Genomic DNA, 72,089 nt, shown 5'->3' with positions numbered 1-72,089 from the left:
TACGTCTTGAACCGTGGTCCACGCTTGCGCGCTCGACCGGCGTGTCAATAATATGCTGCCGACAAAATAATAACGGTCACCTATAATGAAAGTGGTACAGAACCAGTTCTGGACGGACTCGGTCGCTCCGTCTGACCGGACCGGATGACAGCATTTCTTTACCGTCACTTCACAGTCAGACATGCCCCATTGTGTAGGCGGTGAACAAAGAAGTTACCAATCTAATCTATTCAATAATGTGTGTAACCTTTCTCAGCGGGGTATCACCAAGTAATCCCTCACCAGTATCAAAGCCACATTTTGACATGTCTTGTGATTCTCAAGACTCTAGCCAGTGATTTCAAGATTTCCATTAAAGGTACTGTACAGTTCTGGTTGAGGTGAGGATTAAGCTTTTAACGTTTTGTGAGATATTCAGAAACCACTCTATGAGATGTCAAAGAGCATGCAATTCTCAGGGGTATCAAAAGTTATTTGATGAAAATCGGTTTTGAAATGGCTGAGATACCCCAAAACAAGGTGAAACAAAGAGATCCTAATAAAGGCGTGGCCTGTCGCCTTTTATTGTTATCATTTTTTGGATATCTCAGCCATTTGAAAACCAATTTGCATCAAACAAACGTTGAATCCTTCTTAGAATTAGCATGCTCTTTCATATTTCATAAGACTAAAAAGAGGTATCTCATTATCTCACTTAGGAATGTTATAAGCCTGAATCCCCACCTCAACCAGTACTGTACAGTCCCTTTAATAACTTCGTGTGGGGAACATTTCAGGCAGAAGAATGGAGGCAGAATGATTAGTTTTGGAGTCCTCAGTCATAACGTTTATAGTGTCCAACATAGGCCTAATTGATGTTTGTGTTCTACACAGGGAAACCATAAAACGCGTGATGATGAATAGAACAGCGTGAGCATTAATTGATTTTCAAGTGCAATGCCATCAAATATGTAAATGATTTACAAGTTTACTTGAATGAAAAGATTATAATTTATTATTTCTATGAAATTTGGGTCAAACCACAAGTAATTATGTAGGAATATGAGGTGATGAAGTCGACCCATTGTACTAAGAACGGTATAAAAATCGAGTCTTTGGCCGATAAAAAGTAACAATTTACCCTCTTCCCCACTCAAAGTCATTGTTTGCAGCAATATAGGTCTAATTATGCTCATACCAACCTTTTTTTTTTCTTAAATTTCATTGAAATGAAAGAGATCTGATGAGGATTTGTGTTGGCCAATAGGATCTATATCACATGATGTTCATCTTAAAAGTCCTGTTTACCATTTGATCTAAAAGTTTTAGAGTTATCACTTTTATTTACATTAATTACATGCATTAGTTATACTGATTTTCTTTTTTCTTTACACTGGTTGTTTCTATCCCTAGCTCACAGTGTTATCTAGAGCTATTTTGAAGCACTGAAGCTGGGTTTTTTTTTTTCATCTGCAAATGGTATATAATGCCTTTCATATAAAGATATAAAATCTGCACGTGTGGCTGATTGTGACTATTATTCAATGCTCCGTGAAATCATGAGATTTTTATAATCCCATCGCATGACTTCATTTTTTTTTCACCTTACAGGTAGACCGTTGCTAAAACGTCTGCCATATTGTGTGCTTGATTTTACTCTGAATTTGAATATACCCGATTGATCTTATGTGATTTTTCTTTGACTTTGATTACTATTACATAGTCAACTGGAATTTGGGGTGGAAAGTGCACTTAAGTCTTACGTTGCACACCGTGTTGATTATGATAATCATAGTCTATCATGATTCTCTATACACGACGTGACATGGCCACTGTACAGCAAAATGAAATTAATGTGGGGATGACTCAGATGCTACCATTATGACGTGTTTGAATGTGAAGCCTCTACGGAATTCACCGAAGTCATATACTGAAGAAGCCACAATTTACCGCACTTTTTTAAAATGTAATTGTATAAAAGGGACGTGCATTTGTTTTCTGCGTGCATGGATCTGTGGGTGTTTTACTGGGGGAGGGGTTGTACCATGGGTAAAGACTGTAATGAAATAAGGAGAATGCATTGCCAAGTCGTAAAGAGAAAATGACTGCAATGTCGAATTCGTGGAAGATGTCCCGGAGAATCTGAACGGAACCGAACTTTGACCGGGGTGCTACACGTTCGTCACCATTTCCCGCCATGTATTATAAATAACATGACACGTATACACACGCACTCAGCATAACTAAAGAGGGGACTTCCCATTTATCATACCTTCAGCTAATTAGATCGGGACTTTCCTGGAGCGTATAATAGATGGGACCATTTTTGATATCAAGTTCGCTGCAGGATATATCGGCATTTAACATATAACATACAAGAATATTAAACAGCAGTATAGCTTCTTGCTCTCTTTCCGTCACAGTATATACCTGTAATGGCTTTCTTAATCGCCACTTTCGTACCTGACTGTCTCTTATTTTCCACGTGAATTTGTCCTTTTTTTTTAGAGAGAGAGAGAGAGAGAGACAGACAGACAGACAGGCAGACAGACAGAAGTATTTTTCCGAGATCTCGACTCAAGGAATACAATGACATTTTGCTTTTCAAGATGGAGAAAATAAATTTCATGCACGGTCAATACAAGTAACAATGTGTGTGTGGGAGTGTGTGTGGGAATGTGTGTGCCCGTCTCTCTGTGCGTGGTCTGTGTAAGCATATCTATGTGTGTGTGTTTTCAATGTAAGACACATGATCAGGAATACCACGCAACGCAAGTGACAAAAACGAGCAAGACGGCGTCTAAATTGGATGACTATATAGGCCTACATGTATTATATGAGTTTCAGAAAAGCTTAGAAATAGAAATTTTTTGTAAGGTGCACGTATGATTTTGTGCAACAGTATTTTGGTTTTCAAATTAAGGAGAGTGGAAAAAAAAGAAGAAAAAAAAAGAAACAACAAAATAAACAAAAAAGTCATAAAAAATAGTGTTATTGGAGAACCCGGGCATCGATCCCGGTACCTCTCGCATGCTAAGCGAGCGCTCTACCATTTGAGCTAGCTCCCCAGTCAACGAGTGTAATGAGATCAGTTGAGCCATTATTTGTATTATGACGTGCTTTGCTGTAAGAAACGGTGTCAAGTGCACCGCTGCTACTGCACAAGGCGGGCTGGGCTGGGCTGGTAGCGGCAGGATACTGGTAGTACAACGCATCACCTTCCGAGTAGTGGTACAATGTACACGATTAGCACTCGGGAAGACGTAGAAGTATGAGATCACACAGACTGAGGGGTAGATTACAAGGAGGCGGAGGAGGAGGAAAATGAAAGCTGATGATTTCTTGATTGCGAACTCAAGGTAAAAAAAGAGAAAGAGGAAAAAAGACAGTTATGATGAGGAAAAAAACTGAAGAAGATTAAAAGATTGGACAAGAAGGAACAATGAGAAAGAAAATAAAGATAAGAAGTGTAGGGGAACATAATTATTAAAATCACTCTTGTCGATTACAATGTTGTGGGGATTGTTTCTCCGAACTTCTCGGCGGTTTCGGGCGTGTGTGTGCATTTGTAAATCCTTTAATGGACTGAAAAGAAAGAAAAATGAAATAATTGCTCACGACAATGTTCTAACAGATTGTGACTGTTTAATTCCAATTTGACTCTAACCCAGTCTATTATTTGAGCTTTCATAATGTCTCTTAGCTTTATTTCTGTATTTCTTTTGTTTTTAAGTGCAGTGATAAGTTGATAAAAAGTATAAAGCAAAAGAATAAAGGATATACATCATCAAAACGAATGATAAATCTCGAACGAACGCTGCCCCTGATACCATTATATATGTATATATACTGTATATTAAGGAAATAACGACATTGCATGACATATTTACTATTATCATACGTAAACATGGGATAAAACAATACAGGAGACTGTAATTACTACGCACAACTTTACTAGGATGAGGCCCTGTGATACACATTTACGTTACTAAGTACCATTACTATAATACCATTAGATGTATTTACAATATAGTACAGTCTACTATGTCGAAATATTGGGTCCCGTGAGATTTTCGTGCCAAAATTGATTTTTTTGGCTAACTTGGTCAATTTGGGGGTGCTGAATCCAAAAAACTTTGGTTCCATTTTTTCCAACCACGTCTTCAGCCGCCATTTTGAATTTCAAAATGGCCGCCATAGCAAACTGTATTTTGACCCAATTCTCATAATGTGAGCATCATAGAAGGCTCAAATTTGATGAAAAAAGCATGTTTATGATGTCAGACATTCTGGTACACCATTTTCTGATACTGTAGATAGTATTAATACAATTTTCAGGCAGCCATCTTTAAATTCAAAATGGCCACCATAACAAATGTAATTGGGCCTATACATGTATCTCATATCGTATACGGTACATTGAGTAAGGTTGTAATTCGGGGCAAAGAGCATGCGTATGCTATCAGACATTCTGAAACATCTTTTTCTGAAACGATGGTTCATTTTGATATTGAAGGTGGCCATCTTGAAATTCAAAATGGCCGCCATACCAAAACGTATATTTTGACCAATATCTCATGTTGCTAGGGGCTGTTGTAAGCAATAAAGAAAATTCACATTTCGGACATAAACCAGGCTTATAATGTTGAACATTCAGATGCACTTTTCCCCTCCCTGAAATTGCAGATCACTTTCGAGGCGACCATCTTAGCATTCAAAATGGCTGCTTTTCAGCTAATATCTCTGGTTACAAGCAATGAATGTCTATGGTGGCTTACAGTGTACATTCTTTTAAAAACACACACATAGGGCCTATACATTCTGTAATAATGGATTATTCGCACTGGCCGCCACTCTTGAAATTCAAGATGGATTTCGACCATATTTGGTGCTGTAAGATCATTAAACTGCAAACCCAAGCATGCTGGAACACTCATGTGTAAGTCAATCACTTCAGTGAATTGCGTAGGCGGGACTACTTCCTGTCCCGTAGGTACACTGCCATGTTGAAATGCTAAATGGCAGCCATGGGAAACATTCCTTTAAAAGCGTAGCGTTTAGGTAAAAATTGTGAATGGGAAATCATGTAATTCTGACGTCAAAACAAATGACTTTCAAAAGAACCTCTTAATAACTGTGTCTGAGTGACTAAATGCCCCGTTTAGAAGATTTGGTCGTAGAGTTTACAATATTAGCCCTTATATATTCTAAAAAATTGTGGGATAGTCACTTTAATAGATATAATGTCTTCTATAGGCTCATTTCCTGCATGAGTTTTTGAAGTCACAGCACTTGGCTCTACACGGGGAGGATTGGTTCGATAAAATTCTTCCAGAAACAATGACTTTTGCATTTCTTGCTATGAGCATGATAATGAATTCTGTGGCCACCGTTGGTGTAGGAAGCTCCAAGTATTTAATTTAACAGTTTATGGATACCCTCTGGAAATAGCTACAATGTAATATATCATATTTCCCTGTAGTAGAGGCACAAATTAGGTTGTGAGAGTTGACGAGGTTTGCTCTCTCGATAATGTTGTATCAATGTTGTATCAAGACTCTACTAGGGTAAAGCAGGGGATTGTCCTGGTTGAAGTCTGAAGTCATCCACGCCAAACTTCTGGAAGACATGGACTGTGTCATTTCACATTCTGCATGATTCTAGGTTCAGATACTTCTTGGTCCATCTGCTCTTTGAGACATCCTCAAATTTTCAACTTCAGCCAGCACCATGAAAGGCATGAAAAAGCAGACCTTTATAGTCGGTTTTTTTTCCACAACGAACTGCAGAACATAATCTCTCAATAATGTCAATTGTACTTTTATCATTTTAACAATTTTCCAGTGATGGAGCAGACATCATGCAATGCAGTAAGTAAAGCAAACTTACAAGATCCATCAGGAGAATTGAAATGTCAGTGTATACGTAATAATCATCAATATCTCTGATTTTCCCGTTGCTCTTGAAGTAGCATCTAATACATACAATGGAATGAGGCTATCTGTTTCCTCGTTGTGAGTGACAGGTGACAGCTCCCATGGCATCTTTGATGAACCCTTTGTTTCTTTTCTTTCCGTGATGTGTTCTCTGTGTCAGATAGAAATGACTGCTCAGTATTTCAACTTTCAGGCCGATTATTTGGCTCAGTTTTGTGGATCTCTAAGGCATGGGTATTAAAAATGAACCTTTGTTAGTGAGAATGAGGAGAAGGCCCTGAAATTATGAGATGAAGAGTGATTGTGGAATTACTTAGAACTTATACCTTCCGATAATTGTATCGTCCAGCAATGACTGGATAATGGCAGGTCTATTTAGACTGTAGAACCAGTAGCAATGTTTTGAGAAGTTGGTGATCCTCTTATGCTTAATGACCTTGGATCCAATCTTACATGGTGTATTTTGATTGCACGAGCTGAATGTCTGGCCTTTTCATACTATCCGAGAAATGAATATATTTTCATTCTCTTAGATACGAATTCTTAGTACAGAAGATGAAAACTGCCCTTTTCATCTCTTTCTAGAATATCCCCCTTGCATGTTTCCGATAGCTGTATGCCAAACACCACATTCATCAGCTTCAAGGCAGTGACAATTTTTGAGATTACCCTCATGTGATGGTCTTCTAAATTGAGGAGGAATTCTGATGCATGCAAAGTGCCACAGAACTGAGCTATTATTGCTCCTTTGTTGTTTGAGAATCATAGGCTGTACAGCAGTAAGCATCTTGGAAGTCTTAATAATTGAAGATGACCCACTCAAGGGCAATCAGGAAAGAGGCTACTCATTCCTTATTCATTCTGCATTATTCCAGAAATATATCTAGTGTCTAGCAAATCTAGTTTCAGTTTGTGGCCAACAAACAAGCTTGTGAATGTGGTGCCTGGTAGGGTGACCGTGGCATTTCTTGCCATTGCGAGACTTTTCCTTGTTTGTCTTCAATCTCTCGAGGCAGCATCAAGTTTTTGAAGATCACCTTCAATTGTATCAATGGTTGCTTTTGTACAAATATTTTACTGACTTGGATTAAATGTAATCATTAACGAGGTTCCACGATGCAAAGTGATGTGTTACCTGAGAGGCAAAAACAAACCGCTTTAGCGCGCAATTCAGGAATCGCGTATACCCGCCTGGCTATATGGGATGTAACGCTTACATGCTTACTTGCCCACAATTATGTCATGTATGGGACAGGGGTATCCCCCCCCCCCCTGCCCCTCAGCATGGCTTGATGACGTCATTGGAACCTCGTCCTTACATTTTGAATTTATGACGACCATTTTGAGAGATGGCTGTCATTCTGCTTGAAATGGAAATGGATTCGGTCTAACTAGAACTATTTTGGCATATTCATCTAAGGCGCTTACAACAGTATTATATGGTTTCTATATAGCAGCCATCTTGAATTTCAACATGGCTACCTGTCTAATGATCCACAATTAGGAAACAGCTGTACTGGAACGTTGGACACCACAAGCATGCCCATTCTTGAAAATTTGATGCTTCTACAATAATTGCGACCTAGGATATGGGTAAAAACGCTACGGCGGCCATTTTGGAATTCAAGATGGCAGCCTACAAACTGGACAAAACAATGCACAATATTAGAAAAAGATATATTAGAGTGTATGACATCACAACAAGGCATTTTGAACCAAATTTGAAGCTTCTACAATGCTCACTCTATGAGATATGGGTCAAATTACAGTTTCCCATGGCGGCCATTTTGAAATTCAAGATGGCAGCCTACAAATTGTATCAAAACAATCCACAATATCAGAAAAAGATATATCAGAGTGTCTGACATCACACTCATGCATTTTGCACCAAATTTGAAGCTTCAACAATGCTCACTTTATGAAATATGGGTCAAGATACAGTTTGCTATGGCGGCCATTTTGAAATTCAAAATGGCGGCTGAAGACGTGGTTGGAAAAAATGGAACCAAAGTTTTTTGGATTCAGCACCCCCAAATTAACAAAATTGGCCAAAAAAATCAATTTTGGCACAAAAATCTCACGGGATTACATAGTAGTCTCTACTAATACATACATTCATCCACACTACTTGCATGCATCTTCTTTTATTGCATTAACGTATTGTATCATCGGTTGCCAAAGGGTCAAACTTATAGCTTATTATTGGCGACCGTTCTGTATGGTAATTCATAACACATGTATATATTGTAATTTTGTCTTAAATGTATTTGTAATCAAAATTGTTGAAATTGTTGAAACTAGCTCTAATGATTTTCATATTTGTATATCATTATGTTTATGTTGAAAAAAATGTAAATGATGCCATACGGAGAATGAATAAATCAAATCAAATCAAATCAAATCAAATCAAATCAAATCGAGTAGCCATAAAAGATGGCATCATGTCTGCAAAGTTTTCCTTATAAGCAAAAATGTAGTTTAAACTTTCCAACTACAGAATATTGTTAATATTCATAATTCCATGACATCTACTCCTGTGACAATATTGCTCCCATAAAATAATTATCTGCACGTTAGGCAAGACATACAAATAATTACTTATACTATACTGCGGTTACGTATAGCTCTAAGTATTAGGCCTACTCGCATCTTTCTTGAGTTTGCATTGTCAGAAATGTGTGGTTGAGCGCCATGTCAAATAACTGTAACTTATCAAATGTATTTGAAGGAAATTGTGACAAGATGTCGTTATTATTTTTTTTTTCAATCATTATCTAATTTCATTCCTAGGTTGTATACTATGATCACTTGATGTGCATAATGATGGTAGCAGAAGTTATGGGTCCCCACCAGTTAAGTTTATTCAGCTGACCAGTTATTACCATGGAGCTACCTGTCCTCTCTCCCTCCCCCTCTCTCTCTCTCTCTCTCTCTCTCTCTCTCTCTGACCTTGCCACGTTCAGATCGAATGCGATGACCTAAAAAAAAACACAAACAAAAACAGAAAAGACTGTACTTTTCTGCCAAAAAGAAGTAACTTTCTGCTCGGGGTTACAGCACTAAACAATCTCTCCACATCACCCCAAGTGACCTACCGAGGAAAAGTGTAACACACACAAGCACTAATAATACACAAGCACTAATAATACACATGTGCGCACACACGCACCAAGTGGGTCGCCGTCCTTGTCGAACGAAGTGTAACGGTTGGCCTTGATTTTGCCGGTCAATATGACATCATAACATGACACTTGAACGTGACTCTTGGTCAGTATTTTTGTTCTTTCTTTTTTACGCTCATATTGCGATGTCGGCAAGTAGCATCTGTTATTAACATCTGTAGCAGACGCACAAACCGACTGGCGTTACAATTTATAAAAGCTGGACAGTGCAAGAACTATCCCGCCTTTCCTTTCCTTGTTCTTTTACTTTTTGCCCATATTATTTCCTCTTTTTTTTCGTGCTTTTGTGAATACATCCGGTTGATAGAATGTGGTCAGTTGATTGTACAGCCCATTGAAAGTTTAGAAAAAAAGAATAGATTTCCGAATTTGCAGACCGGAGCAATCAGAATTCCTGCGGTCAGGCATGGTTAAAATACCGTCTGATAGGTTCCACATTTAGTTCTCTTTTTCATTAGCCGTCACGTTCGATCTTGACATATTCTTCATGCTTTGCAAAGTGCAGCTGACGACCAAGACAACATTTGGGTGACTTTTGCCTCGCGACAAAATACTTTCCTGACGTTGCAACGAAAGGTGCTGAGTTAAAGGACAAGTTCACCTTCATAAACATAAGGATTGAGAGAATGTAGCAATATTAGTAGAACACATCATTGAAAGTTTGAGGAAAATCGGACAATCCGTTCAAAAGTTATGAATTTTTGAAGTTTTTGTGCAGTAACCGCTGGATGAGAAGACTACTGTAGTGTGTGAATAACTTAGATGTCACATGCGTACAACAATATAAGGAAAATATAAAGAGAATTTCACATAATTTCATCTTATGAAAAAAGTTCACATTCCCCCGACTCGTTACCGACAAATGTTATGGGTAATATTATTCCCCCTGCCTTTAGAAAGAGCCAAGTCAAGTGCTCTTTTATTATGTGAAAAAAGTGAAAATATGTTGAATTTTCTTTATATTTTCTTTATACTGTTGTACGCATATGACTCACAAGCTGTAGTAGTCTCCTCATCCAGCGGTTCCAACACAAAAATTTTAAAAATTCATAACTTTTGCATCGATTGTCCAATTTTCCTCGATTTTTCACTGATGTGTTCTACTAACATTGTTGCATTCTCTCAATCCTTATGTTTATGAAGGTGAACTTGTCCTTTAAAAGACAATCTCCTATGCCATTTATTATTTTAGAATTAGTTTTTCAAAGTAGTTCGTTTCAAGTCATTAGAAATTCGTTTATGAATCGTAGCAGCTTTGCTTATTTCCTCAAGAAAACTCAAGCGAATGACTGTGGATTGATGATAAACTACGAAGCGCCTTCGACAAGGGTGTTATATATTTCTAACTAGCTGGCTAGAGATTGACGATAGATATAAAAAAAAAAAACACGTCATGGCGTCGCTTTATGCATATATACGCTGAAAACTTTGACGCCAACTTTGACCAGTTGCCCGTCATACCATGACAAAAATCACCAATACTCCTTTCCCCGATGAAGAGAGGTTGAAAACAAATGCTTTCCACTTCTTCCGCGACTGATTTAAAAGGTCGATTTTTAAAAAGGTCGATTTTGCTTTGTTTTGTTGTTGCTGTTTTTTTAATACTATATAGGTCTATATAGTCTAGACGTCGGGCCAAGAATATGGGTGGGGAATTCAACAATCCGCGGCCTTTCGGATCGGAAACTTCGCCCGTCTGTAGTACGATTGTTGCTGCCAATTGACAAGGATTGGTAAAGAAGTGATCAGAACCATGTGGCGCAAAGGAAGAAAAAACAAGACAAAAAACGAAACAAAACAAAACAAAGTAGATCACACATGGAAGAGGGCAAATCTCAATACCTATGGTCATCTTCCTATCAATGCCTTCATTAGAATAGATCCATCAACAATCTGTATTAGGCCTATGCCTGCATGCTGACTAAATCAGTCTGAGGTGTTCATTAACTTCTTATGTCCTCCAATAGGCCATCATGATTATTGGAACGCACAGATTGGAAGGAAAACTTAGAGAAGATAATGAAAAGATAAACATAATGTTTTGTTCCCATTACATATTCATGTTTGTTGTCGTGGCAGTTTGAGTGAAAGAATAAAATAATATATGAGATATTGTTATGCAAAACGTTTTATTTTTGATCGTATAATACACACTGATATCAAAGGCAGCAATTTGTACTATCTCTGTGCATGGGAAGAAAGATCGGCATACAACAATGCCCAAAAATATAGCAGCAACTAAGGACCTTATATATTATATGTATGGTAATAAGAAGTATATAATCATCAATGGTACACCATGGTAGATCACGAGAATGTGAAGATCCAGAAGACAGCAGAATGGATTTACGTAAGCTCGAAAACGCATCGGGATATGTGCAAGGAATTGGTATCATATACCGGTCGATTATCAACCTTGGCCCTTCAAATCGCCCTCTTTTGCTTGAAATGACGAATAATAACAATGCCATTTTATTCAAAAGGGTGGTATGGGGATCACTTCCTTTCTATATACAACCATAACTCTCTCTGACCCTCCTTCCTTCAGTCTGTCTCTGTATATCTCTGTCTGTCTGTCTGTCTCTGTTTATCTCTGTTTATGTCTTGACTGTCGCTCAGTTTCGTTCTTGTACTTCAGGGTAAACACGCACACACATATATATATGTATACACACACACACTCAGTAAGCATTATTCTTCACAAGATAAGGCAACACCTGTGAGCTAGCAACTAGTGTGTTTGTTTATTTGAATATTGAACGGAATTGCACTGTATACTACCCGACAATGTCATGGTCAATACCTTGTAATGCTTTCGAATATTTTGTTCTCTTATTTAGATGTAAATCTATTCTCAGTTAGAATACGAACCCGAGAGATTTCTGAAGATTATCGAAAAATCGAAAAATCGTCTTCTGCTAAATCTCTTTTCATTTTGTAATCTGTTAATGCCATAATACTCTTGATATCTTAGACTAACCTGACAGCCGTATACCCTCCATGCTTAAAATGACTGCCGTGATTATAAAGTGCATCTCGAATCCGTTGATTATCTTTGCCTAGGTGATAGTCACACATCTATAAATGCTCTACTGCTGCTAGTCACTTTGTAATCATCAAGCGGTTAAGGGACACAAATGTATATTTTGTGTTTTGTTTTGATTGCTGGTCCGAGTTGATGTTGTTTGGTTCCTGGTCGGTCATCGCCCTCTAGGAGACATCGAGAGTTCATACAAGTTTACATGAAATTCTATCACAACATTCGCACCTGTTTTTCTGTAGGTCATTTTCACACAAACACATATCCACATACACACACACACACACACACACACACACACACACACACACACACATCACAACTTACACCCACTCACCATCGAAGGACAATTGATATTCACACGCCAGTCTTGCAGTCAGGATGTTGTGGCAAGAATGCAGACTCGATGTGAGGACACCACAAGGAAATCGATATAGACACACCTGTTAATACTGACAGTCACCTTCTGCGGAACGCCACTTCGTGACATTGGTGGAAACGCCATGAAGGCGCGATATACCAAAGAGTTTCAAGAGGTGACGTTCCAACTGGTTGTAATCATTCAAACACCTGTCAGTTTTCTAGGGATGCACAAAAGAATGCCACAGGTGCATTTGTGCCTTTGATGATCGGGGTTTGATGCCGCCATGCCCCTTTCTAAGCAATCTGAAGATTCATTTTGAACTCTAACACTAACATAGTAAATCATAATTATGGACGAAGTGAAATGAAATGTCAACGAATGATAATTACATTAACGAGATATATATATATAAAGTATTGGTGGAAATAAGGATTGGGCTTTTAACTTTTTGCGAGATGTATAGAAACAACTTAAGAAATAATACAGAGCATACCATGTCTAGAGGAATTCAAAGTTTATATGATGAAAATCGGTTTTGGAAGTAAAGCAATCATAATAAAAGGTGGGTCCCATCTTTTACTAGGATTACTCTGTTTTGGATATCTCAGCCATTTCAAAACCAATTTTCATCGAATGTTGAATCCCTCTTGGAACTACATGCTTTTTCATATTTTTTTCGTTATCTCACCAAAAATGATATAAACCTGAAGGTAGCTCTTAACCAAAACTATACTATCCCTTCAAACATTCTTTTTTGGAACAAAAGTCAAGTCAACCCCGTCCAGAAATAATAAGTGCGAAAAAGTAAATCAGAGCTGTTTGTCGTGAAAGTGTTTGAAACTGTACCCTTTTAACACTTTTCCGATTATTTCCGACAAAGAAAACTTATAATTATGATACAGTTTTCAAGAATAATTCTATATAAGTTAATGTGTCAGATAACTGTCCATGCATACCCCATTGATGTATTTTTTTTTTGATTTTATCAATCTTTTCGGAATTGTTATTCTCGCACCCCTGTGTCTCTACCATTGTGTATCCATCGCTCATCTTTTACTGGTATTATAAGGATGGGGAAGTATAGTCGTAAAGACATATTATTATCTCCAGAGTGGCTGGTCATTATGAAATGAGACATTAATCAAACTTCTTCCTAGATCCAGTTTGGTAACACTTTACATGATCCCATGGAACTTTGTTTGTTTGTTTGCTTCTTGTTGTTGTTGTTGTTGTTGTTGTTGTTGTTTGTGTGTGTGGGGGGGGGGGGGGGGCGTGAACCAGTGATCCTTGGAGATTCATACAACCTATATCAGCCCACACCCAAAAACAATAATATTATACGATCTTATCCACCATGCAGCTCCTACCATCCAGGAGGTACCTTGACTTAAAACAAAATTGAATTTTTCTTCTCATTTACCCTAAATCAATCGGAAAACTGTTGCTGTGTGAGTGTGTTTGAGTGTTTGTGTGTCTAAACGAACGCTCTGCTTTTTTTTCCTTCTTTTACTTTCCTCGGTCTATATCTACAACTGACATTCAATGTGATATGCTTATAAACTGTTTGGTACAATTTTCTCCATTTCCTTTTCTTATTCTTTTATCGTTCAAAATTTGTCATTATTATCATGCCTACTATAATCGTATATATTATCATTATAATATTTATTTATTTTCATTTTATCATCATAATTATATAAATATATCATTGTTGTGCTTCATGTTTACTTTATATTACTACTATTATCATCATCACATTTACTTATGGAATTTGTATTACCAACCGCAGATATGATTATGACAGAGTGCGAGCTTGTATGCGAGACGTATCAGACATTGATGCCTATAAGTTGTCGAACGGCGATTTCTTGTTGCATCCCGTACTGATAACCGTCAAGAAGTATCATACAACTGAAACTTTAAGAAAAAAAGGGGGGAAACAAACCTTCAAGAAAATCACGTGTCCAGTAACCCATGTGCAAAGTTTCGATGCAACAATCTTACTTTTCATTCCACTCTTCTCCATGTTTCTGATTCACCCGTAACAATGTCGTGCGAAAACTTCGGCGAAACGACTCAATTTTGAAGAGTTCATCCCAATGTTTTGACGGCAAAATATTGATACGCCCTCAATAGGAAAAAGTTCTGAGAGATAAAGGCAGTGACAAAGTATTGTCCTTTTGTTGGAACGACACTCCCTTTCTTTGCTCTTTTACCTCTTTCACCTTAAGTTTTAGGGACTGTCTTTGCTCTTCCGTATTTCTTTAAGAGCATCAGGGAGAGGGCCATTGTTTCCAAGCAAGTATCCTTCCGCTTTTCCTCCCTTTTTGGTGAGATTTGGAGGCTATAGGTGATCTTCAAACTTTTCACGCTTGTAAACATTTCACTTTCAGAAACTTTTGCTAGCATAGTCCACATGTCACGGTGAGTTTGTTGTTGTCACGTGCAAAAGGTTAACAATGTATCGTAATTTCACGCTTCATGACTGTGTTAACATAGAGAGGAGCCAACGAAAATATATTCTCAAACCTCATAAACTACTCATGCTTCTTCTTCTTTGAAAGAAATGTTGACCAATAAAATCAATTTCAAAACATCACTGTGAAAAAGCAATAATTATGTGCAATAATAGTGTGTTCTCGTTTCCCCTGTTTCGTAGTTACTAAGTGGGCCTATAGATTGTACTTGCTTTCTTGTATTTATACAAACTTTGAATTTTCACGGTGGTAGGCCTATTTATTGGGGAATCTTGGTTATAGACTGGTCCTCTACCATGCAGTGTAACTTAGATATCTTCATAGTGGTTCGGTGTAGTAATGTCAGAGGTAAAAATTTCAGAAGTAAAAATACTATTTTACCCCATTTTTACTTCTGACATTTTTACCTCTGACACCTCTGACACTTTTACTTCTGACATTTTTACCTCCGACATTTGTACCTCTGACATTTTTTACTTCTGACATTTTTACCTCTGACATTTTTACCTCTGACATTTGACATACCTCTGACATCTTTACCTGGCACCTTCATGGTTAGATGGTAGTAAGGGAAGTTTGAAATGAGGAGGGGGGGGGGTTACGATGGTGGCTTTCTGATATTTCTCCTCCATTATGATTTTCAGACTTTAACATTTGAACAACTATAAATTAGTTATACTGAGTACAGAGTTTCAGAATTCATAGTACAACAATTTTTGAAAATCGTCTGGAATGCTCCTTTAAGGGAAGTATAGGATCAGTATATCATATCGGACAAAGCTAAATTCGAACATCAACGTGGCGTCTCCTGATGAAGTTCAGTGGTCATTCACCTCTGGCAATCGATTTTGCTTCGCGCGCTTTGCCTTCTTCAGTGTGCAGCCATCTTTGTGATTGACCATGTAACCGTGACGCCAGGGGGCAATACGTAGTATTAGGTGTCTATGCTCATACGGATTGGCAGTGACTGGGGAGCTAGCTCAGATGGTAGAGCGCTCGCTTAGCATGCGAGAGGTACCGGGATCGATGCCCGGGTTCTCCAAATGCTCATCTTTTTATTCTTGGAGTTTCTGTTTTATGAATCTATGACGATCGCTGTCGTTATACTCTGTTCTTTAAAACACCATTAGTTTTTAGCCCAAACTCTTGTCACCTAGGAATCTTGTTTATGATTATAATTTTATAGTGCAGACATTTTTTTTTTTAAATCTACGCTAGAGTTTTTACTCACTAGAACCACTCGTAGGTAGACTAATTACTGGACATCTTCAAATAGGTGCTTTTTGATATAATGGAGACATATATCATATAGTATTTCCAAAATCTATACGTTCGACCTTTTGTCAACATTTATTCTTATGATTTTTTTTTTATCGTTCTCTTCACGTGGAAAGCTGATTATCGATAGCACTTTAATCTGCACAACAGGATTCTAAACTGCTGCCGCTCTTGACGTCTTGGCAAAAAAGAAACGAATTAAAAACGAAACCATATGACCATATCCTTTATAGTTAACCTGCAACATAATGTAGACCTGAACTAATATGGCATGATTAAGAAGTAGAAAAGGTAATGAAAGTAGGAAAAAACATGCTAGAGTTTTTACATTTTCAAAAGATGAAACCAAACAGAGATGTTTGGGTTTTTTTTTTTAAATACGCAACCAAATACTATCAGCAGTCGTATGCCAAATACGCACGCCAGTAGGCCTACATTCTTTCTGGCATGAGGAAAAACAACCGTAACAACAAACAAAACAAAACAAGATAAAACAAGATAGTCTATACTTGTGGTAAATTCATTGAAGAAGGAATTCCAAGCTTGCTAGTTGAATTGTGAAAAGGGTCAAAATAGTCAGCATGGGATGGCTATATTATAGGAATGATAATGATTACTAGTATAATCATTTATAATCATTGTCATTATTATAAATATTATCATCATTGTCACTATATATTATAATTATCACTATCCATCATCATCATCATCATCATCATCATCATCATCATCAGGGTGCTGTCACGTAGTAATGACATCTTTTGTTATTTCAATTTAATTCCAAAAAGGGGGAAATATCATTGTTGTGTAAGAAGGTGTACTTGAAAATCTCTAGAGGTTACCTGCCTAACAACAATACATGTGTTGAATGCATTTATGCATGCTTTCTTCTTTTGTTCTGCGCCCTTGAATGCCCAATCATGCATTCTTGTGTGAACCATGCTATGTCATCATCCTTGTCCATTGTGATTTGTTGTGGGATTTTGAAAACATTCATATTCCTCATCCCAATCACTATAAATTCTAAAACTTTGTACCCAGTATAACCAATTTATAGATGTTCAAATGCAAGAGTTTATAATATAACCCGGGGAACTCCTCATCGTCAGTGAAAGAGCATGTTAATTCGTTCTTTCGTTCCCATGTAGGCTATTATGTGAGAAAAGGTTCCTTCCGTTTGATTCATTCTCCTATCTTTGTGCTCACAGAGAAATTACTGTCACAGTGCAATGATTTACCTCTGTTGATTATGGAAAACAATCGCATTCGCAAAAGGGTTGATCTATAAATCAATATTGAGATAACACTCACACTGAAACAAACAACAACAACAAATAAACAAACTTTAAGTAAGCATCTTCTTTCTAAATCCCTTTTTTAGTTTGGTTTGTTTGGCAAAATAGGCACTCTGGGTTTTCAACGGGTTACATTTTAATGGCGGCTGACGGCTTTCTATGTTACATTTACTATGATTCTTTCTTCGATGCTATCTGGTTGAAAACATGCAGTGCAGACCTATTATGTCATGCAGGACAGGATAAAGTCGAGTTAATTTTATTTTCTTTTTTTTTTCCAGACATTCCCGTCATTGCATGATGTTGATGCTTCGATGTTGTTTTTTTCCCTCTGTCACAGTGGTCAGGTATGTGGTCATCATCAAATACATTACTTCGCAGTGGCCTTTGTTTGAACTCTTTTGTTTTGTTTGGGGATCTAATTTTAGGTTCATCCTTGTTTCTCGCACACTATATCGATTTGTGTTGATTGTCTCATGAAATTAAAGCTGAAAGTGTTCTTGTCCAAGTCATGACACCGTAGATCATCGTAGGTATACGGAGAAGAGTATATTGAACCCTGTGCCTATTAACGGGGGTATATCATCAGTTCCTCACAGAGCCTCTGCATAGCACAACTGCGCATCAGCTATTAAATTTCTATTAAAAACAGTAGAAGCAAATAAACAGCACATAAAACGTATTATTCAATTAGGGAAAAAACGTAATTGAGATGAAAAGTTTCATGGACTTTCTATAAAAAAGTCATCAAAATGATAGATGGTGTGAGGATATCATGTACACCTGTACCAACCAAACTTAGCTTTAGTTCTCTTGATATATTTTGGAGGCCAACAACTTAGTAAGTGGTATTTTCCCCTTTAGATAATCAATCCAAAACTACACAACTCCAAATGATGTGACCAATTATTTGTCAGCATACAATAGTAAGCTTAGTTGATTTATGTACAATTGATTGTGACCGCTACCACGGCTTCTCGCAAACACTTTAAACATCAGGAAACACATAACTCTCTCATTTTGACCATATTAGGCTAATTATTTCCTGTCCCATCATGGTCCAATTTCTGCTTTCTTTCTTTTTTTACATCAACTTTCCCTTTCACTTTGATACTCGATTTTATCATTGTGCTGATTCGACTGCACAGGCAGCTCCGTATGGTATCTACCTTCCAAATGAAAAAAAAATAATGACAATAACATATAAATTATGTAATGATATGTAAATTCAGCTGTAGAAAAATAAAATGTCAGAATAGACTATGGCTTCCGTAACACGTCCAATACAGTTGTACAGTGTCTTGAGTCATGATAAAGCTGTTTAGATTGTCGAATCATGAGACTTGCTATTTTGTTGTGAAGAGAAAATTCCCCTTTGCCAATATCTGCGGTTATTAAGCGGAAAAGGTCCAACTTCTGTTAAAATGTTAGGTATGGTATGTGAGGACAAACAAGACAATCCGTTACATATACATGTATATAAGTTTTCTGAATAATTGTTTACATAAACAGAGCACAAGATAGTAAGATTGATATCAGGGTAGCTTGGTATTTATTTGTTTATTCATTTATTTTTTATTTATTTTTTATTTATTTTTTTTATTTATTTATTTTTTTTTTTGGGGGGGGGGGGGTATCATGGGTATGGTCCTATATAATTGCACTTTCGTAAAGTGACATCAGCTCAGTTGGTGTGACCACTTGTTTATCCTTCTTGTGAAAATGAGCCGGGCAGATTTCCCATCATTAATGGCTCGTGTATTACACGGTCATGACAATCATTTTAAACTCGAAGTATAGAGCTTGGTACATGATAATAATGACAGTTCCATATGTTAGAACTCCCATGCAGACACATTGCATACTTATGACGTTTTTCGGGGATCCGTCAAAGAGTTGGAAACGTAACATCCGCTCCTTCCTGTTGGAATCGCTTTCTTCTTCACTACTTATAGTGGACGGTGGTGTGAGTGTTACAGGGTCCGTTGGGGGTAACGACAACACAGTACAGTTGTAGTTTTTCTAGGAACTCTCATAATACTGATGTACGAGTTGCGCCAAAATCTGGGTCAGCTGGTTTGTGCTCTTCACGGAAAGACGATAATTGTTATGAGAGCTCTCAATCCTTTCGTCATCAGCAGAATATACAGGTGCAATCAAATGCGTCGTCATCGGATTGGCATATCAAGTGGAGGGGGGGGGGGGCTGGGGGGAGGGTATTGGACGGCGTCATTGAACGTTAATGGAGTATATAGGTCGCACTCTATTACTTGATTATTATTATCATTGTTTTAATCAGAGCAACATCAAGTTCACTTTAGTAAGCAGGGCCTAATTGATTTTGAAATTGCACTTAATTGGGTTTGTTCACTTGGTAATGGCTATTGTCAAGTTTTTGTAAAAACAAAGAAAGCAACAAAAATGAACCAACAAACGATAAATGAAGAAAAGAATAGAAATCATCAGGAAGAGTCTAACGGTATCTTACAAAAGCCATGTTCATATTATGGTCGCCACATTATTGATACCAATGTGCCAGTAACAAGTCGATTAGATTATAATTATATTCAGTTTTATTCGTTGCAGCAAACTTGAACAGGGGCTGGAATTGCACCTCTCCCCCCCCCCCCTCTCTCTCTCTCTCTCTCTCTCTCTCCCTCTCTCTCTCTCACACACACACACACACACACACACATTCTCCGTCGGCAACTAAAAAAATAAATGTACCTATTGACCTATAAAATGACAGCAATGCTTGATCATATACTGTATACATGTAGAAAAAAAATCACCGTTTTGTAAAATATGTATATCATGTAAAATTTTTAAATCCGCAACTCTTTTTTATTTCCAGTCGATCTCCACAAAACCTTTACTTACCTTTACCTTACCTTTACCTTACTTTTACCTTACCTTTACTCTCTTTGTTTGATCCTATTCCACTCAGATACAACGATGAACCTTTTTTCCTTCTTTTTCTAACCGTTGCTTTTGGCTTTGCACTTTTACCTCTCATCTACTGTGGATCCGTGTTTAGTAATGTGCTTTACAGATATAGGTCCGGGATACTGCACTGACAGTTGGACCCGTGACGTATATGCCGAGGTTAATACACTTCTTCTTCCATAATACTGGGGAAACAGCACAAAAACATTCCGCTGTGTAGCTACGTTTCTATAGTGATATTTATGTGCCTATGTGTGGGTCTTTTTGTGTGTCTATACATATACATACATTCACATACTTATACATTACATATACAAACCTACTTACATACCTACATATAATACACCCATACATACACATACATCGTGTACATAGGCCTGCACATCCGTGGAAAACAAAAAGGAAAACAAAAAACTTTGCTGAGATTTCCCCACCCATTATAATTTTCAGTATCCCCTCCCCCCCCCCCGTTTTCCCAGAGTGGTGAAATATGAAGGGAATAAAATTATGCCGTTCTCCAGTTACGCCTTCGAATAGAAATGTGGCCATCAACAAATATATAATACAGACGTCACGACTGACAAAATCAATTGCTCATAATTACATTTCCAAAACTCGTCCATGACCGTGTTAGAGTTCACTGTACTTATCACCTTCATTCTTTTTTCCTGAAAGGGCAAATTTTACATTCACCTAAGGGTCATTACACACCTGCTCACTTCGTGGATTTCAAGGAGAGGGGACACACACACATAATCACAACTACACACACACACAGAGAGAGACACACACACTCTCTCACACACACACACAGATCTGTGCGCTCATAGTCACAAGAAAAGAAAAAGAGAACAGTAACACTTTAGCAGTTTTTTTAGTGTGCGTATGTGTTTGCCTTTTCGACAAAAAGCAATATCTTAGTCATCTTTTGATGTTCTATGAGTACACCCTTTATTTCAACCAACCGTGCGTCATACCTGATCGCATGTATATGTATCTGCCAAGGCAAAATCTACCATTTGCAGGCGAAACAAAACCCAGCTTTAGTTCTTCAAAATAGTTCTAAAATGTGAGTTATGGATAGAAACAACCAATGTAAAAATGCTAATCAGTATAATCAAAGTTAAGTATTGTTGATTATACAAAATGTGAACAATGGTTATAACATAATTGTTTCTGGATTAAACCGTCTACAGTTATGGTTTATTGAGAAAAATAATGATATCTCTATATTTTAGACTTTTTTCGAATTTTTTACAAGGTAGGATGTCTTGTGATACAACTGACCTACACATATGCATCAATTGTAATAACTCGAACATTTGTGAATAAATCAAATCAAATCAAATCAAAATCAAATCATTTTTTTTTAAATCACTGCTCCCAATGGTGCGCAATTCCAACTCGCAGAACCATGATTCTATTACATAACACTTCGTACAAGCTTTCAGAGGGTTAGCATATTCCTGCGTGCTTTGGCAGAGAGATCACACCAAGGAAATTCAAAGTCTTTTGTTATGATAATGAGTTTGGCACCCCAGTCCCTATAAATAGCAGGTATTCCCACTATTCGACATCTTTTTAAAGTATACGAGGCAGTATCCAAACATTCACACGATCACTCAACGTCAGTCTCCACTAACATTGAACAGAATACGTATCAACAATTATTCATCCGGATCAGTCATATATACAGCTGTATCTTACAGGCATGAAGCCAGACAGTAAAGTAATGAGCCTGGTCACGGAAGTTGCGACCGCAGGTAGTATGGCAAATGAGTTGACAGTTTCTGTGACGAGAAGAGAGAGGGAGGGTTATCAAACAATATGTTATGAACCCGCAACGCGTTGGGTGGGACCCTCTTCATCTTGTACTTCATTGTTATTAATAGAATTCTAATTATACTTCATAATATTATTCGCATAATTTAGGAATTGAGCGTCACAAAGTAAACGGTCACGAAACGCTATTGTGCATGGTACAACACGTGCGTGGCGGTTCAACACCTTATCAATCCTTTTGTTTTTTTTTTTCAAACAGCTGAGGTATTGCCACAAGCTGGGCAATTACGCCTCACTGTTTCACATTCTATTGTATCCTCATCCCCAACTCTATCTTTACCAAAGTTTAAATGTAAGACGTTTTATCTTTCATGTAGAATAGTGAATACGTTGGCCCGACACGGGGGGGGGGGGGGGGGGTGAGGGGGAGGGAAGGAGGTGCAAACATAGGGTTGCGTAACGCGAACTTAACTGTTAACCGTTATTTGCAAATGAGATAGGTCTATAAGATTTGCCCGTCTCGTGTGGTACATTGGCTCTTGTTAGAGAAAGAGAGAATTATGCAAATGCCACGTGTGGGGCTCCTGTATTAAATTTTGGGGCAATTTGACGCGTAACACATAGAGAGGCAGTTTTTAGACGAAACTCATTAGTATATCATAAATTGTGATGTTCAGTGTATGCAGGTATTATACTAAGGGATAAAACTTTTTTTTTTTTTGGGGGGGGGGGGGTGTAGGGGAAAACCATTATAACAGGATGAAATAAATCATTATGTCAGAGTATACACGTTGATGGATAATAACTGCTAGGTACCTATCTGTTCCTTAGAGAACAGATGACAATAACGCATGTTCAAATATTGCACTTGATCGAAGAGTCAAGCAAGGAGTATTAAATAAAAGTGTCATTAAAACCGGACATAAAATGTAAATGATTTTAGAAATGGAAATCTAAATATAATTTCGCTATCCTAAATTGAACATCGGCTGCAATAACAACACATGTATATATAAGTATATAATATACAAGTTTCCCACTGTTTAACACTTTAATGAAGGTAGTAACGTTATGGAAAAAACATTATAGCTTTTTTAATCAAAAATTTAACAACTGCGACCACGTCCCCTTTAAGGTCACTGTTACGGAGTCATACAACTGTACAATTGCTACATTTTTAGTCTCATAAAAATTGTAATGACTTCTGTATGGAGATTTATGTGGAAGGTCAATGAAAGACAAGAATACTTTCGTACACTTACAGAAAATTATTACCTCTGTGATATTTGATTATCATTACTGGAAGTAGAAGACATAAGCAATCACGTATTTGAAACTTTGAGCCATGCTTGTGGTAAAAAAACACAATTGAAGCAAACAAAAGACTGTTTAGCTTTTCCAAGGCAATTCTGCACCGTATTTCGCATGGCGGTTCGAATATGTTTCGCAGCATTTTAGTCCTTGATGGTGTGGGTTGAACAAGCTGTCCAGAACGGTGACAAACATTGACTGAATAAACAAATATTGTTGCCAAATCAAGCACGATATACGCCAAAGATATGGATGACAGGAGTGGTCATAAACATGTCAATTATGAAATAAGCTGAGCTCTTTACTTCAGATGATTTGGTTTTTAGTATATTTAACCATTGTTGACAGGAAGATTGCAACCATCCTGGCATTTTGTTTGCAACGAAATTCATTTTTGATGTGAGAGGATGGACTTTGAAACTGGCATTTGGGTTATCTCTTATGCTAACAAATCATACTCGACGAAAGACCCCTTTGTGTTACGTGTTTTTATGAGATACTCAACAAGCACAGTATACACCGATAACATTGTCGGAATAATGACATACATGTATGTTAGCATACGTCACGAACGAATCAATAACTGTGGAATTTAAGCTGTGAGTACCATACCATATTTGGTGAATGCTTGTTTATGGCAGGGATTGATCATTTCAGATCAAAAATGCAATCATGGAAAGGAGAAGAAGAAAACAAAAATGACATATCTTGAGGAGACTGAAAAAAAGAGAGGTTGACTTTAAATTGGCCAGCTCGAAAATGAGTATCATTTAATATGAAGATATTTTGATGACTATCGAACATTCCGTAGGGTTTATAATGTTTGCTTTGTTTGAATACATTGTCCAAAGAATCTCGGAGAGTCCCCTGTTATACAAAGTGTGTGTGGATTTTGAAATCTCGCTAAGAGAACTGGTTACGTTTGACTTCATCGCCAGGTGACACCCGAGTATCCCCCAAAAGTCATTCACAGGTCACGGCCAGTTGTGGTGATCGGATAGAAAACAACGGTTTGACAGCATAGCCCTTTAGAAATTCAGCATAGGACAACACACTGAGTATGATGAAACCAGTCAACCCCATGCATGTCAGTCCTAACGCAAGGCATCCTGATATAAATCAATGGAGTTTCAGTCACAAAGCTCTGACGCTCATTGGCGACCAAAATGAATGCGCCACAGAAAGCCGAGTGAAACGCGACCAAGCTTTGGACCAATCAGCGCGCTCCTCATTATTCACGGGGGTTGCCCACTGAATGACGCCACAAGGTGCATGCTGTCTATGGGGCTGGCGACTCGAAGCCGTTCCTTTCACTCACTTTTTCATTTTCATCACAACTTGCATGAATGCACTGAAGGCAGTCTGATCATGGAGCGTAGCTCCCTGGTCTGATGTAACTCTATTTGGTTCTCCCTTGCAATATGATACATGTATCAGACATAGTCATACTGTTATGTCTAGATTCATTATGATCAATGATTAAAAGTTCGTTATTGCAATATTACAGAAGATTATGTCTAGATGCATTTTTTTTTAAGAGATGAGTTTGTCGATTTCAGGAGAAACCCACTTGCTGGTTTACATCTGACTATCAAAATGACTTTTCGCTTTGTCTGTGTGTCTGTCTGTCTCTTATTCCTTGATAAATTTTGTCTTCATAAGATATCAGTAATAATGGTAATAATCGTTCACATGATCAGTATGTTTTGTATAGGCCTACAGTAAGATGTCTTAGTTCTGTTTGTAGCTTTTTATCATTATCTTTGATTGATATATTATTTCTTGCTCTCAGAGCCACGTACTTGAACTCGGATAGATTTGCATTCGAAGAACTTGTTAATTAGAATATTTTGCCTTACTCTCGTTGACTCTTGGGCTTCTTCTGTCTGCTAAGATCTATTGTAGACTTCTTGCCCTTCACCATGTCATCAGCATGGGGTGCGTTTCCAAAAGAACTAAAGACGACTATCCGTAGTTGTTGACGTGTACACTTGCCACGGATGATCTGGTTGGGTTGAAGCAGGGAGGTGGCCCTAGTTGAAGGTTGCTCAAATACGATCGATACACTTTCCCATTAATACAAAGCACTTACTTCTTGATAAACGCTTGGAGTCGAAAAGTTATTGCATGGTTAGATGCATTAATTGAAAAGTGGGAAGGCGGTCTTGTTCAGCTAGTGAGATGGAACTCCTCGTTCCACTCCTGGTTTTTCCCTTTTACAAGGCCTTGATAAAAGTCAAGTGCCATTATTATTGCCCGCGAATTGTATGCAAATTCGGATTTTTTAACCTCATTACAAGTAGAATACCCTTGCCACTGCAGCGCAGGTAAAAGTACGTGTGTACAGGATGTAAGTTGTGTAAGAGACAAGTGTTATGGTCGGATACCTACCAGTATACATAATACCCATCGTCACCAGTCACAGCAGGGCCTATACATTTGCACACAAAGACACAGATGCGTACAATACGTACTGTATATATCCTATGTATCGATAGAAGATATCTGTGGATTTGATCTAAACTTTTCGACGATATCATAAATATCAAGATCATCTTACTATTAAGAGCTTTATATGGTGAGTCAAAAACTTGAAAAAAAAAGAATATTCATGGCAGCAGAACACTGTCCTAAGAGTTGCTTACACTACATTATGAATAAAAATGTTACGAAGTGTCACATATTCACAAACAACAAATAAGCAGTCACATCATCTTTACGTTCGAGGTGTCCTTTAAAATTTGTGAATAGAGGAAAAAACAACCAACAACAACAACAACAACAACAACAACAACGACAACGACAACGACAACGACAACGAAAGCTGAACAGATAATTGTGTTATTTGTTATTTGTTCTCAGGTTAAGGTAAGGAAACCCCACTAGCGTTCACTTTGTAGTTGTTGAACTCAAAGTTGTTCTATTACTAACTTCTTATGATTTTTTTCCTCTGTGTACTTTACAATTTCACATTTGTTTCAGTCAAATTGTTTGCTTGTTTGTTTGTTATTGTTTGTTTGTTTGAAAAATATATCTATCTTGTGTTCTAGTTGTAATTATATTGTGTTAATTTTATTAATTTTTTTGCAAATCCTCTTGATTGTTTATTTTATGTATTTTCTTGCCTTTAATGAATTTTACCAACCATTTGTATTACCATGCCGACCTTATATTGTTTATACTTTTTTATATACTATGTAACTAAATTTTGTCTTAAAAACCGTACCCGTTCATTTATGACTTATGTTTTTTACTTGAATACTCATCAAATTAAGAACTTATTTTTATCATTCCTAACAACGAAGTTGGTTTTAACCTGAAAGTATGATTTAATTTAATTGCATGATTTGATATTGATCCATATAGTTCTTTTAATTTGTCATTGTTTTATACTGTTTAAATCATTTCTTTTTATTTTACAGACATATTTGACCTTTAATTTGTAAAGCATTTTATCTTTAATTTCATATGTCTTGAATATTATTTATATTTCACATTGTTTATTTAATTTGTTAATTATATATTTTAAATTGATTTTTAACTGATTTTACCTTTAATAAATATGATTTAATTCAATAAGATGATTCAGTACATGTATAGATTTTAAAATTTCTTTTCAGTTATTGTTTTATTTATCGTTTTTGTATTTCTTAAATCTGTTAGATTGTTATAACCATATTTGATTAACAATTGGTAAACTATTGTATGATTCATTTCTTTATTTAATGTTTCAGACTTTATTTTTACATTTATTTTGTCTAATCTATTTGTTAATTTCTTTGTTTTCATTTGACCACTGTACAAAATCTTATACATCTTGTTTTTTCCCAGTTTGCTGTTATGTATAGAGTTATCATACGTTTGTATTTGTTCATTGTTTTGTATACGTTGTATTTTTACATGTATGTGGACCCCTTTGGAAATCAGTCTTGAGCTGAAAGGGCTATCCACCCTATGAATGGAAATGAATAAATAAATTAAAAAAATAAACAACGACAACAACAACGACAACAACCCACGGCTATTACTATTTTGGCAATGCCGGTTTTTCACTCCCTGTCAAAAACTACATACCAGGGAAATTCACCTCCCTGACTATACTTAATACGGTCTGTTTACGTGCCGTTTAAACTCAGTCAGGGTCTAAATTGTGTATGTTATATGCATCATCATCATCAAGAAAACTATATGAGTGAGATTTCCAGCAACGCTGTCAACAGTTTGTACAAAGAGTGCAGTATAATGTTTGGCGGGTCTTACGCCAATGACAATAGCCTGTATAGGAAATTTAACAGAGGGAGCGAGTAACCTTTGCTTTCTGAGCCATATCACTGGCGAAACATAATCAGGAAAAAGGGGCGTTGTCAACATATTATGTTTTCTGCAGTTAAACAGCCAGAAAACAATGACGTGTTATTACGATGGATTTACTCCCTTCGCAACTTCATACCTGTTAAGCAAGTTTGCCCGGCAGGAGGGAATCGATTTGATATCTTAAAACTTCTCGAAGGCAGAGATAAGGCTTCCTTTCCTAAAAGAATGATTGATTTCCTCGTTTTCAAACGCTATTTTTTTTTTTATTCAGTATTGAGTACAATTAGTTAGTGGCCTTTTGACTGTGAAGAAGTGTGTGAGCCAAAGTATAACCAGTTGGATCATTTTATTTGTTTACTTCTCAAGGTGAAAACTCGACATGAAGGAGTACAGGCAAAGAGATATAGGAAAGTGTGTGGAATTAGAATGATTTTCGATTCATTACGTCTAATCAATTTTTGCAATCAACAAGCCGCGAGTGTGTTATTGTGTTGAATTTCCCTCTATTCTGCAAGTAGGCCTAGTTGGAAAAAATTAATACAACTACAATCACTTTACCTGTTGAAACTACATGGCAAACGGATACAGAAGGGAAGGAATATGTTCATCAAGGTTTGAAATAGAAATGCAGATCTAAAGAAGTCTTGTTTCATGTCCGACACTTAACAGGAAAGCATTTTCATTTCATCGGTATATTCTGAAAATATACAAATATTCTCCTGATCCGAGTTGTCACATACATGGTTATAAGATTGTGAACCCATCTGTTTGCCGCGTCGTACTAGGAGAAAATCGATTTCAAAGCCGTGGGTTTTTTTTTTCTGTATAGGACCTACCTATAAATTTATACTTGGGCTTTTAACGTACAATGAAAAACGTTGCAAAAAGACCCGTTATACTCTTTTCAGGGAAAGATTAACATCAGTTGGTTGTGGTAAAATTCAGCAAGTGTTTTCTATCATGCCGTATCTTCTTTCACTTTCAGCTATATATTTATCTATTTATGTTTGTTTTTCTGTTTTTACGAAACAAAACTTTTCTTCTTCTTATGATACGAGACAATTTACCAAAATCGAAGTAACAAGTGTTCGTAGTTTGTTTGGGTTAGGGACGAATGTTGTGGGGCGGGTCGAGCTGATTTCTATATGTACGCCATTGCACAGTGATGTTCATTATTTCATCGTAATGACCTGGATTAATGAATGAAGAACCCAAATGCTGGTGCATAAGAAAAAAAAAGTGAAAGTAAAGTTATCTAAATCCCATGTTCTTATTTTCAATCTCCCATGTTCTTATTTTCAATCTTGACTATTGAAAATCTCAGGTGAAGGTTTCTTTCTCAAAGCAATGTCCAAATCTAATCTACAAGACGAATCTTTTAGGATCGAAGGGCATTTTAGTTGGTAAGATTAATCGGACACTAAGGTTTCCTTTCGGTATATGTGTGCAATCAAAAGTAATTATATTGTATGTATTGAAAGATGAGATGTCTATTTCCAACATTCTTTGTTGTATTGCTTGGAGTATGATAGCTATAAATAACATACTTCTGTCATATAATCAACACCCATTTGTACATAACGTCAGTTGCATTTTTAGAAGGTATAGATAAGCTTGACAGGCTATAACTTAAGCAAAACTCGTTAGTCGATCCGTTCTAAGACTTTGACAAATGCTTTTTGTTTGTAATACAATACACCATCTTTCAGACGAGCTGTTTGCGATTGATGGGACTGTTTTCGAATGAGGTTCGGAGCTCGTGACCGTTATTCAGTTGTCATCCCTCCATTCAACCATTCAACAAAATAGTGACACACCGATCAGTCTCACATCTTGTTTGCCAATACATATATGTATCTGCCGGGGGTAATACCCGTTGTCATCACACTTATACTTTGGCAGACAAATGTCAAAATGGCATGGAGGTGAGAAATAAATATTTGCACATTGTGCCTTTTGCTTTCTGCATGAGGAATTGTCATAGGTTTTGGACAAAAGAATGCTGATTTTTGTCCTCTCCCTTTTTCTTCATTTTGTTTACCTGCTTCACAACGGCGCACAAACACACTGTCTGCGTCATGGAGATAAATAATCTCCAGTTTCATTTCATTTTGTATGGGGATTTTGTGTGTGTGGTATGAGTGAACGAGTGTGTATGGGGGATATTTTCCTGCAACTTTTTGTTTGTTATAAAAAGGAGTCATATGACTTTTTAAAGAGGCTCTCGTTTTTATACTACCACCCCAATCATACACACACACACACACACACACACACACACACACACACACACACACACATATATATATATATATATATATATATATATATATATATATACATGTATATATCTAATATATATATATATTATATATATATATATATATTACAGGGATCTGAAGCAGAAAACGGATCATTTGGTAAGCGCATCGTATAGACTTGAAAATTAAAAGATAAAAGGGTTGCCATATAGATGGCATTTTTTTTTTTTGGTTGTATAGACGGGCATTAGATGACCTTGTTATTGCTCATCGCGTATTTAAGAATTATTATAGCAAATCATTATATCTAACCTCATCGCTACATTATAAGACCGTATTAGGTACATGTCTTCTTTCATCCAGTCCTCCTCATTCTGTCTTGAAGTAACTGCCATCCACGAATGATTTTTTGTAATAATTATAGAAATAAACAAATTTCTATTTAGTTTCTTTCCTTCCCTCATTACTTTCGTCATGTCTGTCCTTTTCTCCTTTCGGGCAAATGTAAACCAAAAATTTATAATGTTCACAAGATGAAAAAATGTATAAAGCACGATCTAGCAAATATTTTCAGCGCTGGGAACACATTTTCTTGAAACTCATGATGGCTTGTGGCAAAATGCCTCTTAAATCAAGAGAGGGAAAGCAATGCAGAGGGAATAAAGACATACACCTGTAATTTCTTTTCCTAAACCAGGTGGGGAACAAGAAGAGAGACAATAGTTTATGGGTTACGGACACAGATTTTAACAGAATCACAGCAACAGATAATACATGAGGATAATGTGTTTCCTCTTACGCTGTTATGAAAATAAGTTCATTATAAACACAAGCACACACAGACATCATTGGACATGCAAAAACAAAAAAAGTATACGAAATGCCAGGGACTATGTTGGCGACGACATGAGGATGTACAATATAGTCATTTTTTTTTTGCCTGTCGTGCCCTGTCAACAATTTCATTCATTTTTTTTTCCATTTTATTCATTTCATTTCCAACAAAAATGCAATTGCAAATGGACATTTTGAACACACATAATCACACAAAACCGATGAAATGAAAATTAAAAGCAGTGGATGGAAATGGAATATATCCACGGGGTGTCATGTCCTTTTCAGCTTATGAAGGTCTACCCCCACGTGCGAAGAGACACAATATACCTGTTCACCTTCGGACTCATATGAATCATGACTCATATAAGTGTGCATGTGGGATACACGTTCACGCCCTAGCACACGCCACTTTTTATCGAAAATGACGTGTATATAGCAAAACGAAACACATGCGACTGCATGCTATTGTACACCTGGCGCTGATATTCCATCGATATCAATTATATTGTTTACACGAAATGGGTATTGCTTTTGGGATTGGAATTTTAAGCTTGACTCATCAACTCTATATGAATCATAATATGTAGATTCCTCTCTATACTATGAACGGCTCTCATTTTGGTTATTGCATTTTTAGGATTCAGCAGTATAAAGTTATTTTAAATCAAGAAATATTTTCTTTTTGTTAATGTTATCAGAGACGTTGACGTAAAAAGCCGAGATACATTATCAAGCATACGGTAAATGTTGCTATTATGGAATATATTATTGTGTTGTGTTTATTTATTTCTTTTTTTTTAGTGCTATATCAAATCATCAGACACAAACAAACTTTCGTCACTTTTACATTTACATAAAGTGTAAACATTTGAATAAAATGTATCTATTTGCTTGTTTACCTATTTACTTATCATTTATCTATTAATGTATGTTTAATTAATTAATTTATTTGTTTATTCATTTATCAATTTATTCGATCATAGTTGATTGACTGATTGGTTGGTTGATTGATTGATTGATTGATTGATTGATTGATTGATTCAGTCAGTCAGTCATTCACTTCTAATTACATAATGATGGGGCGGCACAAATTATTTACAGCAGCGTCTCCAAATAATTGAAGAGGGTTTAGCTTAATTCTGCGGAGGCGTTGGTAGATCGTTGACCGGGATAACCGCAGCCAGGGGCCCCATGTCAAAAATTACCTTGATCCAATGATTTCCTATTGCCACCCTATGAATACAGGGCAATATGCTCTCACATTAATACCCCGGTAGCGCGATGCTAATACCTTAATGCATCTAGCGGTAAGTGCGCCGCAACAAGCCACAGGGCAGTTGTCAAGTGGATCGGCTAATTAGCACGTGGTGGTTTTGGAGTGACTCTAACCCGAACAGGTTGAATGACACACATTACCGAATAAAAATAAGTTAATTCATATCGCTACTATTGCACTGCCACTCCTTATAGTAACATTGCCTTCAGGAAATATAATTGTGTGCTCTTACGTTTTATTTTATTACGTTTCTTCTTTTTTTTCAATATTCAAAACGAGTTAGAAAGCAGCATTAATAATGATATTTACCATTCCAATAAACCATATCCAGCCGAAGACTGTTTATTGTAGTACATTATTGTATAAGGCAATGTATGCTGTGGATATTGTCTAGATATTGAGTTTGGTTCCTGTGAATCTTTAGACAAGATATCAATTTTACCCACTTTCTGATGTAATATTCCTCGTGACCAAGGTAAGGAAATGGGTAAAGCGGGATTACTGGAGTCAAAATACACGACAGGGCAAAGGCTACCCCCGGGATAAGGAGACCATTATCGTTATTAATATCAATTATCCTCATTGCAACAACCCCAATACTCAAGATTTGTATTTGACCTTTCGAAGAAAACGAGGCCAAGTTCCCCTTTTGATGTCGTCATGACACAGACGAAGGCAGTTTGCGTCTGTCATTTGTGTAAGGCTGTTTACTGCCATGGCAAAATACAGGCGAAAAGTATCAGATAATGGACACGAGTAATCTTGTGTCTATATTTGCCTTCATGCATGATATGTTTGCAGAACAATAAGTGCTGGTGTTCCTATCGACAAAGTCATGTGTTTTTTTTTTCTGTTGGTCTTTTTCTTTTTCTTTTTTTCTCCATGATGAAATATTTTTCTGTCGTGTCAACTTCAACCCGACAGAACAGCTGCTTACTTTCCCGTACAGGGCGCTGTCAACAGATCTCAAGATGACTTTGAGGGTCCCTAACGAATATACTGCTTGCCACTTCTTGCAGGCACAGTCTGATACATCGAGGACAGCTCGATTAGAATGACGTCACGTTGTATTATTGCTTTTCTATAGATTCACCTAAAACGAACTTAGTGGCTAAACGGCACCCCCTTACCTCCCGCCCCCACCCAAACACGCACACCTACACAAAAGTAAGTGAACAAACAAATTGCATAAACAAAGATAGAAAACAAATACATACAATTAACTTACTGGCTATACGCGTTACAATTATATCTTATACACCCTTTTGACGAATTTGCAAAGCAGACAACATTTGCATGCATAAGATATCTATAGAATGCATCTATACGTAGTCACTATTACAGTGAATTTTCATGAATAAATGAATAGGCTCTACACACAAAAATAATGAGTAAAAGCGAGCAAGTTAAGAATAAGAAATACAAAACATCGGAACGAACATAATTAAACACCAGTGTTCACTATATTGAGTCAAGAGCTCACGATATTCACTCAATGTACATAAAACTATTTGGTTTTACAGCTAGGTCCTTCATAGACCTTTCCCGTTGACACTGATGTCAGAAAACTCTCTAATTTTCTCGCTGTGCTGTCGATGATATTTGATAATAAAATGATGCCAGTATTCAAAACGATGACTTTAACGAATGTTTGTGTCATCGAATCAAAATACGTACTTTCCCAGTGTACTATCACACTTTGTCCTTACAACGTGCATCATGGTTACCTTGTAAGAGTAGATCAAATACCTATATTTAATGGGAATACGTACCCTGCTTTGTAAAGGAAATGTCAATATAGATGCACCATAAAATAAGTGTAATGACGTGCATTACGCTGTACACCCTCGACATTTCAAGGTTTGAGGGCGAAACGGGAGAATGAAGAATAGGTATGTTCAGGGAGGTGGGCTTCCTTGGTATGTTACACCTTTCAACATCAGACTCCGGAAGAATGCACAGAAACAATACGATACAAAACTTATTTGTCAGTGTTTGCAATCTGCAGTTATCTTCTAATGTGCGTGGGTTCCTAAGGTATAAGCCATAGAGTAAGTGTGTTTTTGTATGATCATTTATTAGACATTCAAAATCACCATTTTAACTAGTACTTGCACCAGAAGCTGATTCTTCTTATTTTTTTTTCCATGCCCTTGTAACTATGGAGTATTGCGATACAGCCATTGAGAGTTCTATTCTTTTTTCCTGTTCTTTCTGACAGTGTTATGCATACACGATGTCACTTCATAGACATGATCAAGGGTGTATCCAGGATTTTTTCTGGGGGGTCGTAATCACAATTTTTGGACCTTTACCTTTGCGAGGGAGAGGAGCGACCGAGCGGGGGAAGGGTGTCGGAGGGGGGTGTCCCCCTCCCACGGTAGGGAGTTATTGAAGTTTATATCTTAAAATGGGGCCATTTGGTGCATATAAAAGTGACTTTTTTTCCCTGTTGTATGTAGAGTAAAAAGCCCTCGAAAAACAAAAATGTCTTTTACAAAAAGTGGACCTTTTTATTTATTTATTTTATTTTTTTTTTTTGGGGGGGGGGGGGTGTCGTACGACCCTCCTGACCCCCCCCCCCCCCCTTGCATACACCCATGATGATAGATCCAGTGGTAAGATACCGTTGGGGGCAAGAAAGACTCCTGTGCCCTTTACAGTAGAATTAAACACCTGTTATTCTTATAATCTTTACAATCATAGATGAAAAAAATATGATTTTTTCGCTTTGTTTTCCATCCTCTCATCTGATCAGAGTATTATGGCTTAAACAATCCCTCTCTCCACGTGTTGGAATTGATTCCAACACTCATTACAGTCCACTTGCAGATGAGTAATGCAGTTAGATATTGACAAACGTCTAGAGCGTTCTTAGAGTTTTTTCTATACTTTTCTCTGACGGGAAGAGAAAGATTCACCGATTCTTTCTCTCTTCTTCTTCTTTTTTTTAGGGAGACATTCAGTTACTTTGACACGAGACGAACTTTTATGGATTCCGGCCGGACGTCCACATTCTGACGTCATGCTCTGCATGGTTCTGTAATCAAATTACTGGTAACAATGGGGAAAATGCTGTGATCAGGGATCCTGCTCTATCATAAGTAAGTCTTGATTTTCTAGGAAACGTTTGTTAGAATTAAGAGCGAGGCCTCCTCGCCTTACAACACAACGTCTCTAGAGGAATTGAGATCACGTCTCGTAACGAATCGGCAGAAATGTCCGTTTAGATATCCTCTTGTTCTCTTGCAAACATAATTGGACCGTTTACTTGTCATTACTCCTTCATTGTCTGCAATGGCTTCTCATAATCAGGCTGCCACAGGGCTTATCTCTCGTCAAGGACAACTTGTTTGGATTGCTCTTTCCTGCGAAAGAGTTGTTTTTAGTTATTTTCCTTACAAGAAAAACCAACAACAACAACAAATAGGAAACAATCAAACACACCATGTAACAAATACACAAACAAACCAACAACAAAAAACAGCAACAAGCAACTTAAGAAACAAAAGAGAAACAAAGACGATTTCGGGCAAAAATGTCACTTTAGACTTTCACGACAGGGGATTGATGGCAGCAGCACTGCGCGAAAAGATTTGCGCGCAGCTCAGATTCATCGACAACAAACATCGACAACAATCAATGAGATACATTCATGAACGCAATAATTTGATGCAAGTAATATGATATGATTCATCCTCATACCTGCTACGAAAAAAAAAAGAATCAAAGGCTTGTATACCATTCAGTGGGGGACTCGTTAAGTGATGACAGCATAATTTCATCTGATTTGTACACGTCGACTTGAACGAGGGAATTCGTTTTAAACTTCTCCCTGTGTCTAAGATGTGGCACCAGCGAAAATTTGGGAGATTATCAATTGTCTCCATATTTGGGCAACGAAGAGCGTTGAAAAGTAACAAATCGATTCACTTTTCTCCTTTTAGACCATAGAAAATTAATGCTGTTGTCTATGGCGGCAATTATGATTTTCTTCGACACCACGCATTTTGTGTCAATAATCATCAACGCTTTGGCCAAAATCATTGTTGGATGTATCAAAAAGTACGTATACTCTCATCACATATGATTCTCCTGGAACTAACATCTGAAAATGCCGTTGATACTGCATGCTGTCAGGCCGCCTAATATAAATCAAAGACAGAGTTTGACAGACTTGTATGAAAAACCGTTATCTCAGCTTTTCCAGGGGCATGTTAAACACAACAACAGTTTATTGATGTCTATGCATTACGTCACTATCGACATCACGAATAACTATAGCCATATCCTATACACTAGAACCTACGCCATGCATTTCGGGCCGAATGCTCTGCGAAACTGTCATACTGCGGGTTCTCTCTCCGAGCGAATTCAGGTGGCCGCCCACGGGTTGTCCAAGGTGGGCAAAAGTGCGACGACTCCGTAAGACATCCAGAATTTTCTCACCTGCCGCGAAGAATTATCTAGCAGCTTATCGAAAACGTTGCTGTTGAAGCAGACCGAGAAAAGAGCAGTTGAATTTTCATTATATGAGTAAATTCGTAGGTACTACCCCTTTCAATTTTTGCAATATTCTACCCATTGAGTTTTCTTCGTTTTCTTTTTTTTTTTTGATAGATTCGAAACGAGGAAATCCTCCAGTGCAGCAAATCGTTCTAGAATTTCAGTGTTTTGGCGAATGGTAATTTGCTCGAAAGGCAAAAATCACAAACTAAATTACTGACCTCTTACAAATATTTTTACCTAGTATCAAGAGGAGAATAGTGAAGCGATGCGGTCATAATCTGATGTGAATATTTGACTGTATGATTATGACCCATATCACTGCCTTTAATACCAAAGCATATGACGCGTGAATTTCATAATTTCATGTCTCGTCCAATTGTAATACAATTTCAACTGTACTATGTTGGTTGAGTTAACTGCTGTTTATTCCAGTCAGTGGAGTTCCATACACGAGATGTCATTTCAAACGAGTCCGAATAACTTGGGGTTACGCTATGAATGGTTGTTACTGCATGTTGTCTTTTTTTTTGACACAACTGACCTCTCTAAAGTGATTTTAGCTCCTTGGAAACAAACACAGACCAATCAGTGTTTATCTCTTTCTTTCCTCTACTTTTCCTCGTTTGAGTCAGTACGGAAACACACCTGTATAACCAAATTCATCTCCTCTTGATACTGGGTAAAAATATTTGTAAGAGGTCAGTCATTTAGAGCCTCAAAGGTATCTACGAGTGAAGATTAAGGAGTAACGAAAACTTCGAGATCAGAGGGAAACGAATCAGTGATCTCATGGCGTGGAAGGTATGATATTATGCACACTAAGAAATACGGGTTCAAATTTGAACCCCAAAATTGTCGCTATACAACCACCCTATAGGGTGCAACTTTGCACCCCAATAAGCAATTTGCACCCTTAGAGGTGCAATTCGCTGAATTTTGAACCTGCAGGGATACGAATTTGCACCCTCAGTTTTTTGCTAATCAAGGGTGCAAACATGCACTATAAACATTAATACATTGTGAATTGAAAATTTGGACCACGGGTACCAAGGTTTTACTCGTAAGATCAAACTTACACTCTGATGGATATTTCCACATCTTTGTAGGTACGAATATAGATATTAAGAGATTTAATTTTCTATATACTTGCATAATAAAAGGTGCAATTGTGCACCCCAGGGTGCTGCTATAGGGACAAATAGGGTGCAAATTTGAACCTTTATTTTTTAGTGTGTGTGAGATGGTGAGGAGATTGAGAAGTTACTAACATGACTCTTCTGTATGACTCTGCATGGTTGCACCAGAAATTAATGGCACCATGCAGGCCTCACACCTGTGAATGCCACTAAGATTGATCTGAAATTCACGTCATTATACATCAATGATATCAATTCCTCGGCAAAGCAACAGAAAGAGAAGACGAAGAAACGAAGAAATGCCACCTTGATTCCAGGATTTCTCGCGATAAAAAAAAAAACGTTCTTACATTCTGTGGTATCTATACATCAATATGATGAAACGAATACACGAATCACCGCAGCAAAGAAAATGAACAACAACCAAACATCTTAATATTGTGGCTGAAAGGCATGATAAGTGTCAATATCTATCTACTGCTAGGATGAAGGACAAAAGTTCCCTCTGGCCTGCGAAGTCCTCAAAGATTTTACCCAATCTTGACATAGAAATATACGGCACTATCTTTTGGAATGCACATGCCTGATTTTCCCCCAAGCTTCCTATAAATTTCGTCAAAGAAAATGGCAATCCTACTGTAAATAACTTTCCTAATATCCTACTGACCAACTTCACTCTTGGATGAGGTTTGCAAAAACAGAACAAAAATCACAAACCAACAAATGGAAAGAAAAAGTCACGGTAAGCATAGTAAGATTTCAGGGACTTTCCCGTCTTTTTTGTTGATATTATAACTATGTTATTGCCAACAAAGTCTTTGATGGAGAACAGGCGTGACATATTCACCTGCACTCTCAAGAGAGCTTGAAGATCACCTAGCCCCCAAGCCCGCCAATGAGGAAACGAGGAAGGATAGTTGCTCTGAAACAATGCTCCTCTCTTGATGCACTCAAAGATTATGCCGCCGCTACCAGGGAGGAACAAAAACATTCCCCAAAAGGTGACAGTGATAGCGCAAAGAACTGAAGTGCCATTGCAATAGGGTATACAACACTATGATTATAAGCTTTATCCCCCTGTACTTCATACTGGGGGTGTGTCAACATTCGTGCCATGAAAGTTGGGATAGCAATCTCCTTTTATCACTTAGCCTAACTGCTTTGTCAAGAGTCAACTGAGAAACGCAGAAAAAAAAGGTACAAAAAAGGAACAGATATGTTATCGAGTGCTGTACAAGGACTACTAAATGAATTGTCACTTACGTTCGAGTGAAGGTGTACCTTCAGTTAAGGTGTACACATTCCGATGTTGTATTATTGATGCTATGTGCCTCGACTGTTTTACCTCGTGGATGTTGCGGATCCCTGAGTAAAGCTAACTGCACCTCGATTATGTTGATGTCGTATAAATGGATGAATATCTGCTTTTCTTTCGACTCTGCTTTCATAAGCGTTCACGACCATTGCAGCATACAAGAGTGGAAGGTGCCACTGCAAACAAGATAAGCAACGGCAAGATGTTGTCAGCAATAAAGGTGTAGCTGTTCAGGCTGCAGTTGAAAACTTCCAGTAGAGAGGTACCCTGATGATGTGTCATAGTCAAACAAAGAGCTGAGCCCAAAACGCAACATCGAGACAAGATAATACACTTTTTTGTGTGTGTGCAATCCGCTTACAAGAATGTAGTGTCAAAATAACGGCCGTGATGCCATCACTTCGTCATCAACACACACACACACAAACAAAACATATTCATCATGAAAAAGAGTGAGCATGTTGTGCAGATAATACAAAAGTATCCCATTGCACCTTGTAATGATGTAGGCAGCGAAGATTTTTAACATGGCACTGCAGGTGATCGAGAGTATAGAGAAAAGAAGGTCTGTTGCTGCTGCAACAACAATCAAACCCGTCTAAACATGCTAAAGCGGCCACCCAAGGTGACGGAAAGGTGGCCGTTATAGACAGGTGGTCGCTATAGACAGGGTCATTAACATAACTTACAGGGCCCCATGGAATATGTTGATTTTTTAATATTACGGAATAAAACAAACAAACAAACAAACTTTTCTCTCGGGGGAATTGTTTTTAGTGGTTTGTGGCCGTATACGGCAAGCGGCTCCGTATTAATAAGTCACACAGACACGACAAGAAATGTTAGAAATAATTATGTATAACACGTCCATTTCCCTTGTTTCTTATTCGGAATCTCTCTTACAGATCTTCACACACCCCCTCACAAACGCCAAGCATATCAATTAGGTTCATACACTGTAGATATATACATTCACAATGCATAACATTGAAAGTGCAGGCTAAGTCGAGAAGAAAATGGAGACGCTGTAATACAGTATGGCCCTTCTCAACAAGACTGATTGCTATCCATCGCAGCTAATGTCACAGGTGAGAGTTACTACTGGTGAAAGTCAATTACGTCTGAGACATTCAGATGACCGGCATAATATTTACCGTATGGTATTACTTCATGTGGTTAATATGACATCTTGTTTTCGCTGATCATATGCTGCTAAGACCGAGCCCGTACATACGCAAGGTTGGATTGCTGTCCATCAGAGATGTCATAGGTAAAGCAGGTCAGTTTAGGGAGAGTTAGGGCCTGCTGATGACAGGTCTCAGACAGTCAGATGACTCTAAAAATACTTCATGTGTACTTTATGTGTGGTATCTTATATCGTCTGAGTGGACCAGATTACAGATGCGCGCACAAACGGGAGCAATATGAACCTGACATCATTACACTATTGACCCTGATGGTGGCGAACCTGGACTCAAGTCCCGATCAATTCTCGCGAGCGCTCTACCACCTGAGTTGGTTCCCTGGAAGATGAAGCCTCAGTTGATATGAACATACCTGTGTAAAACGTTGCCTTGGCTTCGTCTCTGCTTTGTGGAGAAATACAAACAACAGACCATAGCCAAAGCGAACATAATTATTTTCTTCTTTTTTTTTCTAATCCTGGTAAGCTTGATGACTTGCAGTTGAGGAAGATGCAACAGTATTGCTCCTCCCTGCCGAAGACTGTACGAAAACGTCTAAAGCAACAAGATGGGGAAAATCTTAAGAAATGAGCCCCTCCAATCTAACTTGGAGCTTTCTCAGAAGTACTTGGGACCTTTTGGGAGACGCCTTTGAAGATTAATCTCTTGAGATGATCAACCAAGATTTCACCAAGACATGCTGAGCTCAAGGCCGAGCTACAGAAGATCATTTTGTGATAGAGCCTGTTTGGTCATCTTGACGGATTAGATGCCGGTTGATACCTGGTTATATAAAATTAGAATCCGTGAATACAATTCACGTGGTATATACCTACTGACATCACCTAAATACAAAAAAGACACCCTAAGCTGGCTATTCATCTGATAAGACCAGACGACGAGATGATCAATACAGCTTAATATATCATAGTGACCTTCGAACCAAATCCGTTGAATTTCTTGGTGTAATACAAAATTCGCTGCATTTGATGGCAACAAAGAAAACGTTTATGTGTATTAGGCATGCATACTCGGTGCATACTCGATGCCTTGATGCTTAAAGAGGATGGCTAGTAACCGATCAGTGGGAATCAGTTGGAATGCTGAGGGATGATTGTTCCAATCCTTGTGGGATTCATTTAAGAGTACATTATATATCTACTGTTGTGTGAAAATTATTTGCTTCAGAACGGTCTCATATTCAAGTAATGTGCAGATTAATGTCCCGTCACTGACCAGGGACGCTTACCTGGAAACATTAAACTGCACAATACTTCAATATGAGACCATCCTGAAGCAAATAATTTTCACCCAAGAATAGATATATAATGTACTCTTAAATGAATCCCACAAGGATTGGAACAATCATCATTCAGCATTCCCACTGGTTCCCACTGATCAGTTACTAGCCATCCCCTTTAAAGGTGGGCCGAAGCTACGTATAGGCCTACTCCTATGCCACTTCTGAAGACGATAGGAAAAGTCCAAGGCAGCATGCTGGCAGCAGAAACAGCAGCTGTAAACCCCTCCAATCACCTTTAAACAATATTAAAGGCATTTTAAACTACTTTGTCTCATGTGTCCCAAAGGATAATATAGCTTTAAAGTTATATGGTGAATTAAGAGCACTATAAAGTGACAACAAGGAATTAAAAGAATAAAAACTTTCACCTTGGAGAGCCCGGGGATCGATCCCGGTACCTCTCGTATGCAAAACGAGCGCTCTTATACCATTTGAGCTAGCCCCTCTCAAGATTCTTACATGTAAAAGTAAATACTTATAGCTAACTTGCTTTCTTGAATGATTTTCTTCAGTAGTCACGGTTTCTTGACAACCTCTGTTCCACCTGAGTTAGTTGAAAGGACGAAATCTGCTGCTGTCTTACCCCATTTCACTATTGGCTTCTCATGGAGTAGTATATATACGGTATAGCTCTACGGGCTATGTTAGCTCGTAAAGATTTCTGAACAGTTGTAGGAAACAAAGGTCGCTGTATCTGATGGCATCAAAATAAAGGATTGTTCAGTATGTAAATTTGATGTCTTGAAGATTAATGCAGAGAGGAAGCAAGATAGTTTCCTTTGCCATTTTCGAAGATTATAGGGGAACCTCCAATACAACATGCTGGAGTCAGTAGAGCAGCTTCTGTTCATCCTCTCTGATCACTTAAAAAGAATTTAGATGACATTTTGAAATAATTTTCCTCGTAGGTATCCAATCAGATGTATCATCTGAAAATTGTAGTGAAATTTTAGTTTAAACAAGAGCGAGCTATAAGGTATGAAAAGACCTTGATCGTGGAAAACCCGGGCATCAATCCTGGTACATCTCTCATGCAAAACGAGCGCTTTACCATCTGAGAATTGAGCTACTCTTTTAGCTCCCCTAAAGGCTGGTCGCCATTGTTATTGTTGACTTGCTTTCTTCAACTTATTGCATTATTATTTTTTTTTGTCGAAAAAGAAGAAGAAACAAACGTGGTCACGGGAAACTGGAGCGTTATGGCAACACATGAAAATGTCTAAAGTAGAGCCTGTTTGGTCATCTTGACGGATTAGATGCCAGTTGATATACATGGTTATATAGAATTAGAATCCGTGAATACAATTCACGTGGTATATACCTACTGACATCACATAAATACATTAAATGATGATCTAAAGAGACCCCAAGCTGGCTATTCATGTGATAAGACCAGACGAGGAGATGATCAATACAGCTTCTTGAGCATATATCATAGTGACCTTCGAACTAAACCCGTTGCATTTCTTGGTGTAATACAAAATTCGCTGCATCTGATGGCAACAAAGCAAACGTTTGTGTTTATTAGGCATGCATACTCGGTGTACACTCGATGCCTTGAGGATTAAAGGTGGGCCGAAGCTACGTATATTCGATCCTATGACACTTCTGAAGACGATAGGAAAAGTCCAAGACAGCATGTCTGGCAGCAGAAACAGCAGCTATAAAACCACTCCAATCACCTTTAAACAATATTAAAGGCAGTTTAAAATATTTTCTTCTCATGTGTCCCGCGAGATACTATACAGTTTGAACGTTATATGATGAACTATCAAAAGTAGAGCAGTATAAAGTGACAACAAGGAATTAAAAGAATAAAAACTTTCACCTTGGAGAGCCCGGGGATCGATCCCGGCACCTCTCGTATGCAAAACGAGCGCTCTACCATTTGAGCTAGCCCCCCTCAAGATTCTTACATGTAAAAGTAAATACTTATAGCTAACTTGCTTTCTTGAATGATTTCCTTCAGTAGTCACGGTTTCTTGACAACCTCTGTGCCACCTGAGTTAGTTGAAAGGACGAAATCTGCTGCTGTCTTATCCCATTTCACTATTGGCTTCTCACCGAGCAGTATAGCTCCAGGGCTATGTTAGCTTGTAACGGTTTCTGAACAGTGTGTTGTAGGAAACAAAGGTCGCTGTATCTGATGGCATCAAAATAAAAGATTGTTCAGTATGTAAATTTGATGTCTTGAAGATTAATGCAGAGAAAAAGCAAGATAGTTTCCTTTGCCATTTCCGAAGATTATAGGGGAACCTCCAATACAACATGCTGGAGACAGTAAGAGCAGCTTCTGTTCATCCTCTCTGATCACTTAAAAAAAAATTTAGATGACATTTTGAAATAATTTTCCTCGTAGGACTCCAATCAAATGTATTATCTGAAAATTGTAGTGAAATTTTAGTTTGAACAAGAGCGAGCTATAAGGTATGAAAAGACCTTGATCGTGGAAAACCCGGGCATCAATCCTGGTACATCTCTCATGCAAAACGAGCGCTCTACCATCTGAGAATTGAGCTACTCTTTTAGCTCCCCTAAAGGCTGGTCACCATTGTTATTGTTGACTTGCTTTCTTCAACTTATTGCATTATTATTATTTTTTTTGTCGAAAAAAAGAAGAAGAAACAAACGTGGTCACGGGAAACTGGAGCGTTATGGCAACACATGAAAACGTCTAAAGTAGAGCCTGTTTGGTCATCTTGACGGATTAGATGCCAGTTGATATACATGGTTATATGGAATTAGAATCCGTGAATACAATTCACGTGGTATATACCTACTGACATCACATAAATACATTAAATGATGATCTACAGAGACCCCTAGCTGGCTATTCATGTGATAAGACCAGACGAGGAGATGATCAATACAGCTTCTTGAGCATATATCATAGTGATCTTCGAACTAAACCCGTTGCATTTCTTGGTGTAATACAAAATTCGCTGCATCTGATGGCAACAAAGCAAACGTTTATGTGTATTAGGCATGCATACTCGGTGTACACTCGATGCCTCGAGGATTAAAGGTGGGCCGAAACTACGTATATTCGATCCTATGCCACTTCTGAAGACGCTAGGAAAAGTCCAAGACAGCATGTCTAGCAGCAGAAACAGCAGCTATAAAACCCCTCCAATCACCTTTAAACAATATTAAAGGCAGTTTAAAATATTTTCTTCTCATGTGTCCCGCGAGATACTATACAGTTTGAACGTTATATGATGAACTATCAAAAGTAGAGCAGTATAAAGTGACAACAAGGAATTAAAAGAATAAAAACTTTCACCTTGGAGAGCCCGGGGATCGATCCCGGCACCTCTCGTATGCAAAACGAGCGCTCTACCATTTGAGCTAGCCCCCCTCAGGATTCTTACATGTAAAAGTAAATACTTATAGCTAACTTGCTTTCTTGAATGATTTCCTTCAGTAGTCACGGTTTCTTGACAACCTCTGTGCCACCTGAGTTAGTTGAAAGGACGAAATCTGCTGCTGTCTTATCCCATTTCACTATTGGCTTCTCACCGAGCAGTATAGCTCCAGGGGCTATGTTAGCTTGTAACGGTTTCTGAACAGTGTGTTGTAGGAAACAAAGGTCGCTGTATCTGATGGCATCAAAATAAAGGATTGTTCAGTATGTAAATTTGATGTCTTGAAGATTAATGCAGAGAGGAAGCAAGATAGTTTCCTTTGCCATTTTCGAAGATTATAGGGGAACCTCCAATACAACATGCTGGAGACAGTAAGAGCAGCTTCTGTTCATCCTCTCTGATCACTTAAAAAAAATTTAGATGACATTTTGAAATAATTTTCCTCGTAGGACTCCAATCAAATGTATTATCTGAAAATTGTAGTGAAATTTTAGTTTGAACAAGAGCGAGCTATAAGGTATGAAAAGACCTTGATCGTGGAAAACCCGGGCATCAATTATGGTACATCTCTCATGCAAAATGAGCGCTTTACCATCTGAGAATTGAGGTACTCTTTTAGCTCCCCTAAAGGCTGGTCGCCATTGTTATTGTTGACTTGCTTTCTTCAACTTATTGCATTATTATTTTTTTTTTTGTCGAAAAAGAAGAAGAAACAAACGTGGTCACGGGAAACTGGAGCGTTATGGCAACACATGAAAACGTCTAAAATAGAGCCTGTTTGGTCATCTTGACGGATTAGATGCCAGTTGATATACATGGTTATATGGAATTAGAATCCGTGAATACAATTCACGTGGTATATACCTACTGACATCACATAAATACATTAAATGATGATCTACAGAGACCCCTAGCTGGCTATTCATGTGATAAGACCAGACGAGGAGATGATCAATACAGCTTCTTGAGCATATATCATAGTGATCTTCGAACTAAACCCGTTGCATTTCTTGGTGTAATACAAAATTCGCTGCATCTGATGGCAACAAAGCAAACGTTTATGTGTATTAGGCATGCATACTCGGTGTACACTCGATGCCTCGAGGATTAAAGGTGGGCCGAAGCTACGTATATTCGATCCTATGCCATTTCTGAAGACGATAGGAAAAGTCCAAGACAGCATGTCTGGCAGCAGAAACAGTGCTATAAAACCACTCCAATCACCTTTAAACAATATTAAAGGCAGTTTAAAATATTTTCTTCTCATGTGTCCCGCGAGATACTATACAGTTTGAACGTTATATGATGAACTATCAAAAGTAGAGCAGTATAAAGTGACAACAAGGAATTAAAAGAATAAAAACTTTCACCTTGGAGAGCCCGGGGATCGATCCCGGCACCTCTCGTATGCAAAACGAGCGCTCTACCATTTGAGCTAGCCCCCCTCAGGATTCTTACATGTAAAAGTAAATACTTATAGCTAACTTGCTTTCTTGAATGATTTCCTTCAGTAGTCACGGTTTCTTGACAACCTCTGTGCCACCTGAGTTAGTTGAAAGGACGAAATCTGCTGCTGTCTTATCCCATTTCACTATTGGCTTCTCACCGAGCAGTATAGCTCCAGGGGCTATGTTAGCTTGTAACGGTTTCTGAACAGTGTGTTGTAGGAAACAAAGGTCGCTGTATCTGATGGCATCAAAATAAAGGATTGTTCAGTATGTAAATTTGATGTCTTGAAGATTAATGCAGAGAGGAAGCAAGATAGTTTCCTTTGCCATTTTCGAAGATTATAGGGGAACCTCCAATACAACATGCTGGAGACAGTAAGAGCAGCTTCTGTTCATCCTCTCTGATCACTTAAAAAGAATTTAGATGACATTTTGAAATAATTTTCCTCGTAGGTATCCAATCAGATGTATCATCTGAAAATTGTAGTGAAATTTTAGTTTAAACAAGAGCGAGCTATAAGGTATGAAAAGACCTTGATCGTGGAAAACCCGGGCATCAATCCTGGTACATCTCTCATGCAAAACGAGCGCTTTACCATCTGAGAATTGAGCTACTCTTTTAGCTCCCCTAAAGGCTGGTCGCCATTGTTATTGTTGACTTGCTTTCTTCAACTTATTGCATTATTATTTTTTTTTGTCGAAAAAGAAGAAGAAACAAACGTGGTCACGGGAAACTGGAGCGTTATGGCAACACATGAAAATGTCTAAAGTAGAGCCTGTTTGGTCATCTTGACGGATTAGATGCCAGTTGATATACATGGTTATATAGAATTAGAATCCGTGAATACAATTCACGTGGTATATACCTACTGACATCACATAAATACATTAAATGATGATCTAAAGAGACCCCAAGCTGGCTATTCATGTGATAAGACCAGACGAGGAGATGATCAATACAGCTTCTTGAGCATATATCATAGTGACCTTCGAACTAAACCCGTTGCATTTCTTGGTGTAATACAAAATTCGCTGCATCTGATGGCAACAAAGCAAACGTTTGTGTTTATTAGGCATGCATACTCGGTGTACACTCGATGCCTTGAGGATTAAAGGTGGGCCGAAGCTACGTATATTCGATCCTATGACACTTCTGAAGACGATAGGAAAAGTCCAAGACAGCATGTCTGGCAGCAGAAACAGTGCTATAAAACCACTCCAATCACCTTTAAACAATATTAAAGGCAGTTTAAAATATTTTCTTCTCATGTGTCCCGCGAGATACTATACAGTTTGAACGTTATATGATGAACTATCAAAAGTAGAGCAGTATAAAGTGACAACAAGGAATTAAAAGAATAAAAACTTTCACCTTGGAGAGCCCGGGGATCGATCCCGGCACCTCTCGTATGCAAAACGAGCGCTCTACCATTTGAGCTACCCCCCTCAAGATTCTTACATGTAAAAGTAAATACTTATAGCTAACTTGCTTTCTTGAATGATTTCCTTCAGTAGTCACGGTTTCTTGACAACCTCTGTGCCACCTGAGTTAGTTGAAAGGACGAAATCTGCTGCTGTCTTATCCCATTTCACTATTGGCTTCTCACCGAGCAGTATAGCTCCAGGGCTATGTTAGCTTGTAACGGTTTCTGAACAGTGTGTTGTAGGAAACAAAGGTCGCTGTATCTGATGGCATCAAAATAAAAGATTGTTCAGTATGTAAATTTGATGTCTTGAAGATTAATGCAGAGAAAAAGCAAGATAGTTTCCTTTGCCATTTCCGAAGATTATAGGGGAACCTCCAATACAACATGCTGGAGACAGTAAGAGCAGCTTCTGTTCATCCTCTCTGATCACTTAAAAAAAAATTTAGATGACATTTTGAAATAATTTTCCTCGTAGGACTCCAATCAAATGTATTATCTGAAAATTGTAGTGAAATTTTAGTTTGAACAAGAGCGAGCTATAAGGTATGAAAAGACCTTGATCGTGGAAAACCCGGGCATCAATCCTGGTACATCTCTCATGCAAAACGAGCGCTCTACCATCTGAGAATTGAGCTACTCTTTTAGCTCCCCTAAAGGCTGGTCACCATTGTTATTGTTGACTTGCTTTCTTCAACTTATTGCATTATTATTATTTTTTTTGTCGAAAAAAAGAAGAAGAAACAAACGTGGTCACGGGAAACTGGAGCGTTATGGCAACACATGAAAACGTCTAAAGTAGAGCCTGTTTGGTCATCTTGACGGATTAGATGCCAGTTGATATACATGGTTATATGGAATTAGAATCCGTGAATACAATTCACGTGGTATATACCTACTGACATCACATAAATACATTAAATGATGATCTACAGAGACCCCTAGCTGGCTATTCATGTGATAAGACCAGACGAGGAGATGATCAATACAGCTTCTTGAGCATATATCATAGTGATCTTCGAACTAAACCCGTTGCATTTCTTGGTGTAATACAAAATTCGCTGCATCTGATGGCAACAAAGCAAACGTTTATGTGTATTAGGCATGCATACTCGGTGTACACTCGATGCCTCGAGGATTAAAGGTGGGCCGAAACTACGTATATTCGATCCTATGCCACTTCTGAAGACGCTAGGAAAAGTCCAAGACAGCATGTCTAGCAGCAGAAACAGCAGCTATAAAACCCCTCCAATCACCTTTAAACAATATTAAAGGCAGTTTAAAATATTTTCTTCTCATGTGTCCCGCGAGATACTATACAGTTTGAACGTTATATGATGAACTATCAAAAGTAGAGCAGTATAAAGTGACAACAAGGAATTAAAAGAATAAAAACTTTCACCTTGGAGAGCCCGGGGATCGATCCCGGCACCTCTCGTATGCAAAACGAGCGCTCTACCATTTGAGCTAGCCCCCCTCAGGATTCTTACATGTAAAAGTAAATACTTATAGCTAACTTGCTTTCTTGAATGATTTCCTTCAGTAGTCACGGTTTCTTGACAACCTCTGTGCCACCTGAGTTAGTTGAAAGGACGAAATCTGCTGCTGTCTTATCCCATTTCACTATTGGCTTCTCACCGAGCAGTATAGCTCCAGGGGCTATGTTAGCTTGTAACGGTTTCTGAACAGTGTGTTGTAGGAAACAAAGGTCGCTGTATCTGATGGCATCAAAATAAAGGATTGTTCAGTATGTAAATTTGATGTCTTGAAGATTAATGCAGAGAGGAAGCAAGATAGTTTCCTTTGCCATTTTCGAAGATTATAGGGGAACCTCCAATACAACATGCTGGAGACAGTAAGAGCAGCTTCTGTTCATCCTCTCTGATCACTTAAAAAAAATTTAGATGACATTTTGAAATAATTTTCCTCGTAGGACTCCAATCAAATGTATTATCTGAAAATCGTAGTGAAATTTTAGTTTGAACAAGAGCGAGCTATAAGGTATGAAAAGACCTTGATCGTGGAAAACCCGGGCATCAATTATGGTACATCTCTCATGCAAAACGAGCGCTTTACCATCTGAGAATTGAGGTACTCTTTTAGCTCCCCTAAAGGCTGGTCGCCATTGTTATTGTTGACTTGCTTTCTTCAACTTATTGCATTATTATTTTTTTTTGTCGAAAAAGAAGAAGAAACAAACGTGGTCACGGGAAACTGGAGCGTTATGGCAACACATGAAAACGTCTAAAATAGAGCCTGTTTGGTCATCTTGACGGATTAGATGCCAGTTGATATACATGGTTATATGGAATTAGAATCCGTGAATACAATTCACGTGGTATATACCTACTGACATCACATAAATACATTAAATGATGATCTACAGAGACCCCTAGCTGGCTATTCATGTGATAAGACCAGACGAGGAGATGATCAATACAGCTTCTTGAGCATATATCATAGTGATCTTCGAACTAAACCCGTTGCATTTCTTGGTGTAATACAAAATTCGCTGCATCTGATGGCAACAAAGCAAACGTTTATGTGTATTAGGCATGCATACTCGGTGTACACTCGATGCCTCGAGGATTAAAGGTGGGCCGAAGCTACGTATATTCGATCCTATGCCATTTCTGAAGACGATAGGAAAAGTCCAAGACAGCATGTCTGGCAGCAGAAACAGTGCTATAAAACCACTCCAATCACCTTTAAACAATATTAAAGGCAGTTTAAAATATTTTCTTCTCATGTGTCCCGCGAGATACTATACAGTTTGAACGTTATATGATGAACTATCAAAAGTAGAGCAGTATAAAGTGACAACAAGGAATTAAAAGAATAAAAACTTTCACCTTGGAGAGCCCGGGGATCGATCCCGGCACCTCTCGTATGCAAAACGAGCGCTCTACCATTTGAGCTAGCCCCCCTCAAGATTCTTACATGTAAAAGTAAATACTTATAGCTAACTTGCTTTCTTGAATGATTTCCTTCAGTAGTCACGGTTTCTTGACAACCTCTGTGCCACCTGAGTTAGTTGAAAGGACGAAATCTGCTGCTGTCTTATCCCATTTCACTATTGGCTTCTCACCGAGCAGTATAGCTCCAGGGGCTATGTTAGCTTGTAACGGTTTCTGAACAGTGTGTTGTAGGAAACAAAGGTCGCTGTATCTGATGGCATCAAAATAAAGGATTGTTCAGTATGTAAATTTGATGTCTTGAAGATTAATGCAGAGAGGAAGCAAGATAGTTTCCTTTGCCATTTCCGAAGATTATAGGGGAACCTCCAATACAACATGCTGGAGACAGTAAGAGCAGCTTCTGTTCATCCTCTCTGATCACTTAAAAAAAATTTAGATGACATTTTGAAATAATTTTCCTCGTAGGACTCCAATCAAATGTATTATCTGAAAATTGTAGTGAAATTTTAGTTTGAACAAGAGCGAGCTATAAGGTATGAAAAGACCTTGATCGTGGAAAACCCGGGCATCAATCCTGGTACATCTCTCATGCAAAACGAGCGCTTTACCATCTGAGAATTGAGCTACTCTTTTAGCTCCCCTAAAGGCTGGTCGCCATTGTTATTGTTGACTTGCTTTCTTCAACTTATTGCATTATTATTATTTTTTTTGTCGAAAAAAGAAGAAGAAACAAACGTGGTCACGGGAAACTGGAGCGTTATGGCAACACATGAAAACGTCTAAAGTAGAGCCTGTTTGGTCATCTTGACGGATTAGATGCCAGTTGATATACATGGTTATATGGAATTAGAATCCGTGAATACAATTCACGTGGTATATACCTACTGACATCACATAAATACATTAAATGATGATCTACAGAGACCCCTAGCTGGCTATTCATGTGATAAGACCAGACGAGGAGATGATCAATACAGCTTCTTGAGCATATATCATAGTGATCTTCGAACTAAACCCGTTGCATTTCTTGGTGTAATACAAAATTCGCTGCATCTGATGGCAACAAAGCAAACGTTTATGTGTATTAGGCATGCATACTCGGTGTACACTCGATGCCTCGAGGATTAAAGGTGGGCCGAAGCTACGTATATTCGATCCTATGCCACTTCTGAAGACGCTAGGAAAAGTCCAAGACAGCATGTCTGGCAGCAGAAACAGCAGCTATAAAACCCCTCCAATCACCTTTAAACAATATTAAAGGCAGTTTAAAATATTTTCTTCTCATGTGTCCCGCGAGATACTATACAGTTTGAAAGTTATATGATGAACTATCAAAAGTAGAGCAGTATAAAGTGACAACAAGGAATTAAAAGAATAAAAACTTTCACCTTGGAGAGCCCGGGGATCGATCCCGGCACCTCTCGTATGCAAAACGAGCGCTCTACCATTTGAGCTAGCCCCCCTCAAGATTCTTACATGTAAAAGTAAATACTTATAGCTAACTTGCTTTCTTGAATGATTTCCTTCAGTAGTCACGGTTTCTTGACAACCTCTGTGCCACCTGAGTTAGTTGAAAGGACGAAATCTGCTGCTGTCTTATCCCATTTCACTATTGGCTTCTCACCGAGCAGTATAGCTCCAGGGGCTATGTTAGCTTGTAACGGTTTCTGAACAGTGTGTTGTAGGAAACAAAGGTCGCTGTATCTGATGGCATCAAAATAAAGGATTGTTCAGTATGTAAATTTGATGTCTTGAAGATTAATGCAGAGAGGAAGCAAGATAGTTTCCTTTGCCATTTCCGAAGATTATAGGGGAACCTCCAATACAACATGCTGGAGACAGTAAGAGCAGCTTCTGTTCATCCTCTCTGATCACTTAAAAAAAATTTAGATGACATTTTGAAATAATTTTCCTCGTAGGTATCCAATCAGATGTATTATCTGAAAATTGTAGTGAAATTTTAGTTTAAACAAGAGCGAGCTATAAGGTATGAAAAGACCTTGATCGTGGAAAACCCGGGCATCAATCCTGGTACATCTCTCATGCAAAACGAGCGCTCTACCATCTGAGAATTGAGCTACTCTTTTAGCTCCCCTAAAGGCTGGTCGCCATTGTTATTGTTGACTTGCTTTCTTCAACTTATTGCATTATTATTATTTTTTTTGTCGAAAAAAGAAGAAGAAACAAACGTGGTCACGGGAAACTGGAGCGTTATGGCAACACATGAAAACGTCTAAAGTAGAGCCTGTTTGGTCATCTTGACGGATTAGATGCCAGTTGATATACATGGTTATATGGAATTAGAATCCGTGAATACAATTCACGTGGTATATACCTACTGACATCACATAAATACATTAAATGATGATCTACAGAGACCCCAAGCTGGCTATTCATGTGATAAGACCAGACGAGGAGATGATCAATACAGCTTCTTGAGCATATATCATAGTGATCTTCGAACTAAACCCGTTGCATTTCTTGGTGTAATACAAAATTCGCTGCATCTGATGGCAACAAAGCAAACGTTTATGTGTATTAGGCATGCATACTCGGTGTACACTCGATGCCTCGAGGATTAAAGGTGGGCCGAAGCTACGTATATTCGATCCTATGCCACTTCTGAAGACGATAGGAAAAGTCCAAGACAGCATGTCTGGCAGCAGAAACAGCAGCTATAAAACCCCTCCAATCACCTTTAAACAATATTAAAGGCAGTTTAAAATATTTTCTTCTCATGTGTCCCGCGAGATACTATACAGTTTGAAAGTTATATGATGAACTATCAAAAGTAGAGCAGTATAAAGTGACAACAAGGAATTAAAAGAATAAAAACTTTCACCTTGGAGAGCCCGGGGATCGATCCCGGCACCTCTCGTATGCAAAACGAGCGCTCTACCATTTGAGCTAGCCCCCCTCAAGATTCTTACATGTAAAAGTAAATACTTATAGCTAACTTGCTTTCTTGAATGATTTCCTTCAGTAGTCACGGTTTCTTGACAACCTCTGTGCCACCTGAGTTAGTTGAAAGGACGAAATCTGCTGCTGTCTTATCCCATTTCACTATTGGCTTCTCACCGAGCAGTATAGCTCCAGGGGCTATGTTAGCTTGTAACGGTTTCTGAACAGTGTGTTGTAGGAAACAAAGGTCGCTGTATCTGATGGCATCAAAATAAAGGATTGTTCAGTATGTAAATTTGATGTCTTGAAGATTAATGCAGAGAGGAAGCAAGATAGTTTCCTTTGCCATTTCCGAAGATTATAGGGGAACCTCCAATACAACATGCTGGAGACAGTAAGAGCAGCTTCTGTTCATCCTCTCTGATCACTTAAAAAAAATTTAGATGACATTTTGAAATAATTTTCCTCGTAGGACTCCAATCAAATGTATTATCTGAAAATTGTAGTGAAATTTTAGTTTGAACAAGAGCGAGCTATAAGGTATGAAAAGACCTTGATCGTGGAAAACCCGGGCATCAATCCTGGTACATCTCTCATGCAAAACGAGCGCTTTACCATCTGAGAATTGAGCTACTCTTTTAGCTCCCCTAAAGGCTGGTCGCCATTGTTATTGTTGACTTGCTTTCTTCAACTTATTGCATTATTATTTTTTTTTTTTTTGTCGAAAAAAGAAGAAGAAACAAACGTGGTCACGGGAAACTGGAGCGTTATGGCAACACATGAAAACGTCTAAAATAGAGCCTGTTTGGTCATCTTGACGGATTAGATGCCAGTTGATATACATGGTTATATGGAATTAGAATCCGTGAATACAATTCACGTGGTATATACCTACTGACATCACATAAATACATTAAATGATGATCTACAGAGACCCCTAGCTGGCTATTCATGTGATAAGACCAGACGAGGAGATGATCAATACAGCTTCTTGAGCATATATCATAGTGATCTTCGAACTAAACCCGTTGCATTTCTTGGTGTAATACAAAATTCGCTGCATCTGATGGCAACAAAGCAAACGTTTATGTGTATTAGGCATGCATACTCGGTGTACACTCGATGCCTCGAGGATTAAAGGTGGGCCGAAGCTACGTATATTCGATCCTATGCCACTTCTGAAGACGATAGGAAAAGTCCAAGACAGCATGTCTGGCAGCAGAAACAGCAGCTATAAAACCCCTCCAATCACCTTTAAACAATATTAAAGGCAGTTTAAAATATTTTCTTCTCATGTGTCCCGCGAGATACTATACAGTTTGAAAGTTATATGATGAACTATCAAAAGTAGAGCAGTATAAAGTGACAACAAGGAATTAAAAGAATAAAAACTTTCACCTTGGAGAGCCCGGGGATCGATCCCGGCACCTCTCGTATGCAAAACGAGCGCTCTACCATTTGAGCTAGCCCCCCTCAAGATTCTTACATGTAAAAGTAAATACTTATAGCTAACTTGCTTTCTTGAATGATTTCCTTCAGTAGTCACGGTTTCTTGACAACCTCTGTGCCACCTGAGTTAGTTGAAAGGACGAAATCTGCTGCTGTCTTATCCCATTTCACTATTGGCTTCTCACCGAGCAGTATAGCTCCAGGGGCTATGTTAGCTTGTAACGGTTTCTGAACAGTGTGTTGTAGGAAACAAAGGTCGCTGTATCTGATGGCATCAAAATAAAGGATTGTTCAGTATGTAAATTTGATGTCTTGAAGATTAATGCAGAGAGGAAGCAAGATAGTTTCCTTTGCCATTTCCGAAGATTATAGGGGAACCTCCAATACAACATGCTGGAGACAGTAAGAGCAGCTTCTGTTCATCCTCTCTGATCACTTAAAAAGAATTTAGATGACATTTTGAAATAATTTTCCTCGTAGGTATCCAATCAGATGTATTATCTGAAAATTGTAGTGAAATTTTAGTTTAAACAAGAGCGAGCTATAAGGTATGAAAAGACCTTGATCGTGGAAAACCCGGGCATCAATCCTGGTACATCTCTCATGCAAAACGAGCGCTTTACCATCTGAGAATTGAGCTACTCTTTTAGCTCCCCTAAAGGCTGGTCGCCATTGTTATTGTTGACTTGCTTTCTTCAACTTATTGCATTATTATTTTTTTTTTTGTCGAAAAAAGAAGAAGAAACAAACGTGGTCACGGGAAACTGGAGCGTTATGGCAACACATGAAAACGTCTAAAGTAGAGCCTGTTTGGTCATCTTGACGGATTAGATGCCAGTTGATATACATGGTTATATGGAATTAGAATCCGTGAATACAATTCACGTGGTATATACCTACTGACATCACATAAATACATTAAATGATGATCTACAGAGACCCCTAGCTGGCTATTCATGTGATAAGACCAGACGAGGAGATGATCAATACAGCTTCTTGAGCATATATCATAGTGACCTTCGAACTAAACCCGTTGCATTTCTTGGTGTAATACAAAATTCGCTGCATCTGATGGCAACAAAGCAAACGTTTATGTGTATTAGGCATGCATACTCGGTGTACACTCGATGCCTCGAGGATTAAAGGTGGGCCGAAGCTACGTATATTCGCTCCTATGCCACTTCTGAAGACGATAGGAAAAGTCCAAGACAGCATGTATGGCAGTAGAAACAGCAGCTATAAAACCCCTCCAATCACCTTTAAACAATATTAAAGGCAGTTTAAAATATTTTCTTCTCATGTGTCCCGCGAGATACTATACAGTTTGAAAGTTATATGATGAACTATCAAAAGTAGAGCAGTATAAAGTGACAACAAGGAATTAAAAGAATAAAAACTTTCACCTTGGAGAGCCCGGGGATCGATCCCGGCACCTCTCGTATGCAAAACGAGCGCTCTACCATTTGAGCTAGCCCCCCTCAAGATTCTTACATGTAAAAGTAAATACTTATAGCTAACTTGCTTTCTTGAATGATTTCCTTCAGTAGTCACGGTTTCTTGACAACCTCTGTGCCACCTGAGTTAGTTGAAAGGACGAAATCTGCTGCTGTCTTATCCCATTTCACTATTGGCTTCTCACCGAGCAGTATAGCTCCAGGGGCTATGTTAGCTTGTAACGGTTTCTGAACAGTGTGTTGTAGGAAACAAAGGTCGCTGTATCTGATGGCATCAAAATAAAGGATTGTTCAGTATGTAAATTTGATGTCTTGAAGATTAATGCAGAGAGGAAGCAAGATAGTTTCCTTTGCCATTTCCGAAGATTATAGGGGAACCTCCAATACAACATGCTGGAGACAGTAAGAGCAGCTTCTGTTCATCCTCTCTGATCACTTAAAAAGAATTTAGATGACATTTTGAAATAATTTTCCTCGTAGGTATCCAATCAGATGTATTATCTGAAAATTGTAGTGAAATTTTAGTTTAAACAAGAGCGAGCTATAAGGTATGAAAAGACCTTGATCGTGGAAAACCCGGGCATCAATCCTGGTACATCTCTCATGCAAAACGAGCGCTTTACCATCTGAGAATTGAGCTACTCTTTTAGCTCCCTAAAGGCTGGTCGCCATTGTTATTGTTGACTTGCTTTCTTCAACTTATTGCATTATTATTTTTTTTTTTCGAAAAAAGAAGAAGAAACAAACGTGGTCACGGGAAACTGGAGCGTTATGGCAACACATGAAAACGTCTAAAGTAGAGCCTGTTTGGTCATCTTGACGGATTAGATGCCAGTTGATATACATGGTTATATGGAATTAGAATCCGTGAATACAATTCACGTGGTATATACCTACTGACATCACATAAATACATTAAATGATGATCTACAGAGACCCCAAGCTGGCTATTCATGTGATAAGACCAGACGAGGAGATGATCAATACAGCTTCTTGAGCATATATCATAGTGATCTTCGAACTAAACCCGTTGCATTTCTTGGTGTAATACAAAATTCGCTGCATCTGATGGCAACAAAGCAAACGTTTATGTGTATTAGGCATGCATACTCGGTGTACACTCGATGCCTCGAGGATTAAAGGTGGGCCGAAGCTACGTATATTCGATCCTATGCCACTTCTGAAGACGATAGGAAAAGTCCAAGACAGCATGTCTGGCAGCAGAAACAGCAGCTATAAAACCCCTCCAATCACCTTTAAACAATATTAAAGGCAGTTTAAAATATTTTCTTCTCATGTGTCCCGCGAGATACTATACAGTTTGAAAGTTATATGATGAACTATCAAAAGTAGAGCAGTATAAAGTGACAACAAGGAATTAAAAGAATAAAAACTTTCACCTTGGAGAGCCCGGGGATCGATCCCGGCACCTCTCGTATGCAAAACGAGCGCTCTACCATTTGAGCTAGCCCCCCTCAAGATTCTTACATGTAAAAGTAAATACTTATAGCTAACTTGCTTTCTTGAATGATTTCCTTCAGTAGTCACGGTTTCTTGACAACCTCTGTGCCACCTGAGTTAGTTGAAAGGACGAAATCTGCTGCTGTCTTATCCCATTTCACTATTGGCTTCTCACCGAGCAGTATAGCTCCAGGGGCTATGTTAGCTTGTAACGGTTTCTGAACAGTGTGTTGTAGGAAACAAAGGTCGCTGTATCTGATGGCATCAAAATAAAGGATTGTTCAGTATGTAAATTTGATGTCTTGAAGATTAATGCAGAGAAGAAGCAAGATAGTTTCCTTTGCCATTTCCGAAGATTATAGGGGAACCTCCAATACAACATGCTGGAGACAGTAAGAGCAGCTTCTGTTCATCCTCTCTGATCACTTAAAAAGAATTTAGATGACGTTTTGAAATAATTTTCCTCGTAGGTATCCAATCAGATGTATTATCTGAAAATTGTAGTGAAATTTTAGTTTAAACAAGAGCGAGCTATAAGGTATGAAAAGACCTTGATCGTGGAAAACCCGGGCATCAATCCTGGTACATCTCTCATGCAAAACGAGCGCTTTACCATCTGAGAATTGAGCTACTCTTTTAGCTCCCTAAAGGCTGGTCGCCATTGTTATTGTTGACTTGCTTTCTTCAACTTATTGCATTATTATTTTTTTTTTTTTTGTCGAAAAAAGAAGAAGAAACAAACGTGGTCACGGGAAACTGGAGCGTTATGGCAACACATGAAAACGTCTAAAATAGAGCCTGTTTGGTCATCTTGACGGATTAGATGCCAGTTGATATACATGGTTATATGGAATTAGAATCCGTGAATACAATTCACGTGGTATATACCTACTGACATCACATAAATACATTAAATGATGATCTAAAGAGACCCCAGCTGGCTATTCATGTGATAAGACCAGACGAGGAGATGATCAATACAGCTTCTTGAGCATATATCATAGTGACCTTCGAACTAAACCCGTTGCATTTCTTGGTGTAATACAAAATTCGCTGCATCTGATGGCAACAAAGCAAACGTTTATGTGTATTAGGCATGCATACTCGGTGTACACTCGATGCCTCGAGGATTAAAGGTGGGCCGAAGCTACGTATATTCGCTCCTATGCCACTTCTGAAGACGATAGGAAAAGTCCAAGACAGCATGTATGGCAGTAGAAACAGCAGCTATAAAACCCCTCCAATCACCTTTAAACAATATTAAAGGCAGTTTAAAATATTTTCTTCTCATGTGTCCCGCGAGATACTATACAGTTTGAAAGTTATATGATGAACTATCAAAAGTAGAGCAGTATAAAGTGACAACAAGGAATTAAAAGAATAAAAACTTTCACCTTGGAGAGCCCGGGGATCGATCCCGGCACCTCTCGTATGCAAAACGAGCGCTCTACCATTTGAGCTAGCCCCCCTCAAGATTCTTACATGTAAAAGTAAATACTTATAGCTAACTTGCTTTCTTGAATGATTTCCTTCAGTAGTCACGGTTTCTTGACAACCTCTGTGCCACCTGAGTTAGTTGAAAGGACGAAATCTGCTGCTGTCTTATCCCATTTCACTATTGGCTTCTCACCGAGCAGTATAGCTCCAGGGGCTATGTTAGCTTGTAACGGTTTCTGAACAGTGTGTTGTAGGAAACAAAGGTCGCTGTATCTGATGGCATCAAAATAAAGGATTGTTCAGTATGTAAATTTGATGTCTTGAAGATTAATGCAGAGAGGAAGCAAGATAGTTTCCTTTGCCATTTCCGAAGATTATAGGGGAACCTCCAATACAACATGCTGGAGACAGTAAGAGCAGCTTCTGTTCATCCTCTCTGATCACTTAAAAAGAATTTAGATGACATTTTGAAATAATTTTCCTCGTAGGTATCCAATCAGATGTATTATCTGAAAATTGTAGTGAAATTTTAGTTTAAACAAGAGCGAGCTATAAGGTATGAAAAGACCTTGATCGTGGAAAACCCGGGCATCAATCCTGGTACATCTCTCATGCAAAACGAGCGCTTTACCATCTGAGAATTGAGCTACTCTTTTAGCTCCCTAAAGGCTGGTCGCCATTGTTATTGTTGACTTGCTTTCTTCAACTTATTGCATTATTATTATTTTTTTTTTGTCGAAAAAAGAAGAAGAAACAAACGTGGTCACGGGAAACTGGAGCGTTATGGCAACACATGAAAACGTCTAAAGTAGAGCCTGTTTGGTCATCTTGACGGATTAGATGCCAGTTGATATACATGGTTATATGGAATTAGAATCCGTGAATACAATTCACGTGGTATATACCTACTGACATCACATAAATACATTAAATGATGATCTACAGAGACCCCAAGCTGGCTATTCATGTGATAAGACCAGACGAGGAGATGATCAATACAGCTTCTTGAGCATATATCATAGTGATCTTCGAACTAAACCCGTTGCATTTCTTGGTGTAATACAAAATTCGCTGCATCTGATGGCAACAAAGCAAACGTTTATGTGTATTAGGCATGCATACTCGGTGTACACTCGATGCCTCGAGGATTAAAGGTGGGCCGAAGCTACGTATATTCGATCCTATGCCACTTCTGAAGACGATAGGAAAAGTCCAAGACAGCATGTCTGGCAGCAGAAACAGCAGCTATAAAACCCCTCCAATCACCTTTAAACAATATTAAAGGCAGTTTAAAATATTTTCTTCTCATGTGTCCCGCGAGATACTATACAGTTTGAAAGTTATATGATGAACTATCAAAAGTAGAGCAGTATAAAGTGACAACAAGGAATTAAAAGAATAAAAACTTTCACCTTGGAGAGCCCGGGGATCGATCCCGGCACCTCTCGTATGCAAAACGAGCGCTCTACCATTTGAGCTAGCCCCCCTCAAGATTCTTACATGTAAAAGTAAATACTTATAGCTAACTTGCTTTCTTGAATGATTTCCTTCAGTAGTCACGGTTTCTTGACAACCTCTGTGCCACCTGAGTTAGTTGAAAGGACGAAATCTGCTGCTGTCTTATCCCATTTCACTATTGGCTTCTCACCGAGCAGTATAGCTCCAGGGGCTATGTTAGCTTGTAACGGTTTCTGAACAGTGTGTTGTAGGAAACAAAGGTCGCTGTATCTGATGGCATCAAAATAAAGGATTGTTCAGTATGTAAATTTGATGTCTTGAAGATTAATGCAGAGAAGAAGCAAGATAGTTTCCTTTGCCATTTCCGAAGATTATAGGGGAACCTCCAATACAACATGCTGGAGACAGTAAGAGCAGCTTCTGTTCATCCTCTCTGATCACTTAAAAAGAATTTAGATGACGTTTTGAAATAATTTTCCTCGTAGGTATCCAATCAGATGTATTATCTGAAAATTGTAGTGAAATTTTAGTTTAAACAAGAGCGAGCTATAAGGTATGAAAAGACCTTGATCGTGGAAAACCCGGGCATCAATCCTGGTACATCTCTCATGCAAAACGAGCGCTTTACCATCTGAGAATTGAGCTACTCTTTTAGCTCCCTAAAGGCTGGTCGCCATTGTTATTGTTGACTTGCTTTCTTCAACTTATTGCATTATTATTTTTTTTTTTGTCGAAAAAAGAAGAAGAAACAAACGTGGTCACGGGAAACTGGAGCGTTATGGCAACACATGAAAACGTCTAAAATAGAGCCTGTTTGGTCATCTTGACGGATTAGATGCCAGTTGATATACATGGTTATATGGAATTAGAATCCGTGAATACAATTCACGTGGTATATACCTACTGACATCACATAAATACATTAAATGATGATCTACAGAGACCCCTAGCTGGCTATTCATGTGATAAGACCAGACGAGGAGATGATCAATACAGCTTCTTGAGCATATATCATAGTGACCTTCGAACTAAACCCGTTGCATTTCTTGGTGTAATACAAAATTCGCTGCATCTGATGGCAACAAAGCAAACGTTTATGTGTATTAGGCATGCATACTCGGTGTACACTCGATGCCTCGAGGATTAAAGGTGGGCCGAAGCTACGTATATTCGCTCCTATGCCACTTCTGAAGACGATAGGAAAAGTCCAAGACAGCATGTATGGCAGTAGAAACAGCAGCTATAAAACCCCTCCAATCACCTTTAAACAATATTAAAGGCAGTTTAAAATATTTTCTTCTCATGTGTCCCGCGAGATACTATACAGTTTGAAAGTTATATGATGAACTATCAAAAGTAGAGCAGTATAAAGTGACAACAAGGAATTAAAAGAATAAAAACTTTCACCTTGGAGAGCCCGGGGATCGATCCCGGCACCTCTCGTATGCAAAACGAGCGCTCTACCATTTGAGCTAGCCCCCCTCAAGATTCTTACATGTAAAAGTAAATACTTATAGCTAACTTGCTTTCTTGAATGATTTCCTTCAGTAGTCACGGTTTCTTGACAACCTCTGTGCCACCTGAGTTAGTTGAAAGGACGAAATCTGCTGCTGTCTTATCCCATTTCACTATTGGCTTCTCACCGAGCAGTATAGCTCCAGGGGCTATGTTAGCTTGTAACGGTTTCTGAACAGTGTGTTGTAGGAAACAAAGGTCGCTGTATCTGATGGCATCAAAATAAAGGATTGTTCAGTATGTAAATTTGATGTCTTGAAGATTAATGCAGAGAGGAAGCAAGATAGTTTCCTTTGCCATTTCCGAAGATTATAGGGGAACCTCCAATACAACATGCTGGAGACAGTAAGAGCAGCTTCTGTTCATCCTCTCTGATCACTTAAAAAGAATTTAGATGACATTTTGAAATAATTTTCCTCGTAGGTATCCAATCAGATGTATTATCTGAAAATTGTAGTGAAATTTTAGTTTAAACAAGAGCGAGCTATAAGGTATGAAAAGACCTTGATCGTGGAAAACCCGGGCATCAATCCTGGTACATCTCTCATGCAAAACGAGCGCTTTACCATCTGAGAATTGAGCTACTCTTTTAGCTCCCTAAAGGCTGGTCGCCATTGTTATTGTTGACTTGCTTTCTTCAACTTATTGCATTATTATTATTTTTTTTTGTCGAAAAAAGAAGAAGAAACAAACGTGGTCACGGGAAACTGGAGCGTTATGGCAACACATGAAAACGTCTAAAGTAGAGCCTGTTTGGTCATCTTGACGGATTAGATGCCAGTTGATATACATGGTTATATGGAATTAGAATCCGTGAATACAATTCACGTGGTATATACCTACTGACATCACATAAATACATTAAATGATGATCTACAGAGACCCCAAGCTGGCTATTCATGTGATAAGACCAGACGAGGAGATGATCAATACAGCTTCTTGAGCATATATCATAGTGATCTTCGAACTAAACCCGTTGCATTTCTTGGTGTAATACAAAATTCGCTGCATCTGATGGCAACAAAGCAAACGTTTATGTGTATTAGGCATGCATACTCGGTGTACACTCGATGCCTCGAGGATTAAAGGTGGGCCGAAGCTACGTATATTCGATCCTATGCCACTTCTGAAGACGATAGGAAAAGTCCAAGACAGCATGTCTGGCAGCAGAAACAGCAGCTATAAAACCCCTCCAATCACCTTTAAACAATATTAAAGGCAGTTTAAAATATTTTCTTCTCATGTGTCCCGCGAGATACTATACAGTTTGAAAGTTATATGATGAACTATCAAAAGTAGAGCAGTATAAAGTGACAACAAGGAATTAAAAGAATAAAAACTTTCACCTTGGAGAGCCCGGGGATCGATCCCGGCACCTCTCGTATGCAAAACGAGCGCTCTACCATTTGAGCTAGCCCCCCTCAAGATTCTTACATGTAAAAGTAAATACTTATAGCTAACTTGCTTTCTTGAATGATTTCCTTCAGTAGTCACGGTTTCTTGACAACCTCTGTGCCACCTGAGTTAGTTGAAAGGACGAAATCTGCTGCTGTCTTATCCCATTTCACTATTGGCTTCTCACCGAGCAGTATAGCTCCAGGGGCTATGTTAGCTTGTAACGGTTTCTGAACAGTGTGTTGTAGGAAACAAAGGTCGCTGTATCTGATGGCATCAAAATAAAGGATTGTTCAGTATGTAAATTTGATGTCTTGAAGATTAATGCAGAGAGGAAGCAAGATAGTTTCCTTTGCCATTTCCGAAGATTATAGGGGAACCTCCAATACAACATGCTGGAGACAGTAAGAGCAGCTTCTGTTCATCCTCTCTGATCACTTAAAAAGAATTTAGATGACATTTTGAAATAATTTTCCTCGTAGGTATCCAATCAGATGTATTATCTGAAAATTGTAGTGAAATTTTAGTTTAAACAAGAGCGAGCTATAAGGTATGAAAAGACCTTGATCGTGGAAAACCCGGGCATCAATCCTGGTACATCTCTCATGCAAAACGAGCGCTTTACCATCTGAGAATTGAGCTACTCTTTTAGCTCCCTAAAGGCTGGTCGCCATTGTTATTGTTGACTTGCTTTCTTCAACTTATTGCATTATTATTATTTTTTTTTTGGCGAAAAAAGAAGAAGAAACAAACGTGGTCACGGGAAACTGGAGCGTTATGGCAACACATGAAAACGTCTAAAGTAGAGCCTGTTTGGTCATCTTGACGGATTAGATGCCAGTTGATATACATGGTTATATGGAATTAGAATCCGTGAATACAATTCACGTGGTATATACCTACTGACATCACATAAATACATTAAATGATGATCTACAGAGACCCCAAGCTGGCTATTCATGTGATAAGACCAGACGAGGAGATGATCAATACAGCTTCTTGAGCATATATCATAGTGATCTTCGAACTAAACCCGTTGCATTTCTTGGTGTAATACAAAATTCGCTGCATCTGATGGCAACAAAGCAAACGTTTATGTGTATTAGGCATGCATACTCGGTGTACACTCGATGCCTCGAGGATTAAAGGTGGGCCGAAGCTACGTATATTCGATCCTATGCCACTTCTGAAGACGCTAGGAAAAGTCCAAGACAGCATGTATGGCAGTAGAAACAGCAGCTATAAAACCCCTCCAATCACCTTTAAACAATATTAAAGGCAGTTTAAAATATTTTCTTCTCATGTGTCCCGCGAGATACTATACAGTTTGAAAGTTATATGATGAACTATCAAAAGTAGAGCAGTATAAAGTGACAACAAGGAATTAAAAGAATAAAAACTTTCACCTTGGAGAGCCCGGGGATCGATCCCGGCACCTCTCGTATGCAAAACGAGCGCTCTACCATTTGAGCTAGCCCCCCTCAAGATTCTTACATGTAAAAGTAAATACTTATAGCTAACTTGCTTTCTTGAATGATTTCCTTCAGTAGTCACGGTTTCTTGACAACCTCTGTGCCACCTGAGTTAGTTGAAAGGACGAAATCTGCTGCTGTCTTATCCCATTTCACTATTGGCTTCTCACCGAGCAGTATAGCTCCAGGGGCTATGTTAGCTTGTAACGGTTTCTGAACAGTGTGTTGTAGGAAACAAAGGTCGCTGTATCTGATGGCATCAAAATAAAGGATTGTTCAGTATGTAAATTTGATGTCTTGAAGATTAATGCAGAGAGGAAGCAAGATAGTTTCCTTTGCCATTTCCGAAGATTATAGGGGAACCTCCAATACAACATGCTGGAGACAGTAAGAGCAGCTTCTGTTCATCCTCTCTGATCACTTAAAAAGAATTTAGATGACGTTTTGAAATAATTTTCCTCGTAGGTATCCAATCAGATGTATTATCTGAAAATTGTAGTGAAATTTTAGTTTAAACAAGAGCGAGCTATAAGGTATGAAAAGACCTTGATCGTGGAAAACCCGGGCATCAATCCTGGTACATCTCTCATGCAAAACGAGCGCTTTACCATCTGAGAATTGAGCTACTCTTTTAGCTCCCTAAAGGCTGGTCGCCATTGTTATTGTTGACTTGCTTTCTTCAACTTATTGCATTATTATTTTTTTTTTTTTGTCGAAAAAAGAAGAAGAAACAAACGTGGTCACGGGAAACTGGAGCGTTATGGCAACACATGAAAACGTCTAAAATAGAGCCTGTTTGGTCATCTTGACGGATTAGATGCCAGTTGATATACATGGTTATATGGAATTAGAATCCGTGAATACAATTCACGTGGTATATACCTACTGACATCACATAAATACATTAAATGATGATCTAAAGAGACCCCAAGCTGGCTATTCATGTGATAAGACCAGACGAGGAGATGATCAATACAGCTTCTTGAGCATATATCATAGTGACCTTCGAACTAAACCCGTTGCATTTCTTGGTGTAATACAAAATTCGCTGCATCTGATGGCAACAAAGCAAACGTTTATGTGTATTAGGCATGCATACTCGGTGTACACTCGATGCCTCGAGGATTAAAGGTGGGCCGAAGCTACGTATATTCGATCCTATGCCACTTCTGAAGACGATAGGAAAAGTCCAAGACAGCATGTCTGGCAGCAGAAACAGCAGCTATAAAACCCCTCCAATCACCTTTAAACAATATTAAAGGCAGTTTAAAATATTTTCTTCTCATGTGTCCCGCGAGATACTATACAGTTTGAAAGTTATATGATGAACTATCAAAAGTAGAGCAGTATAAAGTGACAACAAGGAATTAAAAGAATAAAAACTTTCACCTTGGAGAGCCCGGGGATCGATCCCGGCACCTCTCGTATGCAAAACGAGCGCTCTACCATTTGAGCTAGCCCCCCTCAAGATTCTTACATGTAAAAGTAAATACTTATAGCTAACTTGCTTTCTTGAATGATTTCCTTCAGTAGTCACGGTTTCTTGACAACCTCTGTGCCACCTGAGTTAGTTGAAAGGACGAAATCTGCTGCTGTCTTATCCCATTTCACTATTGGCTTCTCACCGAGCAGTATAGCTCCAGGGGCTATGTTAGCTTGTAACGGTTTCTGAACAGTGTGTTGTAGGAAACAAAGGTCGCTGTATCTGATGGCATCAAAATAAAGGATTGTTCAGTATGTAAATTTGATGTCTTGAAGATTAATGCAGAGAGGAAGCAAGATAGTTTCCTTTGCCATTTCCGAAGATTATAGGGGAACCTCCAATACAACATGCTGGAGACAGTAAGAGCAGCTTCTGTTCATCCTCTCTGATCACTTAAAAAGAATTTAGATGACATTTTGAAATAATTTTCCTCGTAGGTATCCAATCAGATGTATTATCTGAAAATTGTAGTGAAATTTTAGTTTAAACAAGAGCGAGCTATAAGGTATGAAAAGACCTTGATCGTGGAAAACCCGGGCATCAATCCTGGTACATCTCTCATGCAAAACGAGCGCTTTACCATCTGAGAATTGAGCTACTCTTTTAGCTCCCCTAAAGGCTGGTCGCCATTGTTATTGTTGACTTGCTTTCTTCAACTTATTGCATTATTATTATTTTTTTTTCGAAAAAAGAAGAAGAAACAAACGTGGTCACGGGAAACTGGAGCGTTATGGCAACACATGAAAACGTCTAAAGTAGAGCCTGTTTGGTCATCTTGACGGATTAGATGCCAGTTGATATACATGGTTATATGGAATTAGAATCCGTGAATACAATTCACGTGGTATATACCTACTGACATCACATAAATACATTAAATGATGATCTAAAGAGACCCCAAGCTGGCTATTCATGTGATAAGACCAGACGAGGAGATGATCAATACAGCTTCTTGAGCATATATCATAGTGACCTTCGAACTAAACCCGTTGCATTTCTTGGTGTAATACAAAATTCGCTGCATCTGATGGCAACAAAGCAAACGTTTATGTGTATTAGGCATGCATACTCGGTGTACACTCGATGCCTCGAGGATTAAAGGTGGGCCGAAGCTACGTATATTCGATCCTATGCCACTTCTGAAGACGATAGGAAAAGTCCAAGACAGCATGTCTGGCAGCAGAAACAGCAGCTATAAAACCCCTCCAATCACCTTTAAACAATATTAAAGGCAGTTTAAAATATTTTCTTCTCATGTGTCCCGCGAGATACTATACAGTTTGAAAGTTATATGATGAACTATCAAAAGTAGAGCAGTATAAAGTGACAACAAGGAATTAAAAGAATAAAAACTTTCACCTTGGAGAGCCCGGGGATCGATCCCGGCACCTCTCGTATGCAAAACGAGCGCTCTACCATTTGAGCTAGCCCCCCTCAAGATTCTTACATGTAAAAGTAAATACTTATAGCTAACTTGCTTTCTTGAATGATTTCCTTCAGTAGTCACGGTTTCTTGACAACCTCTGTGCCACCTGAGTTAGTTGAAAGGACGAAATCTGCTGCTGTCTTATCCCATTTCACTATTGGCTTCTCACCGAGCAGTATAGCTCCAGGGGCTATGTTAGCTTGTAACGGTTTCTGAACAGTGTGTTGTAGGAAACAAAGGTCGCTGTATCTGATGGCATCAAAATAAAGGATTGTTCAGTATGTAAATTTGATGTCTTCAACAAGAGCGAGCTATAAGGTATGAAAAGACCTTGATCGTGGAAAACCCGGGCATCAATCCTGGTACATCTCTCATGCAAAACGAGCGCTCTGCCATCTGAGAATGGAGCTAGTACTTTAGCTCCCCTAAAGGCTGGTCGCTATTGTTATTGTTGTCTTGCTTTCTTCAACAATTATTGCATTTTTTTTGTCGAAAAAAGAAGAAACAAACGTGGTCACGGGAAACTGGAGCAATGACAACGGGATAGGCAGACGATCCAACCCAGTATACGCCCTCTTGTTCCATTAGCATACAATACAGTTTGCGGTAATGATCGCAAATGATCGCTGTATAATACCGTTAGTCTGGATTTTAGGACAAGGTTTACTTTTTTTTTTCGAATTTTAGAGTTGTGTGTCATCGTCTCTACACACGGTGATTATACCATCCACAACGTTCTAATCAGAGGCATTTTGACAAGCACTTGCACGTTGCAAATATCTGTCTTTTACAATACATAGTACGCGAAGTCACGGCGTTGAAGCCTTCTGAAAGCGCAAAGATTGTCACGCTTAAGTTGCGTTCTACAATACCCCATGTATGAAATTCGAATAATTATTGGTGAAAGTGACGTAATTCAACGTGATTTAGAGAAGTTTGAGGAAATATTTTATGTTGTCTCTTTGGTCGCTAATATACGTCTCATTATTTCAAATGTTTGGAAATAAAATGAAATAAATGGACTTGGAAACTGGGCAACTGAAAGAATTTGTTTACCTATGTTATGATACTCCACAAAGTGAAATTAGAAAAAAAAAATCTTGTACGATACGAGTCCGGTATGGAACGAAGGCTAAATTCCGTCGGCAGGATTCCCTTTGTAACAAGCTTTGTCCATCTCTATGCTTGTTGTTCAATGTTATTTCTTTTTCTCTTGGTTTCTCTTTTTTTTTCAACGGAAGGAAATTCTTTCATTGCAACAATTCATGAATGCTTCACATGGCATGAGCTGTACAGAAGGTAGGAATGTCATTAGGTATCATGCATACACAAGTACAAACCCCGGTGGCCGTGAAAATAAAAGCTGCGCTTTAACTTTATAAAACTACCATGGTCGATATTGAATTATTTCCTTCGTTTTACATGGCCACTTGAAAATCGGTAAAATCATTTCATACGCACATAAACTACCAGATAGTAACTCCACTGTGTGTTCAACTTCACTTCAGTAAATAAAATAAAATCATATAAAAGATCATCATATGTTTCATTAGAACCTAACATAAAGTGAGTTATGGAAGTTTGAAGTTTGGAATGTTTTTGACAAATATGGTTGTTTTTCGCACTATCATTCTCCCTTTGCTTTAAGAAAAATAAAGATATTACAGAATTTATCGAGATAACAGCTGATGATTCAACAACTACAACCTTGCCTAAAATCCAACATCGCCGTGACGTTGTTGCAAGTTTGTACTAATTTGACACAAAGGTTAGATTATTCATTCTGCTTGATGCAATGTCTAAGACACTTCAGTTCAGACCTACCAGTAGATAAAACATTAATTCTTGAATCTACTTCATTGAATATCGGGAAGGGAATGTCTTTGCCTCTGTGTCCCACGACTGATGTTTCGGCTGCAAAAACTACATTAAAAGAAACACACAATCCTATCCACAAAAACCTTTCTCCATTTTCGCTTTGGTGTCACAATGTGTCCTCAGTGTCAGCCAGGCAATCGGAGTTATTATGAAGACTCAGATGGTATTTGTTCCTTGGATTACGGAGGCGGGAGGGGGGGGGGGGAGACTTTTGAATTGGGATCACCTCTTGAAGTGAAAGTGAAAGGGAATCTGGATCTCAATCAAAATCTTTTCTGTTTCAGAATTTACCTCGACGCTGATTATTTCTTTCTCTCTTGAGCAGCGATAGATACGGTCGAGTGACGGTGAGCCAAGTCGCCCATTGTTGATAACAAAAGAAAGCGGGCGCACACGCATAAGAAGTGAAGCCGATCTGGACTCACATTCGGATGACTAAAGGGCCTATCTCACTGGAGGGGGCGTTGCCGCGACTGCCGCGACTGATCAGTCGCCGGGACGCATGCGACTCGAAAGACGAAGAAATGGCTTGCGCTCTCACCAAGAAATCGACCCTATAGGGCTCACACCTGTAAATAAAATGGACTGTCCCAGACCCCTTCACAAATTCGTACCAAAGATACCAAAATAAATGAAGAAAAAAATTAATTAAAAATCAATGTTGTAGTTTGGCAAAAAACTGAATAGCTGTAGATATTGAGTATGAATTCCTCTACAAAGTGCATTTTGGTTGGAAGATGAAAGCTTTTCTGATGGACTTTGAGGGGACTATATTTCATTGGGTATGTGTACGGAAAATAGGTGATTTTTTGAGTGACAAGAACTCGTAGTCTGGCTTTGCGGACCCCTGGACAGAATTAGAGCAGAAAAACCCACCCTGGCAATCTGATGGATGAAAGGTAATATCTCACTTATTCAGGTTAGTGAAGATGAAACACCTCATTTCTCCCAGCTATTTTACAGAATTTTTTGAAATTTGAATTTTAACACACGTCTCTATGGGGAATTATTTACCCGTGTGAGCCCTATAGAGAATGCACGCAATACATGCAAGTCTATGGGAAGTATTCATCCCATACAAGCTCTGCTGGTTTATGTTGATCTTGTATTGTGTCAGATCTCTCTTCCTCCCTCCCCCTTCTCCTCCCTACTCCCTACTCCCTCTCTCCTCTACTTCCACCCCCCAAACTCTATCTTGCTACAATTTCTTTTCTTAATATTATGTTCTTGTGGTACTAGATCTTAGTAAATAGCAGTCATCAGTATCACACAACTTTGAATGACTTCTTGTGTATCTTGTATTGTGTCAGATCTCTTCCTCCCTCCCCCTTCTGCTCCCTACCCCCCCCCCCCCTCGCTCTACCTTTCTCCTCTACTTCCCCCCCCCACTCTCCCTTGCTACAATTTCTTTTCTTAATATTATGTTCTTGTGGTACCTGGTATACTAGATCTTAGTAAATAGCAGTCATCAGTATCACACAACTTTGAATGACTGTGTTAATCTTGTATTGTGTATCTTGTATTGTGTCAGATCTCTTCCTCCCTCCCCTTCCCCTCCCTACCCCCTCTCTCTACCTCTTTCCTCTACTCCCCCCCCCCCCCTCCTCAACTCTGCCTTGCTACTATTTCTTTTCTTAATATTATGTTCTTGTCACTAGATCTTAGTACATAGCAGTCAGTCATCAGTATCACACAACTTTGAATGACTGTGTTATTTTAATGTATTTCTTTGTTTTGGCTACCACTGAAACAGCTCAACATACATAAAGTTAGTCTGTTTGACAAAACAAAGTCTTATCAAGTACTTTGTAGGCTATAAGGTGATGATGACACACCCACAATCAAGGATAACTGCCTGGATCTATGTATTCATCTTATGA

The 72,089-nt window shown here is 38.4% G+C and overlaps 18 non-coding genes across 18 annotated transcripts; all 18 read right to left on the bottom strand.

Annotated features, from left to right (window-relative positions):
- Positions 1-43,555: 43,555 nt before the first annotated feature.
- On the bottom strand, positions 43,556-43,628 carry Trnaa-ugc (transfer RNA alanine (anticodon UGC)). The gene has a single exon. It is a non-coding gene; the product is annotated as a tRNA-Ala (tRNA).
- A 1,382-nt stretch (positions 43,629-45,010) lies between these two features.
- Positions 45,011-45,083, bottom strand: Trnaa-ugc (transfer RNA alanine (anticodon UGC)). Its single transcript has one exon. It is a non-coding gene; the product is annotated as a tRNA-Ala (tRNA).
- Positions 45,084-46,462: 1,379 nt separating this feature from the next.
- On the bottom strand, positions 46,463-46,535 carry Trnaa-ugc (transfer RNA alanine (anticodon UGC)). Its single transcript has one exon. It is a non-coding gene; the product is annotated as a tRNA-Ala (tRNA).
- A 1,377-nt stretch (positions 46,536-47,912) lies between these two features.
- Trnaa-ugc (transfer RNA alanine (anticodon UGC)) lies at positions 47,913-47,985 on the bottom strand. Its single transcript has one exon. It is a non-coding gene; the product is annotated as a tRNA-Ala (tRNA).
- A 1,381-nt stretch (positions 47,986-49,366) lies between these two features.
- Positions 49,367-49,439, bottom strand: Trnaa-ugc (transfer RNA alanine (anticodon UGC)). The gene has a single exon. It is a non-coding gene; the product is annotated as a tRNA-Ala (tRNA).
- Positions 49,440-50,816: 1,377 nt separating this feature from the next.
- Trnaa-ugc (transfer RNA alanine (anticodon UGC)) lies at positions 50,817-50,889 on the bottom strand. The gene has a single exon. It is a non-coding gene; the product is annotated as a tRNA-Ala (tRNA).
- Positions 50,890-52,270: 1,381 nt separating this feature from the next.
- On the bottom strand, positions 52,271-52,343 carry Trnaa-ugc (transfer RNA alanine (anticodon UGC)). The gene has a single exon. It is a non-coding gene; the product is annotated as a tRNA-Ala (tRNA).
- A 1,381-nt stretch (positions 52,344-53,724) lies between these two features.
- Positions 53,725-53,797, bottom strand: Trnaa-ugc (transfer RNA alanine (anticodon UGC)). The gene has a single exon. It is a non-coding gene; the product is annotated as a tRNA-Ala (tRNA).
- A 1,384-nt stretch (positions 53,798-55,181) lies between these two features.
- On the bottom strand, positions 55,182-55,254 carry Trnaa-ugc (transfer RNA alanine (anticodon UGC)). The gene has a single exon. It is a non-coding gene; the product is annotated as a tRNA-Ala (tRNA).
- Positions 55,255-56,635: 1,381 nt separating this feature from the next.
- Positions 56,636-56,708, bottom strand: Trnaa-ugc (transfer RNA alanine (anticodon UGC)). The gene has a single exon. It is a non-coding gene; the product is annotated as a tRNA-Ala (tRNA).
- Positions 56,709-58,086: 1,378 nt separating this feature from the next.
- On the bottom strand, positions 58,087-58,159 carry Trnaa-ugc (transfer RNA alanine (anticodon UGC)). The gene has a single exon. It is a non-coding gene; the product is annotated as a tRNA-Ala (tRNA).
- A 1,382-nt stretch (positions 58,160-59,541) lies between these two features.
- Trnaa-ugc (transfer RNA alanine (anticodon UGC)) lies at positions 59,542-59,614 on the bottom strand. The gene has a single exon. It is a non-coding gene; the product is annotated as a tRNA-Ala (tRNA).
- Positions 59,615-60,996: 1,382 nt separating this feature from the next.
- On the bottom strand, positions 60,997-61,069 carry Trnaa-ugc (transfer RNA alanine (anticodon UGC)). The gene has a single exon. It is a non-coding gene; the product is annotated as a tRNA-Ala (tRNA).
- Positions 61,070-62,449: 1,380 nt separating this feature from the next.
- Trnaa-ugc (transfer RNA alanine (anticodon UGC)) lies at positions 62,450-62,522 on the bottom strand. Its single transcript has one exon. It is a non-coding gene; the product is annotated as a tRNA-Ala (tRNA).
- Positions 62,523-63,903: 1,381 nt separating this feature from the next.
- On the bottom strand, positions 63,904-63,976 carry Trnaa-ugc (transfer RNA alanine (anticodon UGC)). The gene has a single exon. It is a non-coding gene; the product is annotated as a tRNA-Ala (tRNA).
- Positions 63,977-65,358: 1,382 nt separating this feature from the next.
- Positions 65,359-65,431, bottom strand: Trnaa-ugc (transfer RNA alanine (anticodon UGC)). The gene has a single exon. It is a non-coding gene; the product is annotated as a tRNA-Ala (tRNA).
- Positions 65,432-66,813: 1,382 nt separating this feature from the next.
- Trnaa-ugc (transfer RNA alanine (anticodon UGC)) lies at positions 66,814-66,886 on the bottom strand. The gene has a single exon. It is a non-coding gene; the product is annotated as a tRNA-Ala (tRNA).
- A 1,380-nt stretch (positions 66,887-68,266) lies between these two features.
- Trnaa-ugc (transfer RNA alanine (anticodon UGC)) lies at positions 68,267-68,339 on the bottom strand. Its single transcript has one exon. It is a non-coding gene; the product is annotated as a tRNA-Ala (tRNA).
- Positions 68,340-72,089: the final 3,750 nt, after the last annotated feature.

Source organism: Diadema antillarum, unplaced genomic scaffold (assembly GCF_040938485.1).
Source record: "Diadema antillarum isolate AM-2024a unplaced genomic scaffold, OU_Dant_1.0 seq00000310_RagTag, whole genome shotgun sequence".
Taxonomy (NCBI): Eukaryota; Metazoa; Echinodermata; class Echinoidea; order Diadematoida; family Diadematidae; genus Diadema; species Diadema antillarum.
Note: the sequence above shows the minus strand (reverse complement) of the source record. Positions and strands in the feature narration are given on the sequence as shown.